The following is a 72,089-nucleotide window of genomic DNA, read 5'->3' as shown; positions in this document are numbered from 1 at the left end:
TGAATGTGCCTTGACCAGGAAAGCCCAGAGCTTTGAAACAGCAACCTCAGCATGCCAGGACATCACTCTATTCACTGTGCCACCATAAGTCAGGTCTCCTTCTCCTCCTCCTTCTTCTCCTCCTACTTCTCAAAGAAGACCCTTTAACATTTCTTATAATACTGGTTTGGTGGTAATGAATTCCTTTAGCTTTTTCTTGTCTGGGAAGCTCTTTATTTCTCCTTAAATTTTAAATGATAGCCTTGCTGGATAACATAGTCTCGGTTGTAGGTCCTTGCTTTTCATCACTTTAAATATTTCATGCCAACCCTTTCTGCCTGAAATGTTCCTGTTGAGAAATCCACTGACAGACTTATGGGAACTCCTTTGTATGTTAAACATTCTTAAGGGTTTAGAATTCTTCCAACTCTACTTTAGGATATTCTCTAATCTTTGTAGGATGAAGGCATTTTGAAGTTGTCTGCTTCACTGGAGGACAGAAACCCTGTCTTGCAGAAGTAGAATGCTTCGTTTAAAACTGAAGTTTGTTGGTGGTGATAGTGTTATTTCTATTTTAAGCTGATCTAACAAAATTAGAAGGAAATATACTTATTGTACTAAAGTGAAGGTTTCTATTACAAGAATGTAGCAAATCCATATAGTATATGCTATTGGCTGCTAGCTTGCAGGTTTGCAGTCTTAAATTTTCTCTGTAGCTTCCCAGAGAGCAACGCCTTTTAAAATAATGCCAAACATATGTTGAACTTTGGTAACCTTTACTCTTTAATGAAAATGTAACTCTGAACAAGGTGTATAATTAAAGACTCAGTAATAAAACTATTCCTTAAAAATTTAAAGTTTGGTTTGAGGATTCATAATGCTGACACTGAAAGAACAATGTGAATGGAGTGAGAGGCTGTGCGGAGGGAAGGCAAAGAGAAAGGGCTAAGGGGAGGAAAGAAAGATGAATTCTGTGGAGATTATGTAACTGCAGAAGAATTTCACTGTCTTCCCAGTGTCCTCCAGACAAGTTCAATGGTAGGAACACTAGTACTGAGATGAATGTCAGAAGTACCTATGTGAATGATTCTTTGTATGAAATTAGATCACCTTTAACAGAATGCTGATACTTTTTACTTTAAAAAGTAGTTCCAATCAGATTTTTCTTCTGCTATCTGCTTTAACCCAAGCATTAATTTCTCTATAAATTCCAAATTCACTATATTATAATTTTAGAGGTATTTCATGGTCACAGATATTTATGAAATGGCTGCTTAAGCTATATTTATACATAAGGTTACATGTTCTGATTTTTAAAACAACAATCTGAAGCTAGTTTATTAATATTTAATGATTAGCCATGAAAATATAGCTTCGCCAAACTGTGCTTTTAAGTTAGACAGTTTTTTCCTGGCAAATATTTTAGATTGTCTGCTCTGGGACTTGTTATAACTGCTTTGCTCATACTGTTGTAAACATGCATTTGCCTCAGAGAATACTTTCCTGTTTTCATATTTTTTGGCTCAGTAAATTTAAATTTCCAAAAGTACTAGAATTTGTTATCAGATGAAAGATGCTGTAGGGGAGGCAGCTGAGAGTGTCCTCCTGTTTGTTTCTGGCTGAGCTGCTCCTGGGCCGACACTTCCCTGAGGTCCCAGCAGGCTGGTGACTATGCTAATCTTAGTAGGTTCTGACATGGGGTGTCTTCTCTTGGTATAAGTTTGATAGGGCTTTGAGGTGACAACTAGTATCTCATGCTAATCTACTCATAAGATAACTTGCTCATAGAGATTTAGTAATTTTTAGTCTGAAATGAAGATAGATTATTTTTAAAATTAGACTACTCCAAAGAATTCCTGGGTCTCAAGATATTCCAGATCAGTAGCCAGAAGTTTTCTCTGGGAGAAAAGAAAACAAAGGAAGCTGGTGAATTATGGGATGTTTTGTCCAGGCAGTAAGAAAGCTGGGGAAATGGTCTTCATTAGTCCTCAAGTGGTCTTTTTTCCTTTCACAATGTTGAGGGAGTCATCACAAGTTTTTACTTTATAACACTTATTTTGCTTGACATCCCAAAACCATGCAGGTGGAAGTGATTTTTCTATACTCCATAAATCTGCTCCTTCACAACTTAGTACTTTCTGCTTTATGTTTTTATGAACTGCCTACATATCTTATATTTTGTATTAAATTTAAGCTCTTTTGGGCAGAAATCATATATTAATCACTCTGCTTCTCTTGGTGTCTATAATTCTGCCTTGCACACCATACAGGCTTAATACATATGCTTATCTTCTCCATATATTCTTGATTCAATGAACATTTATTGCAAGGCCTTCTTTTTCTTTTTACCTAATAGTTCCTTCCATGAGGCCTAGTGGTCCTGATTAGAAAGATTTCCTACTCCTACATTTATAATATATATATTTAAATCATGGATCCATAGTAATTTCCAAAGAAATACAGCATTTGTCCTCCTTCTATGTAACCATCAAGTGTGAAAGCATATGGTTGGAAATAAACTATTTAACCACTATGGCTTTTGCCAAGGAAGAAATGAAAAATGCCATTATATTTTCAGACACTGTAAGAAATGTTATCAGAATATCAAAATATAAATTGCTGTTTTCTGAAATTCTTCTCACGTACTTACTCTTAAGAGGGTGCGAGAAAGTAGTGTTCACGATTCATATATTTCATGTGTGTTAGAACATGCTTCATTGGGATTTCATTTAGTAACATTGTAAAATCCAACCTTGATTTAGCCTATGCCATGGAAAAGGAGTAAAAATGTCAAGGCTGTATTTATATTAATATCAAGTAGACTTTGAAAATTAACTAACTTGTTTCCCTAATTCTGTTTAACTCCACTGACCCTTTACATTATACTAAAAATTTTTTGAATAGGTTAAAAAGTTTAAAGGTATGAAAACTTCAGAGATAAATCTCTTATCTTTATCCTTGTCCTTTTCCCCTACACCCATTTTCACTGAACAATTTTTCTTGGCACTTTGTTCATATTGTACATAAAAGTGTTTTTCTTTATTCTCTTATTATGGCTTTAGAGTACTTGGTTGCAAGAATGTACCATAATTAACCCTTTGAGTAGTACAAATGTTCATGTACGTCCTTGTGCCTCCTGACCATGCAGAGTACAATCAATTTATTTTATTATTATTTATTTATTTATTTATTTATTTATTTATTTTGCAGAGAGAGAGAGTCAGAGAGAGGGATAGACAGGGACGGACAGACAGGAACAGAGAGATGAGAAGCACCAATCATTAGTTTTTTGTTGCGCGTTGTAACACCTTAGTTGTTCATTGATTGCTTTCTCGTATGTTCCTTGACCGCGGGCCTTCAGCAGACTGAGTAACCCCTTACTTGAGCCAGCGACCTTGGGTCCAAGCTGGTGAGCTTTTTGCTCAAACCAGATGAGCCCGCGCTCAAGCTGGTGACCTCGGGGTCTCGAACCTGGGTCTTATGCATCCCAGTTCGAGACTCTATCCACTGCGCCACTGCCTGGTCAGGCAATCAATTTATTTTAAAAAAGTATAAGGCAACATTACAAAAAGGCCAATGTACGTTCTTCTTGTTTCTATAAGTTGGTTATCAAATAAACATGATTTCAAGTTAATAAGACTGTAACTGAAACTAATTTTATTTTTTTTAAAACAACTCACTCCCAAGGGTCAGTGAAAGCATGAGAAAAACTCACTACTCAAAGGGTTAATATAAAGTCTTCTATTGATGTATATTTAGGTTTTTTCCAATTGTTTTGCTATTATAAGTAATGATTCAATAAATATATTTGTACAAATATCATTTTGCAAATAAGCAAGTATGTTGATCAAATAAATCCTCAAAAATAACATTACTAGAACAATTTCTGTGTGCTCTTATTAATTTGTTAATATTGACAAATTAAAAGAGGGGTTGTCAAATTTACATACCTACAAGTGTATTTTCAAGCCGTTAAAATTTTTCCAATCTTCTAGATAAAATATAATATTTGAGTGTAATTTTAATTTGTACCTCTCTTATAATGAATGAGCTCTGTATATATTCATTATTATGTTTAATAATCACTTATATTTCCACTTTTTGAACAATCTGTTTATATAATTTATCCACCTTTGGGTTGTCATTTTTTTCTTTTTTCTTTTTCTTTTTTCATTTTTTTCTATTATTGATTTTTAGAAGCTTTTTATATATTGGGAAAATTAGCATTTTGCAGTTTAAGTTGATTTTTTTTTTGCCAGTTTGATATGTCTTACGTGTGTGTGTGTGTGTCTATATGTATATTTCAGAAGTTCTTTTAAATGTTGTTAAATTAAGAAATCTATTTTTATAGCTTCCAAATTTTGAGTCACATTTAGAGAAACTTTTATACTCAAAAATTAAAAAGGATTCTCTTTTGTTTTTTTCTAAAGATTCTATGCTTATACTTTTCATATTTAAGTTTCTATTCTATTTGGAATTTATCTTGTACAATATCAGATAAAGATCAGTAAATTATTTTTTGAATAATCAGGAAAACTAAGATAAGACCTTTTTATAGTTTGGAATAAAACTAAATTTATCTACTAAATGAATGCCTCAGATTGGTTGCTAAAATGATTCGTCAACCCCAAATCCCTTCACTTTATATTATCTGCATATCCTCCAACTTTCCCAAACTCAGGATTCCAACTTTGAGTTAACAAAGAGGAATAATTCCTCATATGGTAAGCCTAATTAATCACTTTTGGTACAATTCAGTATATACTGAATACCTGTAAAAGTCCACAGCACTAGACATAATAAATTATTTAGTTTGAGTTCCACGTTCAAATTATAATAGTGAACTATGATGGCAAGTCTAAGAATCATCCAGAAGTAAAAACAAAACAAACATTGAATTGAATACAGAAAATCTATGCTATGTAGTTCAAAGGGGTAGGAAGGCCCAAAGAATAGCATATGGTTATTGAAGATATAAATTTTGATAGTTCTTCTGATAGGAAATGGCTACTGGAGCAAGTGACACAGGCATGAAGTAGCCCTCTGGTAGAATGAATTTTTTTTTAAGTTTAAATCATTTTTTAGTTTTCAATTACAGTTGACAAACAATATTATATCAGTTTCAGGTATATATACCCCACAAATTAGACATTATAAAACATAAATCTAGTACCCATCCAACACCATATACAGTTATTACAATATTACTATTTCCCTATGCTGTATTTTACATACCCATGACTGTTCTGTAACAACCAAATTGTACTTCTTTTTTATTTTTTAAGGTACGTAAACACCTTTTTTTTTAAAGATTTTATTTATTCATTTTTATTAGAGAGGGGAAAGGGGGGGGGAGAGATAGAGAGAGAACAGGGGGAGGAGCAGGAAGCATCAACTCCCATATGTGCCTTGACCAGGCAAGCCCAGGGTTTTGAACCAGTGTCCTCAGCATTCCAGGTCGATGCTTTATCCACTGTGCCACCACAGGTAAAATTGTACTTTTTAATCCCTTTACCTTTTCACCCAGTGTACCTTTCTTCTGGCAGCCAGCAATATGTTCTCTATAACTCTGAGTCTGTTTGTCCTGCTTCCTCATTTATTTTATTTTGTTTATTTTTTTGGATTCATTTGTTGATAGATATGTATATATTGCCATTATTGTTTATATTTTTTATCTTCTTCTTAAAGAAGATGCTTTAACATTTCGTGCAACACTGGTTTGGTGGTGATGAACTCCTTCAGCTTTTTCTTATCTAGGAAGCTCTTTATATGTCCCTGGATTGTAAATGATAGCTTTGCTGGGCATAGTAATCTTGGTTATAGGTCCTTGTTTTTCATCACTGTAAATATTTTTTGCCAATCCCTTCTGTCCTGTGTAGTTTCTATTGAGAAATCGGCTGACAGTGTTATGGGAGCTCCATTGTATATAACTAACTGCCTTTCTCTTGCCGCTTTTAAGATCCTTTCTTTGTCTTTAACCTTTTGCATTTGAATTATGATGTATCTTGGTGTGGGCATCCTTAGATTCATCTTGTTTGGGACTCTCTGTGCTTTCTGGACTTGTATGTCTACTTTCTTCACTAGGTTAGGAAAGTTTTCTGTCTTTTTTCAAATAGTCTTTCAATTCCTGACTCTTTCTCTCTTCTACTGGCATGCTCATAATGTGAACATTGGTATGCTTAATGTTGTCTAGAGTCTCCTTGTACTATCCTCACATTTTTGGATTCTTTTTTTTTCCCCTCACTATTCTGATTGGGTGGTTTTTGCTCCCTTATATTGCAATTACTGATCTGATTCTCAGATTTATCTGCTCTACTGTTGCTTCTGATTCCCTGTAGATTATTTTTTATTTCAGTTGGTGTATCCTTAATTTATGATTGCATCTTTACTATGATTTTCATATTCTGTTTATTTTATGCTGTTGAAGTTTTAAGTTTAACTACTCTTCCTCTAAGTTCCTTGAGCATTGTCATAATAAGTATTTTGAACTCTGCATCTAGTAGATTGCTTGTCTTTATTTTGTTTAGCTTTTTTTCTGGAGTTTTATTCTGTTCTTTCCTTTGGGATGTGTTTCTTTGTCTCCTCACCTTGCTAGCCTCCCTGTGTTTGTTTCTATGTATTAGGTACAGCTGCTATGTCTCTTACTACACAAGAGCCTTATGGAGTAGGTGTTCTTTAGCTTCCAGTGGCACAGCCTCTCTGTTCACCTGAATTGGGTGCTCTACCCTTCTAATCCCCATGAGCTGTGTATTCTCTTCTCTTATAGTTGATCTTCGATTGTTATTGGCACATCACTGATAGGGATTTACCCCTAGTTGATCAATTGCAAGGTTTGGCTGCAATTGGACTTCACCATGAACAAGACTTACTTCATTGGGCTCTGGTGCCTGCTGAGTCTGTCCCTTGCGAGTGTCACTGTAAAAGTTGTTGGGTATTGTTTTGCTGTGGTCTGAAGGTGTCCACTAAGTGTGCTGGTTATTGGGCCTCCTAGGAAGTATAGGCCAAAGTCAATCATCGCCTGTGTTTTGTCTAGGGCCACTTGGCTTGAGCTACAAAGTAGGCTGCTAAATTTTCTGGGCGTGAAGGTGCTCAGGTGAGGCCAAGCTGTGAACCAAGGCCAGCTGCTCCTAATGCAGGACCTCGGTCCACTTAGCAAGATGTACAGGGCATGCTGAGGCCAGATGCTCCTTGTTGGAGAGAATGTTAGGAAAGCCTGAAGTATAAGCCAAGACAGGGCTTTCCTATGGAAAAGGCAATGAAAACAGCTTGTATGGGCCCACAATTTTTGTGGGGCTGGGCCTTAGGGAATCACCAGGGCAGGGGAAACAATGATAACCAGGTTAATGGAGACTCAGATATGGCTCTTACTTGCCTTTTCTGTACAGGGAGGGCTCATCAAAGGAACAATGGTGATCGCTTGCACTTTTGGCTGGGAGAAAGTAACCCCCAGCCCTTGCTCTGATGCCAGACACTTCATTTTCTCTCTGTATTTCTTTTGTGCTTTTCAAGCTGCTATTACAGTGCTGGCACTCAGAAACAGTGAATCAGAGTAAGTCCATATGTGGCCACATTAAGAGGAATGCTTGGGACTCCAAGCCCACTGGCTCATTCAGCCACATTCCCCTGGTTTTTACAGTCAGAAGTTATGGGGACTTCTCTTCCCAGCACTGGAAATCTGGACTTGAGGGACTGGTGTGGGGATAGGACACCTAACAGCTCAGAAGAACCTCTGTAGCTGAGATATCCCACCCAATTTTTATACACCACACATAGGTGTAAGACCAGCCCATTCTGTGTCTCCACCTCTCCTACCAGTCTCAATGTGGCTTCTTCTTTAAGTTCCTAGTTGTAGGACTTCTATTCAACTAGATTTCAGGCAGTTCTGAATGATGGCTGTTCTGTAGTTTAGTTGTAATTTGATATGGTTGTGGGAGGATATAAGTACCATATTTACCTATGCCACCATTATGATCTGATTTAGAATGAGCTTCTTGAAGCCTCTGGACAAATTTTTACTGAAGAGAACACAAAACAGGTGTGAGATGTTGACAGAATTTGCCATCACTTAAGTAATTTCACTACTTAAGGAAACCAACTGTGAAAGAGTCCATATGTTCCTAAGATAAGACTATACAATGGAGCTATTGCCAGAATACTTTATCTCATCACAGATAACAGACATTTGAAGATGACCAGGACAATAGGAACAGATGGAAAAGGGCAAACTTCTATTAATCTCCAACTCCACACCACCCAGTTCACATCAAGAGGGATGGCTTCTGGTTTATACAGTCTGTAATGACCAAATGAATCCATGGAACTCTCACTCATTTGGTCATTTATCATAGTCTGTTAGTTGCCCTCACCATATAGGGGAAGATTGGTTGGACAAAGCTATAGTAATGGAGTAAATGTTTTTTGGAGATGTTTTAAATATCTCAGTAAAATATACTGTGTAGATGTTTATATCAGTCATTTAAGGAGCTCTGAGATATGGAGAGAATACTGGACTGGATGTCAAAGGACCAGAGATTTAATGCCAGTACTGCCACTTAACTACTTAATTGTGTAAATTTGCACAAGTTACTTATCTTTTTGGTTTTGTATTATAGATTATTTAGCTTGATCTACTAATGACTAATTATAAAATTTCAGTGGCTTAAAATAACAAAAAGTAAACAGTTTGTTTTTATGTTGTGGACTTGTGATAAGATGTATCAGATGCATGTCTGCTTGGAGTGTCCTCTTTGTTCTCAGCTGAAGGAGCTGTCCTCTTCAGGACATTTGAGCAAGTGGCAGGAGGAGAAGAATAAGAAGTTGGGAAAATCACATGACAATTGTTGAAGTTTCTGCTTGGCCATGACATATAAACTGTTTCTTTACATGCCAGTGGCCGCACTCAGTGTCACTAAGTAAAGATATATTATAAATTTCTGTAAAAGACACTGTGTCGGTCAAATAAGTTTGTAAATATGATATATATGTTTGTTCGCTTATAGTTTGCATTGGGTGTGGGAGACAGGATGTAAGTCGGCAAAGTCATTATAGCCTAAAGGCTTAGTTTTAAGACTAAGCTTTTCAGCATTTTTCACAAAAGTGAAGATCTGGAAACAGCCCAAGTGTCTGTCAGTGGCTGAGTGGATTAAAAAACTGTGGTACATTTATACAATGGAATACTATGGGGTCATGAAAAAGAAAGAAATATTACCTTTTGCAACAACATAGATGGACCTGGAAACTATTATGTTAAGTAAAATAAGTCAGGCAGAGAAAGAAAAATATCATATGACCTCACTCATTTGAGGAATCCAAGGAACAATGTGAACTGAGGAAAGAATTAAATCTGAAGGGAAGGGGGGAAGGAGCTGTTGGGAGGAAGGCAAGGGATATGTTGAAGGGAATACGGGGGAGGGGGATGCAAATGGGGCAACACTAGAATCTACGTAAACACAATAAATTAAATTTAAAAAAAAAGACTAAGCCTTTCCTGACCTTTTAACACTAAGACCTTTTCAAAACTAAGCTTTTCCCCACACCCTTGACTATTGCATGATGTGGGGTGGTGCACTCTTATGAGGAATCCCATTTATGCTTCAGATAAGTGACTTTGTATCAGAGATTTTCTTATTTGTATTTTGGCTTAAAGGTTTTGATTTTTACACTATAAAATGGGGCAGATCTGTGGCTCGTGCTCTCTCGGTTCCTGCTATCAGCATTGCAGAGGCCTCCCTGACCCCTTGCCCTCCATGGGAAAAGCAGGTTTTCTGCTTTTCCCTTAGCTTCTCTATGGCTTGCCTGTCTTGGTGAGACACCAATAAACAGAATGGCCCACCAGTTCTTGGCTCCATTGTTTCATTACCATCTGTCTGAATCAAATGTGAACCTGCATGGGCCAGGCGGCTCTGATGGTGGCCGTGCTACTGGCCATACACACTATATATTACACTGCAATGGATAGAATCAATTCATCCTTTTATAGGAAAAAGGAACAAATATTTAGAGCCAGGGATACTACTTATATCAAGTTTTAATCATAGTTTTATCACTGCTTTCTGAAAAGCAACACAGTACTCTTTTGTGATCTTCAGGTATTAAATGGGGACTTAACTGATTTCCATTATTCTTTCTATTCTAAAGTTCTATAATTCTTGGAAATAGTCATTTTGGTTTCTTGTCCGAATGTGGATGGAAGAAAGGAATGCTGCCTCTGACTGCAGTTACCTAAGGGCAGGGATCTACATTCTGTCTGCTCTTATGTCTGCCTAGGAGATCATGAATGACAAGTATAACTGGTTATAGTTAACTTCATTTTACCAGGTGGTGAGTGATAGAGTTTGAATTAAAACCCAAACTTGTTGGATATTCTAAGAACAGAGTTATTGAATGTTTAGGTCTGAATTTCTTAAATTCCCTTGGCAATCACTTTTAAAGACCTAGTTAGAAAAACCAACTTGTGGCTTGACCTGTGGTGGCACAGTCGATAAAACATCAATCTGGTATGCTGAGGTCACTGGTTCAAAACTCTGGGCTTGCCTGATCAAGGCACATATGGGAGTTGATGCTTCCTGCTCCTTTCCCCTTCTCTCTCTCTCTAAAAGTAAATAAATAACAAAAATATAAAAAAAACAAAAAAGAAAAAAAAAAGAAAAAAGTAAAATGAACAACCAACTTGTAAAAGTACATCTCAGTGACAAGGCAGCAACTGGAACTCATAAGAAATAAACTTAGATTAATACAAATCATGAAAGGGTCTCATGGAAAATTAATTGCAATTAGAAACTACCAATATTTGATTCATATGAAAATACACAATTGACATTGATAACATTATAGAGACATGCCAAAATTTTCACATGAGACACCTAATTTAGAGTAGTAATAATAAAAGACAAAGTGTGACACTAGTTGCTGAGGTAGATACAGCAACAATGGCAGAACTCACATCACATAGTTTGTGTTATATCATCCTGCAAGTGACTACTTGATATTTTTACCACAGTCCTTTAAAGGCAAATTATCAGAAAAAATCAAAATAACTATACCTATGTGTTTGATATTTCTCTCATAAATTTCTAGAGTAATTTGAAAGGACATATTGCTAATGGTATAAGGGTTTTTTTGTTTGTTTTGTTTAGATTTTATTTATCCATTTTAGAGAAAAGAGAGGGAGAGAGAGAAAAAGGAACAGGAAGCATCAACTCCCATATGTGCCTTGACCAGGTAAGCCCAGGGTTTTGAACCAGTGACCTCAGCATTCCAGGTCGACACTTTATCCTCTTCGCCACCACAGGTCAGGCTGTGAGGGTTTTGTTTTGCTCTGTGGAACACAGAATACTACTGATGTTTTACTTTGTTAAAAGATAAACTGAGGCATACCAAAATGTTTGAAAGTTTATTTGAGCAAACATCTATTCAAATAGAGCGGCTCCAAACCAGAACTAGTGAAAAGTGTTTCACAGACAGGAGCTAGGAACAAGACTTTTTATACATATATAGAAGACACAGAAACAAAGCAAGGAAATGATATGATTAAATGATTGTCTTCTTTGGGAAAGCCTAGTCAGCTATTTGTGATTGGTTGCCCTGAGGTTTAGATTTCTTAACTTTTAAGCTTAAGTTTTGGTGTGCTGACTCAGGCTGCTAAGGTATTAGTACCACTTCAATCTAACGGTCTCCTTGTTTAACTAATTTTACAACTTTATGTAAGGTTTTGTTTGGAAAAAGCCCTGAACATCACTAAAGTTGTAATCAATCAACAACTGATTGATTAAAATCAATAACTGATTGATTAAAACCTTAGACAAGTAATTCTTGAAACCTATGTGCCTAGTCCTATATGCAGGCTTGAAAGAATAACAAAGACCATCTGGGACCCAGCGCATTTTTACATTCTTGTATTTGGCACATGCTACTGAGTATATTTATTTACATTTATACAACTTCCACTTTGGACTCTGAACTTGTTGAGAGGACCATAATTTTTCATACAATTTGTCCGTAAAGTCATGGTGCACTTTTGACTGGTCACAGGAAAGCAACCAAAGACAATAGAAATGTGAAATCTGCACCAAATAAAAGGAAAACTCTCCCAGTTTCATACCTATTCAGTGCAGTCCCATGTGGGCTCATGCACAGAGCTTTTAGGGCTCCTTAGGTAGCTATCCCATATAGCCTCTATAGACTCGTCACTGACTGATGGCCTACCAGAATGGGGTTTCTCCACCAAACTGCCAGTTTCCTTCAACTGCTTATCCCATCAAGTAATGTTATTCCTATGTGGTGGCACTTCCTTATAAATGCGCCAATATTTACGTTGCATTTTGGTCACGGATTTGAATTTAGTGAGCCACAGACCACACTGAACTTTCCTCTGTACCGTCCACATAGTGACTGGCATGGCTGTGGGCTGCTCCGCTGTATACATGGTGTTACGTCATCATCTGCGCATGCGCACATGCTGCCACATCATCCTACAGAAACTGGGAGGGGTTTTCTTTTATTTGGTGCAGACTTCACATTTCTATTGTCCTTTGTTGCTTTCCCGTGACTGGTCAAAAGTGCACCCTGACTTTACGGACACACTGTATATACCTGGTGCTCAATAGATGTTGATATGAACTAAACTGAATTCCAACTAGCCTGATGGGAAGTGTAATTTGGTTGGTTAAGAAATATTTGTATACATAAAACATTCAGAAATGTTTTATTATATTAAAGTACTCACATGGGTGAGGTAATAGGCATTTTTTTGTTTTGTTTTGTCTGAGTGACTAACTGATTTTTAGAGAACTTCACCCCAAATTGGGCCTATAAGAACTGAGAATCACAGAGAAGGAAAAAAGTCAATTTCAAGTATGCAAAGTGGTAACGATAAAATTTTTACAAAATTTATTGCAGTTCACTTAATTCTGTACCTTTAATTCTTCAGAAAGACAGTCACTTATCCTTTACCTACAACTGGACTTTTCTGGGTGGTCTGTGTTTTTCAAGTCTACTAAGATAACAAGAGGGCCCCCAGTGGTTCTCATCTCCTAGTATTCTCACCCTTGTGTATTGCCTTTCCCCATTGACTAGAACTATGTAAACAATAAATAACATGCAGTATAATCAATAGAATATAAAAAAATGATTACATCTTAGGGTAGGTCATCTTGCTCTCTTAAACCACTTACAGGGGTAAGCCAACCACTATGATGTAAGGATACTCAAGCAGTCCTACAAAGAGGTTTACATGGTGAGTATCTGAGGCTGCCTGCCAACATCCAGTCATGTGAATGGGTCATTTTGGAAGTGAACTTTGGGCCCATTAAGGCTTTAGATGACTGCATCCCCCTTAACATCTTGAGTGCATCCTCTGAGAGATTCTGATCCCAAACCAACTAGATTTCTGACCGTTACAAGTTACATAAGATAATAAATACTGTTTTGTTTTTTTTAAGTTGCTAAATTTGGGCTAACTTATTATTTGCTCTAGATAATACACCTGCTGATTAAGAATACCAACATCCCTGAGATTGTGTTAAAATATACATTCTATAAAACAAAGCAAAACTTTCTTGGTCTTAATATCTTGCCACTTCTTGCCAAGCAAATCCTTTGGCTTTTTGGTTCTTTGTCTTTGGTTTGTTTATGACTGTTTATCTGGATTGCCTTTTCCACATTCCATACCTGGCATACTCTTTACTAGACTTCATGAACCAGTTTATGGAACCATCTCTATCACTTAGGATTGGCTGTTAAATAACTAAAAAGCCCCAATTAACAATGATTATAGAGAAATATGTTGTAGTTTTTTTTATGCAAAAGAATACTGGAAGTAAGCAATTCACTCTGTTATAATAAAAGCATTAAAAAAATCTTGTAGACCCAGCTCATTCTAGCTCATGGCTCTGAATGTGAGTCTCCTCTTCATGATCCAAGATGTCAGCCAGAGAGGACCAGCTTTCACAACCAGGTAGCAAAATGGAAGTTGGTTCAATTCCAAGTAGCAAAATGGAGGTTGGAGGGAAAAAAGAATGAAGTGTGTGCATCAGCTATTTTAAAATAGATGTTGTTGAAGCTGCTACTCAACATTTCTCTCATGTTTAGAAGGTTATAAATTTGTTGCATGGTCACATCTCATCTACAAGGCAGGTTGGGAAATGAATTCTATTCTGGGAGATCCTATACTCAGCTAAAACTTGGGAGATCTATTACTGAGGGAGAGATGGGTAGGTTCAACCTGGTATGAATATGATTTTGGAGTAGACACAGCAACCTCTGCCATCTTTCCTATATCTCCTGAAGTTCTTATATCCCCCACTGGATTCTCACTATCCTTTGAATACTTTAGTGGGGAAACGTATTTGCCTTTAAAGACCAAAGAAAATGATATGTTCCTAATAAATATGCATCAAATGATTGCACAACTAAATGAATGCCATGTCAGCTAAGGGGTCTGCATCTTACTTTCTTAATTTGATCTCTTAGCAGAGGTAGTCACCAGCAGTCTCCATTTCTACAAAAATTCCAGAAAGCAGTCCAATAAAATGCTGTTTTCAGCTGATCAATCTTTAATGTAAGATCTTATATATGGTGAACTTTACAGAATATGTGCTTTTGACTGGAGAGTACACTTTAATCTTGCTGTAGGACAAAATGTTGTAGAAAATGTCCATTTTGTGAAATCATATTATTTTGGTCATATTTTATCATAAAAAATATAACTCAGAATGCGAACATAATCTGAGAAAAGATGGTGCAATACTACAAGATTCTCATGAGCAGTTAGAGGCATGCTGAATCAATATAACTGCTAGATAGCAATGATAACATATGAGAATCACTGCAAAAATGATCTTTCCCTCTGACCCAGTCATTCTAATCCTGGAAATTCATCCTATAACAAATAAGTCAATAGAAAAAAAATTATACACTGAGATGTTCCTTATTGTATTATTTATAGTACATTAGCAATCAACTGGAAGCAAACAACCTAAATATTCAACATTAAGGAACTGGGTTTGTAGTGAAGGGTGTCTCAATACAAAAATAAATTGAGCAAATATGAAAACATAACAAGAGCCATGGTTTTTTGCTAAGCAAAAGAAAAAAGGAAATATAAGAGTATATGTTTACTATGATTATAACCATGTAAAATATGTATTTTGAGAAAGACTACAATGGACAACAAAAAACGATTATAGTTTGATAGGATGGTGAAATTATATTATAGGTGATTTTCTTTTAAAGAAAGAAAAGATTTCTTCTGATATTCTTTTTTTTTTTTTAATTTTTTATTTTTCTGAAGTTGGAAACGGGGAGGCAGTCAGACTCCCACATGTGCTCAACTGGGATCCACCCAGCATGCCCACCAGGGGGCGATGCTCTGCCCCCATCTGGGGCATCGCTCTATTGCAACCAGAGCCATTCTGGCGCCTGAGGCAGAGGCCGCAGAGCCATCCTCAGTGCCTGGGCCAACTTTGCTCCAATGGAGCCTTGGCTGCAGGAGGGGAAGAGAGAGACAGAGAGGAAGGAGAGGGGGAGGGGTGGAGAAGCAGATGGGCACCTCTCCTGTATGCCCTGGCCGGGAATTGAACCTGGGACTCCTGCATGCCAGGCTGATGCTCTACCACTGAGCCAACCGGCCAGGGCCCTGATATTCTTTTGCTGCTTAAACATAAACATATAATAATAAAAACATTCTGTACTGGTGACTGAACCTTGTAACTTGTGAGTAGTGACATACGACTTCTTTTTTTTTTTTTTTTTCTGAAGCCGGAAACAGGGATAGACAGTCAGACAGACTCCCGCATGCACCTGACTGGGATCCATCCGGCACATCCACCAGGAGCCTCGGCTGCAGGAGGGGAAGAGAGAGACAGAGAGGAAGGAGAGGGGGAGGGGTGGAGAAACAGATGGGCGCCTCTCCTGTGTGCCCTGGCCGGGAATTGAACCTGGGACTTCTGCATGCCAGGCCGATGCTCTACCACTGAGCCAACCGGCCAGGGCCGACATATGACTTCTTTAAAGGCTTTTGTTGTGCCTGTGATAGCTGGAACAAGGTTATATTAAGAAATTATTTGACCAGTTTCCTGGACATTATGTTTTTTTTATTTCTCCAGTAATCAAATAGTAAATATTTCTTACTATTGTTCATTACTGGCCATTGTAGATAAGTATGAATAGAACTGGGTCTCATTGAATCCCAACTCTATAACTCCATCTGATGAAGAACAAGTTTGAGTGGTCCATCATTAGTTAACATTTTTCTGGTCCTTTTTGGAGACCATTAGCCCTATAACAAAGAGGTAGAGTGAAAGATTCAACACATTTATCCTTGTTTCTTCATTAGCATTTCTTGTCTTTAAAAGTGTGTACATTTTTATAAATGATATAACTTATATATATTTCCCCATCAGCATACATATGCTGTAAATCTAGAGATAATTTTTTTTTAATAATTTTATTTTTTTTAATGGGGCGACATCAATAAATCAGGATACCTATATTCAAAGATAACAAGTCCAGGTTATCTTGTCGTTCAATTATGTTGCATACCCATCACCCAAAGTCAGAATGTCCTCTGTCACCTTCTATCTAGTTTTCTTTGTGCCCCTCCCCCTCCCCCTTTCCCTCTCCCTTTCCCCCCTTCCCCCGTAACCACCACACTCTTATCAATGTTAGAGAGAATTTTGAGTAAATTAGACTGGAATTATCTTTTCCGTTTCTTTACCCAGTTCCTGGTTTTCATACTTGTAAACAAAAAGTGACTAGATGAAAGCTAAAAAGTGACTAGAATAAAAGATACATCTTGTTTGACATTATTCTTTTTAAAAGTTTTTACTTATTGATTTTAGAAAAAGGAAGAAAAAGAAAAAGAGAGAAACATTGAATTGTTATTTCACTTATTTATGCATACATAGGTTGCTTCTTGTATGTGGGGTCAAACCTACAGCTTTGGGGATGAAACTCTAATCAAATGAGTTACCTGGCCAGGGTTTGTTTGACATTATTCTTAAAAGTTGGTAGGATTTTAGAATTCTTGTCTCTCTATCGGATTTTAGAATTCTTTTAGGAATTAAGCAAGCAGTTGGTTGCCTGAAGGCAGATAGATGACTTCTCAAGATAGTCTCTGTATCTCTGGTATGATTTACATTTCACAGAGGTGAAAAACATTATTTACAAGAGACTTACATAGTTTGACTTTTTTTTTAATTAACAGCTTTATTCAACTATAATTTAGATGTATAAGATTTATTTCTTTTAAAGTACACAATTCAGTGGATTTTAGTATATAGAATGTACAACCATCATCACTATTTAATTTGAGGTGTTTTCATTACCTGCCCTTTCTAAGATCCTATATCTATTAATAGTCACTGTAAAGACAGTAGCCACGGCCACCATCACAGCCGCCTGGCCCATACAGGTTTGCATTTGATTCGGACAGACGGTAATGAAACAACAGAGCCAAGAACTGGTGAGCCATTACTTTTAATCCTAGCTCGCACTCAGTGGGCGAGAAATACACACAGTGAGAAAACACTTCTGTAAGGCCAATAGCCATGGCCACTATCACATGGTGCATGCAGGTTCACATTTGATTTGGACAGACGGTAATGAAACAACAGAGACAAGAACTGGTGGGCCATCATCTTTATCCTAGCTTGCACCCAGCGGGCATGTAAAATCGCACAGTAGGAAAACACTTCCCTTTCCATTCAGGGCTTCCAAAGCTACTGACGTATCTGAGTTTCCTAGAATCAAAGTTTTCTACCTCACCAGCCTTATTTACCTCTGTTTTCCATCTCCTTCTCTCTGCACAAACTGGCTTCTCCTTCAGCACTCCACCATCTTGGCTGCTTCCCCTCTCTTCCACATGGCCTTTCTCTGCTCTCCTTCAGCATGGGCTCCTCTGCCCCATTTTATAGTGTAGAAATCAAAACCTTTAATTAAATATACAAACAAGGAAGTCTCTGATACAAAGTCACTTATCTGAGGCATAATGGGATTCCTCATACGAGTGCACCACCCTCTATCATGCAACAGTCAAGGGTGTGGGGAAAAGCTTAGTGTTGAGAAGATCTTAGTATTAAAAGGGTGGGAAAGGCTTAGCCTTAAAACTAAGCCTTAGGCTATAAGGATCCTGCCTGCTTACAGCCTGTCCCCCACACCCAATGCAAACTATAAGTGAGCAAACATATACATCATTATTTGCAAACTTATTTGACCCATAGTCACTCATTCTGTCTTATACCTACCCCTGGCAAGCATTTATTTTACTTTGTCTCTCTGGAATGGTTATGTGCTATGTGAACACTGACATAGATACTGAATTGATTATGTATGTATGTATGTATGTATATATATATGTATATATATGTATATATACACATATACACATTCTCTGAATAAACACACAGACAAGCACACACACATGTATATATGTATAGATGTTTAAAGACATTTTTTTAATTATTTTTTTTTATTTTTCTTTTTATTAATTTTTTAGAGAGGAAAGAGAGAGAGAGAGAGAGAGAGAGAGAGAGAGAGAGAGAAAGGGGGAGGGAGGAGCAGGAAGCATCAACTCCCATATGTGCCTTGACCAGGCAAGCCCAGGGTTTTGAACCTGTGACCTCAGCGTTCGAGGTCGACGCTTTATCCACTGCGCCACCACAGGTCAGGCGAAAAGACATTTAATGAGAGATTCTTTCAGACTGAAAAAATATAGACACACTCAGGTAAAGACAACATCGCATCTCACAGGGTTAGAATTCAGTGCTACAAGACTGACTCTCCTCTCCCCCAAACACACTGGCACATTGCAGATGCCAATGAAAGTCCACTGTGACTTGTGCTTATGAGTAACCAATAGATCAAAGGTTCCAGCAAACACTCTCCCTGGATCTTCACAGTTCATCAACCTGGAAGCTCTCTGAATTGCATCTATTTAGGTTTTTATGGAAGCTTCATTACACAGTGTAAAGCCAGTAGCCACGGCCACCATCATAGCAGCCTGGCCCATGTAGGTTCGCATTGGATTCAGACAGTTGGTGAAGAAACAATGGAGCCAAAAACTGATGGGCCATCATCTTTAATCTTAGCTTGCACCCAGCGGGCAAGTAAAAACACATACTGGACTCCAAAACCCACTCACATTCAGTGTTCACAAAGCTACTGACTTATCCAAGTTTCCTAGAATCAAAGGTTTCTAGCTCACCAGACTTATTCATCTCTGTTTCCCATCTCCTTCCTTCTCCCTGCACAAACTCTGCACAAACTGGCTTCTCACTCAACACTCTGCCATCTTGGTTGCTTCTCCTGGCCTCTTCCACGTGGCCTTTCTCTGCTCTCCTCTCTGCTTTCTCCTCTAATGATAATCTCAGGAACCAAGAGAGCAAGCTCCCGGTCTGCCCCCATTTTATAGTGTAGAAATCAAAACCTTTAATCCAATATACAAAATAGGGAAGTCTCTAATACAAAGTCACTTATCTGGGGCATGATGGGATTGTACCACCCCACATCAAAAAGGGTGGGAAAGGCTTAATCCCAAAACCAAGCCCCAGGCTACAAGGATTCTGCCTGCCCACAGCCCGCCCCCAACACACATTATTAATATCACCTGGGCAACGGCCTCCACGTGGGCAGCGCCATCTTTAACAAAGTGAGCATAATATATTTTATCTGCCAACACACAGGCACAGTTGACTAAATCTTTGGCCTGTTGGTGACTGAGCTCAATCTCTAATCCCCTTTCATTCTCTGAGGTCAGGGGTGTTCCAACCTTTTAATCATATGGTTGGTACTCCTAGCATATAGCTTTCACCCTTACTGCTTTCCAAAAATCCCTAAATTAACATAAACTCAGGTGTGGTTGAGGTTTCCTATGAATATTTACCTTTATCATTCTGTAAAGCCAGTATCCACGGCCACCATCACAGCTGCCTGGCCCATGCAGGATCGCATAGGATTTGGACTGTGGGTAAAGAAACAATGGAACCAAAGACTGATGGGCCATCATCTTTAATCCTAGCTTGCACCCAGCGGGCAAGTAAAAACACACATTGGGCTCCAAAACTCACTCATTCAATGCTCACAAAGCTACTGACTTACTCGAGTTTCCTAGAATCAAAGGTTTCTAGCTCACCAGACTTATTTAACTTTGTTCCCCATCTCCTTCCTTCTCCCTGCACAAACTCTGCACAAACTGGCTTCTCACTCAACACTCTGCCATCTTGGCTGCTTCTCCTGGCCTCTTCCACGTGGCTTTTCTCTACTCTCTGCTCTCTAATGCTAATCTCAGGAACCAAGAGAGCAAGCTCCCGGTCTGCCCCCATTTTATAGTGTAGAAATCAAAACCTTTAATCCAATATACAAAATAGGGAAGTCTCTAATACAAAGTCACTTATCTGAGGCATAGTTGGATTGTACCACTCCACATCAAAAAGGGAGGGAAAGGCTTAGTCCTAAAACCAAGCCCCAGGCTACAAGGATTCTGCCTGCCCACAGCCCACCCCCAACACACATTAATATTACCTGGGCAATGGCCTCCACGTGGGCAGCGTCATCTTTAACAAAGTAAGCATAATACATTTTATCTGCCTGTTGGGCAGATAAAATGTATTATGCTCACTTTGTTAAAGATGGAGGCCGTGGCCCAGGTGATATTTATGTGTGTTGAGAATTGTTGTAGCCTGAGGCTTGGTTTTGGGATTAAGCCTGTCCCACCCTTTTTGGTGTGAGGTGGTACAATCCTATCATGCCGCAGAGAAGAGACTTTGTATTAGAGACTTCCCTATTATGTATATTGGATTAAGGGCTTGGATTTCTACACTATAAAATGGGACTGGAGTGGGAGTTTGTTGCTCTTGGTTCCTGAGGTTAGCATGAGAGAGCAGAGAGAATAGAGCCAGCAGCGGGAGGAGGCCACGTGGAGAAGGCCAGGAAAAGCAGCCAAGATGGTGGAGTGCTGAGTGAGATGCCAGTTTGTACAGAGTTTGTATCTGGGATAAGGAAGGAGATGGGGAACTGAGGAGAATAAGGCTGGTGAGCTAGAAACCTTTGATTCTAGGAAACTCGGATAAATCAGTAGCTTTGTGAGCACTGAATGTGACTGGGTTTTGGAGCCCAGTGTGTATTTTTACTTGCCCGCCAGGTGCAAGCTAGATTAAAGACTATGGCCCACTGTAAAGTAGTACAACCATTATGGAGGAAAGTATGGTGGTTCCTCAAAAAACTGCAAATAGAACTACCTTATGACCCAGCAATCCCTCTACTGGGTATATACCCCAAAACCTCAGAAACATTGATACGTGAAGACACATGTAGCCCCATGTTCATTGCAGCACTGTTCACAGTGGCCAAGACATGGAAACAACCAAAAAGCCCTTCAATAGAAGACTGGATAAAGAAGATGTGGCACATATACACTATGGAATACTACTCAGCCATAAGAAATGATGACATCAGATCATTTACAGTAAAATGGTGGGATCTTGATAACATTATAAGGAGTGAAATAAGTAAATCAGAAAAAAACAAGAACTACATGATTCCATACATTGGTGGAACATAAAAATGAGACTAAGAGACATGGACAAGAGTGTGGTGGTTACCAAGGGTGGGGGGGGAGGGAGGACATGGGAGGGAGGGAGGGAGAGAGTTAGGGGGAGGGGGAGGGGCACAGAGAACTAGATAGAGGGTGACGGAGGACAATCTGACTTTGGGCGAGGGGTTTGCAAACTAATTTGATGACAAAATAACCTAGACATGTTTTCTTTGAATATATGTACCCTGATTTATTAATGTCATCCCATTACCATTAATAAAAATTTATTAAAAAAAAAAAAAAAAAAAGACTATGGCCCACCAGTTTTTGGCTCCATGGTTTCTTTACCGACTGTCCGAATCCAATGAGAACCTGCATGGACCGGGCTGCTGTGATAGTGGCCCTGGCCGTGGCTTCTGGCTTTACACTGCCCAACACTGAATTTGAATCTTTGGCAAGTCACTTAAAAGCTCTGCTCCTCTGTTTTCTCATTTTAACATGGGGATAATAATAGAGCCCACATCACAGGACTGTGTTACTGAACTAAAGGAGTGTAAGGCCAGGAGCCGTCATCGTGACAATTCACATGCAGGTTCCCATTGGATTCGGGCAGACGATAAAGAAATGGCGGAGTCAGAGGATGGGGGGCCATCCTATTTATTGGTGTCTCACCAAGACAGGCAAACCACAAAAGAAGACAAGGGAAAAGCAGAAAACCAGCTCTTCCCATGAAGGGCAAGGGATCAGGGGAGCCCCTGCAATTGTGATAGCAGGAACTGTGTGTCTGAGCTCCTGGTCTGTCCCACTTTATAGTGTAGAAAACCAAAATCCCTTAATCCAATATACAAACAAGGAAGTCTCCGATACAAAGTCACTTATCCAAGGCATAATTGGATTTCTCATGATAGTGCACCACCCAGATCATACAATCAGTCAAGGGTGTGGGGAAAAGCTTAGTCCCAAAACCAAACCTCAGGCTACAACAACCTGGCCTGCTTATAGCCTGTCCCCCACACCCATTATAAGTCACAAGCGAGCAAACATATATATCATGTTTACAAACTTATTTGACCAACAAGGAGTTTGCTTGTCTGCATGCATCAAAGCCCAATCAAATAGAAATAGGAATTTGCAGCCAAGAAAATAAAGTTTATCAATTAAGAGAATGTCACCACACCTGGAGTCACAGATGAGCTTGTTTTCAAAGACCTAGCGGCGGCTGGTTGGCTCAGTGGTAGAGCATCGTCCTGGCATGTGGAAGTCCCGGGTTCGATTTCCGGCCAGGGCACACAGGAGAGGCGCCCATCTGCTTCTCCACCCCTCCCCCTCTCCTTCCTCTCTGTGTCTCTCTTCCCCTCCCGCAGCTGAGGCTCCATTGGAGCAAAGATGGCCTGGGTGCTGGGGATGACTCTATGGCCTTTGCCTCAGGCGCTGGATTGGCTCTGGTCACAACCGAGCGATGCCCCAGATGGGCAGAGCATCGCCCCCTGGTGGGCGTGCCAGGTGGATCCCGGTCCGGCACATGCGGGCGTCTGTCTGACTGCCTCCCCGTTTCCAGCTTCAGAAAAATACAAAAGAAAAAAAAAGACCTAGCTCCCCTATGGCCCACATAGGGACAGATTATATACAGGAAAGATTACTAATGATAGTGATGAAAGGAGTTGGGGTTGTGGGATCTACTGATTGTTGAGGCCTGGGTAGAAGGTAGTTGATTATTGTATCAGGGCCAGATGTCAACCATGGTATTGTCTGTTTAGTTTCATGAGGGTGTGGTCCCTAAGGTCCTTCAGCTTTCATGGGCTTGGGGCCAAAACACAACCGAGGTCAAGATGTTATCTTTAATTTATCAAAACTCTGTTTCTGTCCTCAACAGATCTGAAGCTTTGGTCTTAAAATAGTTTGATGCTGACCAGAATCTAATGTCCTAAGGGCTTAATGAATAAGAAAGGGTGTGGGCAGACAGAAAGGAGAAAGGGTCATGTTAAAGAAATTGAGTTTCTGTGTGGTTACAATTGATAGGAAGGTTAGATAAAAGCTCAACACATAGGTAGAGAACAGAGAATTACACCTGACATGCAGTAAGTATTACTTAGAAGTTAACTACTATTCCTGGGAATTTAATATATCTGTACTGGATGATTTTTTTTTATTACTTTTTGAAAGTAACCGACTATTGGCTCTAATGGTGATTTACACATTAGAGCAATTAAGCTTAATTTTAATGAGTCACAGTTTCTCTCTACTCCACTCTACCATATGAGTTCTATTGCCTCATGGTTCTTGTTTTTTTACCGTTTCTGTGGTTTTCTCTGGGCTTTCTCATCACTCCCACAATGAACTCTTATCTTTTATGACCTGTAACAGAAAATTTGACAGATTTGACAAGTCCTGGTTGAATAGAGAGCATCTGTGTTGAGAACAATGTCAACCTTGGTTCTGAATCAATCTATGGTAGCAGGGATGCACATCACAGAGCCTGGCTAGACACACGTACTCACACAAAGAGGTATGAGCTTAGTGAAAACTGTGGCTTCTGAAAAGAGAGAGGTATAATTCTAATTTCCAGGCATTTGCATGGACGATGCAGGACACGAGGAGATATTTGCCATGGTAAGTAAGAAAAGCAGAATACAAATTCGTACAATGCAATGTAAATGATGGGAGAAAAGAAGAAGAAAATATACAAATTTAAAGAGAACATTTTATATATTTATTTAAATAGCGAGTCTGCTACTTTTCCTTTCCAACCATTAGTAATATTCTCTCTAATGTGCAGATACTACTTTATACAATGTACTTTATAGTTTATAAAGTCTGAATACAAATATTTAAAATACATAACCATTTCTTCATTTATAAACTATGCACAAGAAAAGCAGAGAGTGGAAGTAATTACTTAATTTACTTTGGGGATTTTATAGATAACAAACAAAAAAGTATTTTAGATCAGATTTCTTCTATGTCCATTCTGCCCCCCACCCCACCTAACTATCGCAATTCTATTGTCCTCACTTTCTTTTCATGATCATGGAGACACATAAAGTCCTTGGTTTGCCCAGCTTGTGCTGGGTATGCTGACTCTTCAAAATAGTTTTTAAAAATCTATTTATTGGAGAAATCTATGACATGTGGCTCTCAGTTTATTTTCTAGTTGTTTTCTGTTAACCTTGGCCCTGGTATTCCCCCCCCCCCGATAATTTATATTAAGCAGGATGCAGGTCCGTGGGGAGTTGTACTTTGGATGTGAGGGTGCTGAGGCACAGCGCATGGAAAGAAAACCTGATCATTTTAGCAAATTATAGAAGTTGACTGTTTATAATTTTCAATGCTTTCTCCCTCTCCCATACTTTTCCTCCTCTGTTTCTTCTTTTGTCTTCACATAATTTTTACATACACTCTGCTTCCTCCCCCACCATTTGAACAACTTGTATTTTTGAAGTAATTCTAAACCTCTGTGGACAAGAAAGGCACCCCTTTTAAAGTCACAGGATCACGGAAGCAATTAATTAAAAACAGCAGGCTCTTACCTGATGTCTTTAGGATGACTTTTAATTATGCTAAATGCCCTACTTTTCCTAATGAGGATGTTCTGTAAACTTGCACATGGTTTCCCACACTGCCCTTGCAGACAAATCCTGTGTCCAGCAGGACTGTTGCTGCCTGCCAGACCAAATCCTTTCTCTATGACAAAGCCTGCCATTGTGTCCCCCATGCAGCCCCACTGATCCTTCTCCCAAAAGGCCTTTTAGAACATGTGCATACTTATTTCTATTCGCTGATGTGCTGGACACAATAATAGCCAGAGAACCATGGTAACTTGCTTGGACTCAACATTGTCTAGTGTTCTCTGAAAGCCATATGTGGCAGCTGGACTCGTGTGTGTGTGTGTGTGTGTGTGTGTGTGTGAGAGAGAGAAAGAGAGAGAGAGAGAGAGAGAGAGAAAGAAAGAGAGAGGGGGGAGTGTGTGTGTGTGAGAGAGAGAGAAAGAGAGAGAAAGAGAGGGGGAGTGTGTGTGTGTGTGAGAGAGGGTGTGTGTGTGTGTGAGAGAGAGGGGGGGAGTGTGTGTGTGTGTGAGAGAGAGGGAGAGAGAGAGAAAGAGAGAGGGGGGAGTGTGTGTGTGTGAGAGAGAGAGAAAGAGAGAGAGAAAGAGAGGGGGGAGTGTGTGTGTGTGAGAGAAAGAGAGAGAGAGAAAGAGAGAGGGTGTGTGTGTGTGTGTGAGAGAGAGGGGGTGTGTGTGTGTGAGAGAGGGGGGGGAGTGTGTGTGTGTGTGTGAGGGGGGGAGTGTGTGTGTGTGTGGGGGGGAGTGTGTGTGTGTGTGTGTGAGGGGGGGGGAGTGTGTGTGTGTGTGTGTGTGTGTGTAGTTGCAGGAGGGCAATCTCTGCTGCTTTTGTTGGAGGGTGAGGAAGGAATAAAGAGCTTGAAGAAGTGACAAGGTGTCAGTGTCCTCCTGACTCAGCTGTTCGGAGGCCTAATCCCAGCCCACAACTGGATGTCCAAGGATTGAAGGAAAATGTTCCTCCTGGCTAATTTCCAACTGTTTCTAACTGTACTTGAGAAAGTTCCATGTGATTTTTTCATGTAGCACCTGCTCTTACAATCCCAAAGCAACTTTTTTCTTCTCCATTATACTGTACATCTGTTATTTTGCTGACATGGAAGCTAGCATAACAATTAGATTCATTACTTGCCCAATACATTGATTCCAGCTAAGCTTAAAGATCTCAGTGTATTCTTTGAATATTTATCCAATGAAATAAAAAAATTAAGAAATCTTGCCCAAAAAAGAACTTTTGGGGGTTAGACTGGTGACATGTGGTGATGAGATAAAATTTGAAAGCCTGAACGAGAGGCATCCAGGAATCCTTTTGACTTTCTCTTAAGCAAAACCAATTTTGGGAAGGCACTTAAATAGAAATCCTAAATTTTATGTCAGCAGAAAAGTTTCAACAAATGAAGACCTTGATGGGGTGACAGTTGTTTCCCCCTACCCCTGCCACATTTTCTCAATAATGAAAATAAAGAAATAGGTTCCTCTCTACAGCTGAATTTTCTTAGAATTATCAAAAACCTACTGTGCTTGCGCAGGGTGGGGATGAGTGAAGAAGAGAGGCAATGCGAACACCCCTCACATTTAAGCACACATGTTGGCTCAGCCCGAGATGCTGTCTTTGAAGCTGTGCTGTGTCTGGTCAAGTTTCACCAAACAGAACATCTTCTGAGAGAAAGAGAGCAATTAAACTGGTTAAAGGTGCTCTGGCCGGAGGCGCTAAGCCCCTAAAGGGATGCTGGTGGTGAAGATGAAGAAAGCTCTTCTCCCCAATGGGAAATTCACACTGACAGGATAAACTTACGTATACCCAAACATAACCAGTTTATATGGTGCAGACTCTAACTTAAAAATGATTTTTGTTTTAAAAGTTTGCTTCAAAGTTGGTTTAAAAAACACTGATGAAGCTTTTTTCTTTTTTTAAGATTTCAGTTATTGATTTTAGAGAGAGGAGAGAGAGAAGGGAGGGGAGGAGCAGGAAGCATGAACTTGTAGTAGTTGTAGTTGCCTCTCGTATGTGCCTTGACTCTGTAAGCCTGGGGATTCTAACCAGTGACCTTAGCCTTTCAGATTGACACTTTATCTACTGTGTCACCACAGGTCAGGCATGATGAAGCTGTTTTAATGTATAGAAATATTGTTTTGTTTTTGTTTTTGTTTTTTCTTTTCATTTTTCTGAAGCTTGGAAACAGGGAGAGACAGTCAGACAGACTCCCGCATGCGCCCGACCGGGATCCACCTGGCACGCCCACCAGGGGCGAAGCTCTGCCCACCAGGGGGCGATGCTCTGTCCATCCTGGGTGTCGCCATGTTGCGACTAGAGCCACTCTAGCGCCTGAGGCAGAGGCCACAGAGCCATCCCCAGCGCCCGGGCCATCTTTGCTCCAATGGAGCCTTGGCTGCGGGAGGGGAAGAGAGAGACAGAGAGGAAAGCGCGGCGGAGGGGTGGAGAAGCAAATGGGTGCTTCTCCTGTGTGCCCTGGCCGAGAATCCAACCCGGGTCCTCCGCACGCTAGGCCAACGCTCTACTGCTGAGCCAACCGGCCAGGGCTAGAAATATTGTTGGTGGCAGCAGGGCCAGCCTGGCTGGGACTGGCTGAGGGGAGGTGGCGGGCGCAGCTGTAGAGACTGGACCGCAGGTGCCACTGACTCCGGGCGAGGAAGCTTGGGACTTCTCACTACTGAGTTTATGTTACTTCTGCCTGAGGTGAAGGACCTCAAGCGGTAGTTGACACCCTAGCTTTGTGCCAGAAAGGGTGGATTTACATTATTTCCAAAGTGATGGAAAGTATTGGGTCGATCATGAAAAAAATCACAGAATGGCCTCCAGTAGAAAGGTATGGGACGGGTTGCAATACCCAGGAGATTGCGAAAAGCTGGTTGAGCTCAAGGCAGAGATCAAGGAATTGCATGAGTGAAACCAAGAACTGGACCAGCACAAGTGTGGGTGCAGCCGAGTTTCTGGAATGAGATAGGACGTGCAGAACAGCTGCTTGGGCTACGTGACTCCTGAGGACATCTGCAGATGCTGTGCTGGAGACACCTTCTCGGCCATCTGGGCCCCATCTGGCACCAGCCTGGAAGTACCCATCCCAGAGGCCTGCAATGGGCAGAAGGAGCACCAGATCTGTTTGAAAAGTGTGAGTGCCGTGTCAAGGTGCTGCTGGTTGAACAAGGAGGCCTGAAGCTCACCATCTGTGGCAGTGCCTGTGCCGCCATCTGAAGTTCTGCTGCAGAGCTCACCTGCTGTCGCCACTCCTCCACCTCTGCCCAGACTTGCTGTGGCCTCGCCTCAGGAGGCCTCGTACTCAACCAGTCCCCAGGTGACCACTACCACCCGCATCCCTGGCAGCACCAGAGCCCAAGGGATGGCCAGTCCAACAGCTAAGAGCACAGTGAGTGGTGGCCCAGGAACTGATAGTAAGGACAGTGGTGAGCTCAGCTCACTTCTGCTGGGCCCCACGCACCAGACACCCGGCCGCCACAGTCTTCTGCCCTGCTGGGCAGCAGCAGCAGCAGCGGTAATAGCAATTCTTTTGAACCCAACTCTTCTATGTCCTTTGAGCCCATCAAGATGGACCCACAGGCATTTTGGGGCTTCCTAAAAAAGCTGTCAGAAATCTCTGATCCCACACGAGAGTGCATGCACTTGGAGCTGCCAGAGGAGCTGATGTCCTCAGCAGTGTTTGCCCCCTTCTCCACCTTTCTCTGTGCCCCCACCGCCACCCCCAGACCACAATTACATCTACAACCCGGGATGAGAATGAAGGTGTCTGTTTTCTCTTTGATGTGCTTATTCTCAACCTCTCACTGACTGGGAGGTGGCCAGTGTGGCTGGGACACAGGCTGTCTAGCCTGAGGGCCACTTGGGGACTTCCCCTACCCCATCCCTTCACAGCTTGAAAGCCACAGACTTTGGCTTTTTCAGCCTTTGTCTCCATGCAATTCTGACCACAACTCCCACTCCTGCACCAAGACCTCATTGTGCTGGGAGAGTAGGAGAAAGGGTCCCTCCATGGTACAGCAAAAATATTTGCCTCTCCCTTTCTGGAGCTTTCCCCCACCTGTGCCCTCCTCATTTCCTCCCTGAGCCCAGGCTCCCCTGCCACCCAGAGTCACAGAATGAGGACCCACATCCACTCCATAGGGCAGCTTGTCTAACCTTCACTGCCAGCCCCTCCCCCTCCCAGGAGGGAATGTGGGCTGGAGCTGGGCATTGGCCAGCACCACTTCCGGCCTCCTTCACTTCTCCCTAACCCTTGACCAGACAGCTCCTCCTGGACCTCTCCAGCCCCCTTTCTGCCTGGCCCTTAGCCCTGACAGCATAAAGGTGGTGGTGGTGGGGTGCTAACAGGAAGAAAGAGAGGTCCCTAGCTAGGAATCTGGGCAGGTGAGTTTCTGAGGATTGGCACAGTCTCCAGCTGTCCTATAGCCCCTCCCTCATTTACTCATTTGCCTTCATTTAGAGTCATTTATAGAGATTCAGAAAGATTTTCAGTAACAAACAGATTCCTGTATACAGATTATTTCTATACTTTTTTCAGCAAAAAGAAATATCTATTGAATACCTTCATTGTAAGCCATGTGTAAAGCCAGCAGCCAGGGCCAGGGCCACTACTATCAAAGCAGCCTGGCAGCCCATGCAGGTTCGCATTGGATTCGGACAGTCGATAAATGTTGGGCAGATAAAATGTATTATGCTCACTTTGTTAAAGAGGCCGTTGCCCAGGTGATATTAATGTGTGTTGAGAATTGTTGTAGCCTGAGGCTTGGTTTTGAGATTAAGCCTTTCCCACCCTTTTTGATGTGGGGTGGTACAATCCAATCATGCCTCAGAGAAGTGACTTTGTATTAGGGACTTCCCTACTTTGTATATTGGATTAGAGGTTGTGAAGCTACAATATAAAATGAGGGCAGAACGAGAGTTGGCTCTTGGTTCCTGAGATAATCATTAGAAGAGAGAGCAGAGGAGAGCAGAGAAAGGCCACGTGGAGGAGGCCAGGAGAAGCAGCCAAGATGGCGGAATGTTGAGTGAGAAGCCAATTTGGGCAGAGTTTGTATCTGGGATAAGGAAAGGAGATGGGGAACAGAGGTGAATAAGTCTGGTGAGCTAGAAACATTTGATTCTAGGAAACTCGGATAAGTCAGTAGCTTTGTGAGCACTGAATGTGACTGGGTTTTGGAGCCCAGTGTGTATTTTTACTTGCCCGCCGGGTGCAAAGCTAGAATTAAAGACTATGGCCCACCAGTTTTTGGCTCCGCTGTTTCTTTGCCGACTGTCCGAATCCAATGCGAACCTGCATGGACCAGAAGGCTGCTGTGATAGTGGCTCTGGCCCTGCCTCCTGGCTTTACAATAAAGAAACAACAGAGCCAAAAACTGATGGGCTGTCATCTTTAATCCTAGCTTGCACCCGGCGGGCAAGTAAAAACACACACTGGGCTCCAAAACCCACTCACATTCAGTGCTCACAAAGCCACTGACTTATCCGAGTTTCCTAGAATCAAAGGTTTCTAGCTCACCAGCCTTATTCTCCTCAGTTCTCCATCTCCTTCCTTATCCCAGATACAAACTCTACACAAACTGACATCTCACTCAGCACTCCGCCATCTTGGCTGCTTCTCCTGGCCACATGGCCTCTTTCTGCTCTCTGCTCTGCTCCCTCTGCTCTCTCATGCTAATCATCCCAGGAACCAAGAGCGCAAGCTCCCGTTCTACCCCTATTTTATAGTGTAGAAATCCAAACCTTTAATCCAATATACAAAATAGGGAAGTCTCTAATACAAAGTCACTTCTCTGAGGCATGATTGGATTGTACTGCCCCACATCAAAAAGGGTGGGAAAGGCTTAATCCCAAAACCAAGCCCCAGGTTACAACGATCCCCAACACACATTAATATCACCTGGGTGACGGCCTCACGTGGGCAGCACCATCTTTAACAAAGTGAGCATAATACATTTTATCTGCCCAACACCATGTCTAGTGAGGCCCTAGAGATACAATAACGAACAAAACAAAATCTTCACTATCCTGAAGCTCAGTTCTAAAAGTGAGAAATGATAAAGAAACAAACAAGTAAATATATATATGTCAGAGGCTGAGAACATCTATTGAGAAAAATTAATTAGGTAAAGGGAATTGCATTTAATATAGGTGGTCAAAAAAGATACTAGATTTGAACAGAGGCTTGAAGGCAATGAAGAAAAACCAAGGCAAGATTTGGAGGAAGGCCATTATAAGCTACAGGAGTAGAAAGTGCAAAGGCCCGAGGCAGGAGTGTGTTTAGGGGTAAGAGGAACAGTTTAGAGACCAGTAAGGCTTGAGCAGAGACCAGGGGACAGCATTAGGGGATTGAGATCTGGGTATCTGGGGGATGGGAGTAGGATAGGCTGTTAAAGTCATCGTAAGAACTTTGGCTTTTATGTTGACTACAGTAAAGACATTGGATAGTGTTGGGCAAATAAGTTTGTAAAATGTGTTTTTTAGGTTTGCTTGCTTATATTCTGCATTGTCCTGGTCAGTGCCCTGTGTATGTAACCAGTGAAAAACTGTGTGCTTGCCTTCAGGGCTGCAGATTGCAAATTGCGGATTACCTTCCCGCTTGGGAGGGGCCATTGTATTGCTAATGTTTGCTGGAGAAAGGATCTTTTTTCCCAGCCTGGGTTTTGCAGGAAGAGAAGGAGTGCAGATGTGGAACTAGAGCTGAGGGGCTTTGGAAGCTCCGCTGAGGCTGGTGGGGCCTTTGATTCCAGGAAGAAACGGAGAAGACTTTCCAGGTGAGAATATGTCAGGGCCCTGTGAGCTCTGAATGAGAGGGAAGCAGTCTTCCTTGCCTGTTTGCTAATCCACTGGTAAGAGACGTTAATAAACTAAATGACCCACCATTTTTTTTGGCTCCACTGTTTCTTTACCATCTGCCGAATCCAATGAGAACCTGCATGGCCATGGGGCAGCCCCTGGCCTTACAGATAGTCTTGAGCAGAGGAGTGCCATGATCTAACTTCTGTTTATTTAGATGCTGGTGACTTGGGCCAATGTGACAGTGGCAAAGTAGAAGAATTAAGAAGAGTCTGGAATATTTTGCAGGAAGAGCAAACAATCTTTACCACTGAATTACAAGTAGAGAGTGAGAGAAGAAGAGTAAAAAATAACTTGAAGATTTTTTGGCTTAAGCACCAGGAAAGAGGAAAAGAAGGAAACAGCAGAAGCCAGAAACCAAAATTGGGTCACAGTCTCCAAAGTTGGTCTCCAAATTTCGTAGGCACTTAGTGAGATGTGGCAGTTTTTCCAAGTAGTTATTGACCATGGTTAGACTCCACGACGCAGCACCATTCATGCAACCAACCGCTGTGCCCTTGCACCCATGCTCGTGGAGTCCACAGTTCTAACAAAAGCTGAGAAGACCTTTCTATAAGGCTGTGCCTATAATAAAGGAGGGTAGATGCATTTTGAATTTTCAGTTATTTCACATACTATGGTGTCGATGATAATGGAGTTCTATGGAAAGTAAACTTGGAGAGTGATCTGATCATAGATTCCTAACTGGGCAGGTCATGGAGGGTAGTCATGCCCCAGGCATATAACTTCTTTACTTAAAGGCTTACTTCTGCCTTAAGCAACTTTTATCATTTCTCTGCACCTTGGTTAGCACACCCTTAAAATCTTCCCTTTCAGACCGTTCCATCTAAAGCATGCAAGATCCCATCTCTGTCTTGCTTTCTCTCACCTTCATGTAATTTTCCTTATGTTCCCTCCTTCATCTTAGTGCATAAAAGAAACTGCAAACTGTTATCTCAGTCTGTTGAGATCTTGCTGCCACAGATATACTTGTTTGGCTCAAATAAATATAAAAACTCTCTACAGGTTTTAACAATCTTACATTGACAGTGGGTTAATAGCCCATAAAGTTTTTTTTTTATTTATTTTTATTTTTTTTATTTTTTATTTTTTGTATTTTTCTGAAGCTGGAAACAGGGAGAGACAGTCAGACAGACTCCCGCATGTGCCCAACCGGGATCCACCCGGCACGCCCACCAGGGGCGACGCTCTGCCCACCAGGGGGCGATGCTCTGCCCCTCCGGGGCATTGCTCTGCCACCACCAGAGCCACTCTAGCACCTGGGGCAGAGGCCAAGGAGCCATCCCCAGCGCCCGGGCTATCTTTGCTCCAATGGAGCCTTGGCTGCAGGAGGGGAAGAGAGAGACAGAGAGGAAGGAGTGGCTGGGGGTGGAGAAGCAAATGGGCGCTTCTCCTATATGCCCTGGCTGGGAATCGAACCCGGGTCCTCCGCGCGCCAGGCCAACGCTCTACCGCTGAGCCAACCGGCCAGGGCCCCATAAAGTTTTATTTATGTAAATTTTATTGTCAAGTGGAGGTAGAGAGAGAGACATAAACAAATAAGCAAGTAAATATATGTCAGATGTTCCGTGGCTGCTGTGATCTGTGCTTAGCAAGCCCTCTACACTCTAGAATAAGAAAACATTTTTTTTTATTACTGAATCAACACCTAGACAAGTACTGTTTAATAGATATATAAAGCAAGGTACAAATATAAGCTACATGCATATTAAGAAGCAGAAAAAGGTGATATTAATTTTAATAATTTATTTTAGCCAATATATCTAAAACTTTATCATTTTAACATATAAAGATTATAATTTTATGTATTCCTTTTAATGCTAAATCTTCAAAATCCACTGTATATTTAACACTTAGAGTGTGTATCTTATACTTACTCAGGCAAGGGGTCAGTGGCCACATATGGCTAGTGGCTACCATTTTGGACGGCATAGATTTAGATAGTTCACAGATTTGGGGCCAATTCTTCCCAATTTAAGAAAGATAATTCAACTCTTTTTGAATCTGATAGGTTCTCTTCAGGTCACATGTATATAAAATATACATCTACAAAGTTTAGATTTATGATGTTTAGGTAGAACTGGATGTAGCACTGCCTGGTACCGTCAAAGCTGTTCCACTGATGATCACCAGAAAATAGCCAAATGGAAAAAATTCCTTTCCCTCTCCAACTTTTCCAGTCAGTGAAGGGCTTGTTTTGGGGTTAAGTTTGTGTGTGTGTGTGTGTGTGTATGTGTGTGTGTGTGTATGCATGCTCACTTGCATGTTTGTTTATGTGTCTCTATTCTGTGAAAGTTGGGTGGCCTTGTTGTTTATGAAAGTCACAATGCCATTGAAGTATTGGTAAAATTCCTTGCCTCAAGACATACTAGAGTAGGGCTTCCTGACTACCATCCCTGCGTGGAGAAATCAGGGTAATTATCTACAATAAATAAAAGCTAGCATACATTCCTGTAACATATGGGAATGCATTCCTTATGAAAGAGAATGGTCTTGGAGCTAATTACAATCATTAGCTATAAAAAATTATTTGTGGCCAAAACCAAAAATTTTTTAATGCAATGGAATTGTTAGCCTTAAAAAATAAACAAACTGGTAATTATTAGTTTGAAAGGGAAATGCTAAAATACAGGATCCAGGAAAGTGAGTGGAGAGGAAAAACCCAGATGTGAAAAGATACTCAGAGAGGGAAGCGAGAGGACACGAGAGCAAACTGACTGTGCTTCTCGCTCTGGCCCAAGATCAACCCTACCTCCCACATGCAGGGGAGCTGCTGCTGTTTCCTGGGTCCTGCCTCTCACCTCCCAGCAAAGGCACAGTGGGCAAGAGGATCAGAGTTTTGGGCAAGATTTTTGCTCGTATATTCCACCAACTAGAAAGCCACTTAGTTCTGGACATCTTTTTAAAACAAATATATCATTGTGAAGCTTATCAGTTTCTGTAATCATCAGGTAACCAAACTGCTCAGGTAGGAGCAAGGGGAACAAAGCATTAGGGGCCTTTCCTCCACCAATTAACCATCTCAATTAACCGCCAAGTAGTCATTTATATCTGTTTTACAAAGTTTATAATTGCACAGATGATAAATCAATACATGTTCATTGTAAAAGAAATTATCTCTGAATCCAATTTACAGAGGAGATTCAGGGAGGTTGAGGGATTTGACACCTAGCAGAGATTAGATTTGAAACTAAGCTTTACTTCTTTGTCATAACCTCCTGAAGGTATAGGTAAGCTATGGCTATTTTACTGTAGAGTAAAAGAAGGGTGTGGAATCAGAGCTCCTTCTGTGAAAAGTGGACAATATGAACAAGGCAAAGGGCCATGGAGGGATGGAAACACCATTGTCATTTAAGGCAAATGTTCCTGCTCTGGGTCTCTTTGCATGTATGTCTCAGTGACAGTCCTTGATTGTCTTGTGGATTCAAAGAGATAATAGAAAGGACCTTTTTATTTATTTATTTATTTTAATTTTTATTTATTTATTTCTTTTAATATTTATGTATTTATTTTTTTAGAGACAGAGTGAGAGTCAGAGAGAGGGATATATAGGGACAGACAGACAGGAACAGAGAGAGATGAGAAGCATCAATCATCAGTTTTTTGTTGCAACACCTTAGTTGTTCATTGATTGCTTTCTCATATGTGCCTTGACCATGGGCCTTCAGCAGACCAAGTAACCCCTTGCTTGAGCCAGTGATCTTGGGTGCAAGCTGGTGAGCTTTGCTCACACCAGATGAGCCTGGGCTCAAACTGGCGATCTCGGGGTCTCGAACCTGGATCTTCCGCATCCCAGTCCGATGCTCTATCCACAGTGCCACCGCCTGGTCAGGCAGAAAGGACCTTTTTAAATGATAAAGTGGGATCTGTTAATACCGCTAATAACAATGTATATAGTGTTTGACATTTATAAGAGTGAAGAGCAAAAGTGAAGGCTTTGGACAGCTATCAAACAGTGAGTAACTGTTACCTCAAGGTGCAAGGAAAAACACCCCAAAATGTCAACAAGGAAGTTGAGAGTTGCTAAAGATATATATCCCATACTTATACTGGTAGTAAAGCCAGTGGCTAGGGCTACCATCACAGCCGCCTGGCCCATGCAGGTTTGCATTGGATTCAGACAGTTGGTAAAGAAACAACGGAGCCAAAAACTGATGGGCCATCATCTTTAATCCTAGTTTGCACCTGGTGGGCAAGTAAAAACACACACTGGGCTCCAAAACCCATTCATATTCAGTGCTCACAAAGCTATCTAACTTATCTGAGTTTTCTAGAATCAAAGGTTTCTAGCTCACCAGATTTTATTCACCTCCGTTCCCCATCTCCTTCCTTCTCCCTGCACAAACTCTGCACAAACTGGCTTCTCACTCAACACTCCGCCATCTTGGCTGCTTCTCCTGGCCTCCTCCACGTGACCTTTCTCTGCTCTCCTCTCTAACACTAATCTCCGGAACTAAGAGAGCAAGCTCCCATTCTGCCCCCATTTTAAAGTGTAGAAATCAAAACTTTTAATCCAATATACAAAATAGGGAAGTGTCTAATATCATACAAAGTCACTTATCTGGGGCATGATGGGATTGTACCACCCCACATCAAAAAGGGTGGGAAAGGCTTAGTTCTAAAACCAAGCCTCAGGCTACAAGGATCCTGCCTGCCCACAGCCCGCCCCCAACACACATTAATATCACCTGGGCGACGGGCAGCGCCATCTTTAACATATTGAGCATAATATACTTTATCTGCCCAAAAAATACTTACCTGTGTTGTCTTGGTCTTGCTCTCTTAGCCTTCAGTTAGTTCAAATTTTCATTGAGTGCTTCTCTACTCAGATACTAAGTTCGCACTGTTGGTATCAAAATGGTCAGTGATCCCTGTTTGGGAATTAGGGAGCCAGTCATCTGGTCAGCAGGGGCATTTGTGTCACTGAAAGGCTTGTTTGGGAAGCAGTATGTGGGCCCCAGTGAAACAGATACCATAAAACTTAAATCTCTGGCCACCCCATAAAAGTGAGTATGTGCAAAGCATTCACATCAGAAAACCCAGTTAGCTTTGGAATAGAAACAGGTGATCTCTTTTAAAACCAAACAATACAACGCAGACTGTGTAAATAGCTTCCAAAAGAGCACAGTGGGGGAGAAATTATTTATCTTTGTTTCACTTAAAAGGTTTTAACAAAGGGTTTCTTTGATATGGAACTGGCTCAATGCTCTTAAACATATGTTCAGATGACGAACCACTTGACTGAGAGCCAGATGGAAACAGCCCAGGATGCGTTCGGAGTCACTGCTAAAAGATCATCCATCAGCCAAGGAGATAAAGGATTTTTGAGAAGACAGTTTAAGCCATGGAAGAAATGGCAAGGCAAAAATTGTGCCAAAATAAAACTTGTGAAGTTTCAGTAATTTTCTTCATTGAAAAGCTATTTTCAAATTGGATATCTAGGATGTGAGAATACATTTATGGCAAGCTGGAAGAATTTTGAAAAAAATCATAATGTATGTAATTATAGTTTCCTCTACTTTTAAATATACAGCCCCTCTATAAAATTCTTCTTGTATATTATAACCTCTCACATTTTGCAGCGGCTATTTTTGATCCATGAAATTTGAATTAGTCCCTCCAGCTTTAAGCTGCTCTCCTGTTTCTGGCCCTGTGTCACTCCTTCATTTTTGAAAAAATATATCAGAACTCAAAACCCTGCAGCTGGATCGGGAGAGTCCACGTGGTCAAGTAGAGAGCCAGGCAAAATGAAAGTAGGAAGAACTCTGGTCTTATACCAGCTTTACTACTATTTTGAAAACTTACTTATGTTTCTTTTCCTCTTAATTAAAATAAGAGTATGGGATTTTATAATTTCTATTGATCTGACATTGTTTCCAAATTCTATTCTGTTTCAGATGCTATTTTTAGATAACTGAATTGCTCAATATTTATATGTATGCATGGAACCCTCTCTTTCCTAACAGGTTCCCGGGTAATCCAAAGAGTAATGAACAAAGGGTAACAGAGGTGGAGTTTTAGGGTTCCTTTTCGTTTCTTTCTTTGGCATTTTGCCTGATTTCTTAACTTCACTCTGATTTATTTGAAACCATGTGTATCATTCTTGCTGCCATGGAGCACTTAGAAATCCTGTCATTATTCCACTGAAAAGAAAAATAATCAAGCCTCTGTACGTGTAAAGCCAGTATCCACAGTCACCATCACAGCCGCCTGGCCCATGCAGATTTGCGTTAGATTTGGACAGACGGTAATGAAACAATGGAGCCAAGAACTGGTGGGCCATTAGCTTTAATCCTAGCTTGCACCAGGCGGGCAAGTAAAAACACACACTGGGCTCCAAAACCCACTCATTTGATGCTCACAAAGCTACTGACTTATCCAAGTTTCCTAGAATCAAAGGTTGCTAGCTCACCAGACTTATTCACCTCTGTTCCCCATCTCCTTCCTTTTCCCTGCACAAACTCCGCACAAACTGGCTTCTCACTCAGCACTCCACCATTTTGGCTGCTTCTCCTGGCCTCCTCCACGTGCTCTTTCTCTGCTCTCCTCTCTAATGCTAATCTCAGGAACCGAGAAAGAGCAAGCTCCCGGTCTGCCCCCATTTTATAGTGTAGAAATCCAAACCTTTTTTTTTTTCTTTTATTTATTTATTTATTTTTAATGGGGTGACATCAGTAAATCAAGATACATATATTCAAAGATAACATGTCCAGGTTATCTTGTCGTTCAATTATGTTGCATACCCATCACCCAAAGTCAGATTGTCCTTTGTCACCCTCTATCTAGTTCTCTTTGTGCCCCTCCCCCTCCCCCTTCCCTCTCCCTCTCCCCCCTCCCCCCGTAACCACCACACTCTTATCAATGTCTCTTGGTCTCACTTTTATGTCCCATCTACGTATGGAATAATGCGGTTCCTGGTTTTTTCTGATTTACTTATTTCACTCCGTATAATGTTGTCAAGATCCCACCATTTTGCTATAAATGATCCGATGTCATCATTTCTTATGGCTGAGTAGTATTCCATAGTGTACATGTGCCACATCTTCTTTATCTAGTCATCTATTGACGGGCTTTTTGGTTGTTTCCATGTCCTGGCCACTGTGAACAATGCTGCAATAAACATGGGGCTGCATGTGTTTTTACGAGTCAATGTTTCTGAGTTTTTGGGGTATATACCCAGTAGAGGGATTGCTGGGTCATAAGGTAGTTCTATTTTCAGTTTTTTGAGGAACCACCATACTTTCTTCCATAATGGTTGTACTACTTTACATTCCCACCAACAGTGGATGAGGGTTCCTTTTTCTCCACAACCTCTCCAACATTTGCTATTACCTGTCTTGTTAATAATAGTTAATCTAACAGGTGTGAGGTGGTATCTCATTGCAGTTTTGATTTGCATTTCTCTAATAACTAAAGAAGATGAACATCTTTTCATATATCTGTTGGCCATTTGTATTTCTTCCTGGGAGAAGTGTCTGTTCATATCCTCTTCCCATTTTTTATTGGGAAATCCAAACCTTTAATCCAATATACAAAATAGGAAAGTCTCTAATACAAAGTCACTTATCTGAGGCATGATGGGATTGTACCACCCCACATCAAAAAGGGTGGGAAAGGCTTAGTCCTAAAACCAAGCCCCAGGCTACAAGGATCCTGCCTGCCCACAGCCCGCCCCCAACACACATTAATATCACCTGGGCTATGGGCTTCCATGTGGGCAGCGCTATCTTTAACAAAGTGAGCATAATATATTTTATCTGCCCAACAGTATGTCTTCTATATCTTCTCTGATGAGACTAGCAAATTTGACCCCGTTTTGCAAACTGATTGCAGTGCTCTTCAAGGCTGCAAGCTTTTGTCTGCGTGGTACCTGTCCTGGGGATTCTCATCGGGTAAAACCAATCTCAAATATCACTTCCCCTGCAAAGCCCCTGGAGAACTTCCACTTTTGCATTCATCACATTGCACTGTAATTGTTTGTTTACACATCTGTTTCCTCAACTAGAGGCAGAGCTCACTGAGGTCGGAAATCTTGTCTTGTTCAACTTTGCAGCTTCCTGTTGGCTGCAGAGAAGTCCAGAGCCAGAAAAGTGGCCCACCCTAAGCAAGTATGTGACCCTTCAGGGAAGTTTTCCTGCCTCTGTACTCCGCCTTTTTCTCCTCCCTTGGCCTTATCTATGTTATAGACATCCTGTTATCTGGCAGCAGGGTTTGTATCTCTGTAAGTCATCTGAAAGAATGTTTTAAACAACTAGGAGGTTTAATAAGGGAAATGTTCATCTATGTATCCCTAGGGCTTTAAACAGCACTGGTACCTGAAAGGTATGTTTAATAAGTAACATAATAATAGCAATATGTGAATGTTACTGTGACCTAGACATTGTCTCATGCAGTTTATTTGTATTAATTCATTTAATTTTCCCAACCAAGGAGCAGAAACTATTACCTTTGTTGCATATATAAGAAAGCTGAGGCTTAGGAAGTTTAAGTAACAAGAATAGGTTACAGGTTTGAAAGTGGCAGTCAGTATTCAAACAAAGGTGATAGGACAGGAAGATGTTATTTATTTCTGTGTTAAATCATCTGCAAGATATCATAAATAAAAGTTATGCCTGTTAATACCTAACGACTATGGATTAGGTATAACTTTTGTTTCACATATAACTTGATCTGTGGTAACTTTTTCCTTTTAATTTACAAATACATACATTTGTGTGTGTATATTTGATGTTTTTTCATTCACTTTATTATTTTTATTAAATTTATTGGGGTTATATTGGTCAATAAAATTATACAGGTTTCAAGTGTACAATTCTGCAATACATCATCTCTATACTGCCTTGTGTGTTCACCATCCAAAGTCTAGTTTCCTTCCATCACTATTTATCCTGTTTACCCTCTTCCATCTGCCTCCATACCCCCTTCTTCTGGTAATCCCCATACTGTTGTTTGTGTCCAGGAGTTGTTTTTTTCCTTAATCTCCTCACTTTTTTCACCCAGCACCCCAGCTCCCTTCCCTCTGACAGCCATCAATCTGTTCTCTGTATCTAGTAGTCTGTTTCTATCTTGTCGTTAATTTATTTTGTTCATCATATTCCACATGTAAGTGAAGTCATGTAGTATTTGTCTTTCTCTGACTGGCTTATTTCACTTAGCATAATACTCTCTAGGTCTATCCATGCTGTCACAAAAGGTATGACATCCCTTTTTTCATGGCTGAGTAGTATTCCACTGTGTAAATGTACCACAGCTTTTCATCCACTTAGCTACTGATGGACACTTGGGCCGCTTCCAAATCTTGACTACTATAAAAGATGCTGCAATGAACATAGGGGTGCAAATATTCTTTCAAGTCAGTATTTTATAAAAGTTTCTTTGGGGAAATGTTATCTAAGGACTGCTAAACTACTCATATCTCTTGGACTATTAACAACAGGACACACAAAACTCAGCAGCATGTGAGTCTGCCTTTTCTGATCTATGTGCCTGAAGCAGCATTTAAAACCCCAGATGATGCAAAAAAGTGTGGAATTGGCAGCAAACCCCCTAATCATCATTTTAACCTGGGCTGTGCAACATAAAAGATGTTTTTTCAATGATTTCTTAACTGACTCAGTGTTCTCAAGGATCCTAAGTTCCAGGTCCCTGGGCAAAGTGGGCCTTGCTGAGGAGGAAAGGCAAGAAGAAGAACGTTTCCTTCCCCTTTCTTGCCCTTTGGGTCATTTCCTTAATTAGTTCTTCCTTTTCACAGCCTCATCGTCATTTCTTCCATTTCTAAATCTCCACTACTGTTTCAAGTCAATGCCTCTAGACTCACTCTTCACTTCAGTTTCTTCCTCTGTAAAGTGGGGCTAACTACATTAAATAGAAACAGTGAGGCACAGGATACAATGGGAGCTGTGCAGGGGTTGGGTGGTGCCTAAGGAAGACAGGATGAGATAGAGACATGAGTGGGGAGCACAAAAGGTGAAAATGAGTAAACCAGGTGATGGGTGGAGAGAGGTGGGATATTTCTAGTAGGGCTCCTAAGCTAATTCATTCCAAAGCCCATGCACTTTCTCAAGCAGCAAATAGAGAGCATGGTTCCTGTTCTGACATAAGTGGAGGCAGCCAAGGGAATTGCTGGGGGGAATCTGGGGGAAAGAAAAGCTGGTCATAATCCCCATTCTTAGCTCTCCACCGAACTGTCACTTCCATGCATAGCCATTCTGAATGTGTCACTAGTATAATGCTATCATTATATTCAACAAGGTTGAATCATTTATTGGACATTTTTCTGTGATAATCATTGATTCTAATATGTACATTTGTATATGTAATATTGTACTCAGGAGAGGGATGACTGGCCTCACCACCCCACTTAAAAAATCAGAATGGCCCTGAGTCACTGTTAGGTGAGGTAATGTTGGCTAATTTGTCACTATGCTGATGAAACTTTCTCTGCAGTAAAATTGTAGTTGTATACCTGGGAGGGACCTTGAGAGTCATAGAATTCCTTTCTTGGCTTCTTATCCATCCCAGGCAAATGAAAAGATTAAATCCCAGGCAATGATTTGAGGACTTGAATAACATAATGAGGTCTCTCCTTTCTAGCTGTACCTGCCATTAGTTGACCCAGTTGACTGTAGAAGAACTTCCTAACTTTTAAAACACTAAAGTGGTGCTTTCTGTGTGCAAAAAATTAACCCTTTGAATAGTGAGTTTTTTTATGCTCACTGAGCCCTGGGAGTGAGTTTTTTTTTTTTTTTTTTTAACAGAGGCAGAGATAGACAGGGACAGACAGACAGGAATGAAGAGAGATGAGAAGCATCAATCATCAGTTTCTCATTGCGCGCTGTGACTTCTTAGTTGTTCATTGATTACTTTCTCACATGTGCCTTGACCGTGGGCCTTCAGCAGACAGAGTAACCCCCTGCTGGAGCCAGCGACCTTGGGTCCAAGCTGGTGAGTTCTTTGCTCAAGCCAGATGAGCCCGCACTCAAGCTGGCGACCTTGGGGTCTCGAACCTGGGTCCTTCTGCATCCCAGTTCGATGCTCTATCCACTGCGCCACCACCTGGTCAGGTGGGAGTGAGTTTTTTTAAAATAAAATTAGTTCCAGTTTCAGTTTTATTAACTTAAAATCATGTTGTTTGATAACCAATTTATGGAAACAAGAAGAACATGCATTTGCCTTTTTTAAATGTTGCCTTATACATTTTTAAAATAAAAATTTTTGTTATCTCATGTAATTCTCACGTACCTCCCATCTATAAATAAAGAAGTGTTGTTATCAGCAGAATCTCAAATATGTACTCACATGTGATATTCTTAGGACAATTTATAGGTATTTTTATTTATTCTTTTCATTTAAAAAATTTCAAACTGTGGTTATATGGCCAATATCCACTGCCACCATCACAGCCGCCTGGCCCATGCAGGTTTGCATTAGATTCGGACAGATGGTAATGAAACAACAGAATGAAACAACAATGAACCAGTGGGCCATTATCTTTAATCCTAGCTTGCACCCGGCAGGCAAGTAAAAACACACACTGGGCTCCAAAACCCACTCATTCAGCGCTCACAAAGCTTCTGACTTATCCGAGTTTCCTAGAACCAAAGGTTTCTAGCTCACCAGCATCATTCTCCTTCGTTCCCCATCTCCTCCTCTCTACACAAACTCTGCACTAAATGGCTTCTCCTTCAGCACTCTGCCATCTTGGCTGCCTCTCCTCTCCTCCACGTGGCCTTACTCTGCTCTCCAACCTGCTCTCTGCTCTAATGCTAATCTCAGGAACCGAGAGAGAGCAAGCTCCCGATCTGCCCCACTTTATAGTGTAGAAATCCAAACCTTTTTTTTTTTTTTTTTTTGCATTTTTCCGAAGCTGGAAACGGGGAGGCAGTCAGACAGACTCCCGCATGCGCCCAACCGGGATCCACCCGGCATGCCCACCAGGGGGTGATGCTCTGCCCCTCTGGGGCATTGCTCTGTTGCATCTAGAGCCATTCTAGTACCTGAGGCAGAAACCACAGAGCCATCCTCAGCGCCCGGGCCATCTTTGCTCCAATGGAGCCTCGGCTGTGGGAGGGGAAGAGAGAGACAGAGAGGAAGGAAAGGGGGAGGGGTGGAGAAGCAGATGGGTGCTTCTTCTGTGTGCCCTGGCCGGGAATCGAACCTGAGACTCCTGCACGCCAGGCTGACGCTCTACCACTGAGCCAACCGGCTAGGGCGAAATCCAAACCTTTAATCTAATATACAAAAAGGGAAGTCTCTAATACAAAGTCACTTATCTGAGGCATGATAGGATTTCTCATGAGAGTGAAGCACCCCACATCAAAAAGGGTGGGAAAGGCTTAGTCCTAAAACCAAGCCCCAGGATGCAAGAATCCTTCCTGCCCACAGCCCGCCTCTAATACACATTAATATAATCACACCTATCCCAAGCAATCACCTGAGCATGGGCTTCCATGTGGGCAGCGCTATCTTTAATAAAGTGAGCATAATATATTTTATCTGCCCAACAGTGGTGTTCCTCAAAACATGGATGCAGGCAAAGTAGTTTGTTACATTCAATGCACATCACCCTTGTGTCTCCTCGTTTCTGTAGTATGCTGACATACGAAGCATTTTCATTGTGGCTTATCCTTTGAGGCTGTTGCAGGCACTGGCTTTGGGAAGTGATACCCTGAAAAATGAAGGGTGTCTCCTACTGACAATGGTCGCCCTCCTCTGAGTGATTTCTTCTCTTTCACAAACTCCTCCAAAAGCTGATCAATGTAGCTATGGTCTTCTTCCAGTCTTCATCTGATATACAATGTATGAGTTTAAGACAGCAATGTCAATTTCACAAAAAAAAGTTTTATATATCATTTCATGGTTTTTCTTATGTTTCCTGTGAAACTTATTTGCATATCAGCCTTGTCTATTAAACCCATACAGTATTCTCATTATATCTAACCACACTTAGTGGCTTGGTAATGCTTTGCCCAGTAGTGTAATCACTTTTGCCAGTTTCAATCATCAAGTCCTCATGAATTGTAGTTAGCATGTTGACCTCTCTTTTGTTATGCCATCTTTGAGCTAACATGATTACAGTATGTCTTGAGACACATTTGCCATTTTTTATATTCTCTAGCTCAAAGTTTAAAGATGTACATTGCTGGTCAAATAAGTTTGTAAATATGATATATAGGTTTGCTCACTTACAGTTTGCATTGGGTGTGAGGGACAGGCTGTAAGCAGGCAGGTTTGTTATACCCTAAATCTTAGTTTTAGGACTAAGCCTTTCCCACCCTAAGAGACTTTGTATCAGAGACTTCCTTGTTTGTATATTGGATTAAAGGTTTTGATTTCTACACTATAAAGTGGGGCAGACCGGGAGCTTGCTCTCTCTTGGTTCCTGAGATTAGCATTAGAGAGAAGAGCAGAGAAAGGCCACGTGGAAGAGAGGAGAAGCAGCCAAGATGGCGGAGTGCTGAAGGAGAAGCCAGTTTATGCAGAGCTTGTGAAGAGAGAAAGAGATGGGGAACAGAGGTGAATAAGGCTGGTGAGGTAGATACCTTTGATCCTAGGAAACTTGGATAAGTCAGTGGCTTTGGGAGCCCTGAATGGAAAGGGAAGTGATTTTCCACTGTGTGTATTTCTTGCCCACTGGGTGCAAGCTAGGATTAAAGATAATGGCCCACCAGTTCTTGGCTCCATTGTTTCATTACCGTCTGTTCAAATCAAATTCGAACCTGCATGGGCCAGGTGGCTGTGATGGTGGCTATGGCTACTGGCTTTACATACACGTACAATCATACTCTGGATGGTCAGGAGGCATGAGGATATACATGAACATTTGTACTACTCAAAGGGTTAAAAAAATCTTTTAATCTCTTATCACCACTTTGTAAAGAGGAAAGGACATAGACACAATGCTTTACAAATGGATTTTTTGTTCTTCCAGTGAGAAGAATTTTCTAAATAATCATCTTCAGGTCAATCAGGCTGAGTCTGAAGACAAGACCAATGACATCATTCATCTCAGCAACCACTAGCATGGAGGATTGTCACTCTAAGAGAAAGGCAGATCATGACAGCCTCAGGCACAGACAGTTTACTGTGGTTACACTTGAGATGGATGGAAAAGCCCATTTGACCAAAATTACCTTGGCAATATATAGCTCCCAGAGATTCATTTGTTCTAGTTAATGATCTAAACTTTTAAAACAGAACCATCTCTGGCAACGTTAAGTCACTGTAGCTCTACCAATTCCTCACATTTTAATGTGACTTTGTTGAATGTAGATAATGAGATCAACTTGAGGCAGGAAGTGGCAAGCAGGAGCGGGCAGTTGAAGTAAAGGCTCTGTCCTCCCCAAGAGCATCCCAATGAAGAGCTTTATTATTTCAGGGGAGAGAAAGGAAGATTTAGGGGAAAGGAGACTGGAGAACAATAATGACAAAACTGAGTTATTTTACTATGTTCTATAGATAAAGGTAGAATTGCTGAGCTAGACAGGAAGAGACACCTTAAAATTGTATATTTATTTTAGTTTCTCCTCCTTGTCTTCTGTTACCTTTTTCCTCCTCTTTCTTCTTCTCCTTTTCTTCTGCCTCTACTTCCTCCTCCTTCTTCTTCAACATAAGTCAGCATTTTCTAAGGAAAACCCCCGAGTTCCAAATGACCAAAACTTTGCTTTGATTGAAAATCTGTGTAAAGAAAGTTAGTTATGAGCTGTAACTCCTGATGGGCCTCTTTCATGCAAAACAGATTTGAAAAATTTCCCTATTTTGAATAGTGATAAAAAAAACACAGCTTTATTAAGATATAATTCACATACTATACAATACATCCACTTAAAGTGTTTTAAAAAAACAAAATTTGAAGTTCTAATTGTATTTCCTAATCAATTCATGAATTTGACAACATCTCATCCAGCAACTAGAAGGATGCTCAGGGGCATTGTACAAAATGAAATGCTTTTGTAGGAAGAAGGGCAGGGCCAGGGAACTATTAACAAAAGAAAAGAAAAAATTATTCTTGAGCATTCTTTCTTTGGGAAAAGGGCTTTTATTATGCAGATTGCCTCTTCTTTTTATGGGGGATAAAGACGGCCCCTGAGACAGATTATCTTGGTGCTTGACTGGAAGATTCTAGACTGATTAAAATTACATTTCTGGGAAATATGGAAACTGCAATTAGATCAGGTCTTAAATCTAGGTTGGTTTTCATGGGCTTTTGGCATAACTGACATCATTTTGGGCTTGTAGTTTTTTTCTTTAACAAAAGTATATTTGGTTTTTGGCATATTACATTATTAATTTTTAAAAATTGTGATAAGATATATATAATGAAATTTGTCATTTAAATCACTTTAATTGTGCATTGAATATAGCTTAAAATTATTTTTATAGGGGAACTCTATGGCTTATGTTTTCTCATAAATATAAATCTGAAAAGAAAATAAATATATTGGAATATAAAAGATCAATTGAAAAGACCAGCTGAAATGGATGCTTCTGTAAATGAGCAGCAAATCATTAACTGATCTGAAGAGACTCCACCAGCAGCCAGGTGTCTTGTGGCTCCCAGGGGCCTTATAGATCCCAGTCTCCCTCAGCACCATCTTCCTAAAATGCTACTCCAGGGTCATTACCTGTTGAGCAGATAAAATATATTACGCTCACTTGTTAAAGGTGGCACTGGCCACGTGGGAGCCTGTCACCCAGGTGATGATATTAGTTGCCCTTATGCTTGGAATGGGTACAATTATATTAATATGTGTTGGGGGCGGGCTGTGGGCAGGCAGGATCTTTGTAGCCTGGGGCTTGGTTTTAGGACTAAGCCTTTCCCACCCTTTTTGATGTGGGGTAGACTTTGTATCACAGACTTCCCTATTTTGTATATTAGATTAAAGGTTTTGATTTCTATACTATAAAATGGGGGCTGACCGGGAGCTTACTCTCTTAGTTCCTGAGATTAGTATTAGAGAGGAGAGCAGGGGAAGACCATGTGGAGGAGGCCAGGAGAAGCAGCCAAGATGGTGGAGTGCTGAAGGAAAAGCCAGTTTGTGCAGAGTTTGTGCAGGGAGAAGGAAGGAGATGGGGAACAGAGGTGAATAAGTCTGGTGAGCTAGCAACCTTTGATTCTAGGAAACTCAGATAAGTCAGTAGCTTTGTGAGCACTGAATGAGTGGGTTTTGGAGCCCAGTGTGTGTTTTACTTGCCCGCCAGGTGCAAGCTAGGATTGAAAATGATGGCCCACCAGTTTTTGGCTCCGTTGTTTCATTACCATCTGTACAAATCCAATGCAAACCTGCATGGGCCAGGCTGCTGTGATGGTGGCCCTGGCTACTGGCTTGACATTTCCACAAAGAGATAAAAAATTCAGAAGGTAAGGATTGCTTTGGCCAGATGGTTCTGTTGGTTAGATCATCATCCCGATATGTCAGGGTTGTTGGTTTGATCCCCAGTCAGGGCACATACAAGAAACAACCAATGAATGCATAGATAAGTAGAACAACAAATTGATGTTTCACTCTCTCTCTCCCTTCCTCTCTAAGATCAATCAATAAATAATAAATAAAAAGTTTAGGAAAATAGTGTTTCCTCATAGGCAGGTTACCTAGCAAAGTTCTGGATATTGAGGAAACACTAAAGATAGATAATAAACAAAATGGAACCAGTTTGACCAAGCTGCTAAAATTATCAGCATTTTGAAAGTGGAGGAATGAAGAAAACCTTTATTTATTTTCCAACTAGCCTGGGAACTTAAACTTTTTTGAACTTTGCAGTCCTGCAGTAATGCCTAAATATACACATGGACCTCTAGATATGCCTCTGTCCTTGAAGGATGCATATACCTAGACCCTCTGACATCCATTATTCCTCACCAGACATAACCAGACATCTAGCACCTTCTTCTAAACAACCTGACATCCATTATTCTGACTGATAATCATCCTCTAGACAAATCCTAGGGCTAAGAATGCAGGACTAATTATTATTATTATTATTATTATTTTTTTAAAATTTTTTATTTATTCATTTTAGAGAGGAGAGGGAGAGAGAGAGAGAGAGAGAGAAGGGGGGAGGAGCTGGAAGCATCAACTCCCATATGTGCCTTGACCAGGCAAGCCCAGGGTTTCGAACCGGCAACCTCAGCATTTCCAGGTCGACACTTTATCCACTGCGCCACCACAGGTCAAGCCTATTATTATTATTTTTGTTGTTGTTGTTTTAATTTTTTTTAGTGAGAGAGAGGGACAGACAGGAACAGACAAGCTGGAAGGGAGAGAGATGAGAAGCATTGATTCTTTTTTTTTTTTTTTTAACAGAGACAGAGAGAGAGTCAGAGAGAGGGATAGATAGGAACAGACAGACAGAAACGGAGAGAGATGAGAAGCATCAATCATCAGTTTTTTGTTGCGACACCTTAGTTGTTCATTGATTGCTTTCTCATATGTGCCTTGACCACGGGCCTTCAGCAGACCGAGTAGCACCTTGCTGGAGCCAGCGACGTTGGGTCCAAGCTGGTGAGCTTTTGCTCAAACCAGATGAGCCCGCATTCAAGCTGGCAACCTCGGGGTCTTGAACCTGGGTCCTTCCGCATCCCAGTCTGATGCTCTATCTACTGCGCCACCGCCTGGTCATGCAGGACTGATTATTATTATTGTTTTTTGTATTTTTCTGAAGTTGGAAATGGGGAGGCAGTCAGACAGACTCCCGCATGTGCCCGACCAGGATCCACCTGGCATGCCCACCAGGGGGCGATGCTCTGCTCATCTGGGGTGTCGCTTTGTTGCAACCAGATCCATTCTAGCACCTGAGGCAGAGGCCACAGAGCCATCTTCAACACCCAGGCCAACTTTGCTCCAATGGAGCCTTGGCTGCAGGAGGGGAAGAGAGAGACAGAGAGGAAGGAGAGGGGGAGAGGTGGAGAAGCAGATGGGTGCTTCTCCTGTGTGCCCTGTCCGGGAATCAAACCCAGGACTCCTGCATGCCTGGCCGACACTCTACCACTGAGCCAACCGGCCAGGGCTGGGACTGATTATTTTTAAGAATGAACTTTTTACTGTAAGAACTCTTAACTTTTCTTTATTCTTTGTAACACTTTTTAGCCTAGATGTGTTCCCAGTTTGCAAACTCCAAGACTCTTGAATAAATCTTCATTATTTATTTATTTATTTATTTTCATTTTTCTGAAGCTGGAAACAGGGAGAGACAGTCAGACAGACTCCCGCATGCGCCCGAACCGGGATCCACCCGGCACGCCCACCAGGGGCGATGCTCTGCCCATCCTGGGCATCGCCATGTTGCGACCAGAGCTACTCTAGCACCTGAGGCAGAGGCCACAGAGCCATCCCCAGTGCCCGGGCCATCTTTGCTCCAATGGAGCCTTGGCTGCGGGAGGGGAAGGGAGAGACAGAGAGGAAAGCATGGCGGAGGGGTGGAGAAGCAAATGAGTGCTTCTCCTGTGTGCCCTGGCCGGGAATCGAACCCGGGTCCTCCACACGCTAGGCCGACGCTCTACCGCTGAGCCAACTGGCCAGGGCTTCATCATTTATTTTTCAAGTATCTATCCAACTGGAGGTGGCTGAATGGAGATGAGGGGCGAGGGCAGGAAGGATACAATCTAAACTATGATGGGGGGAGGTAAGTGGAAGAGTAGGAAGGAGAGAGAATGCAGTGTTCCTCTCAGAGGCCTGAGCTTCCAGAAGATCACCTGGTCAGGGTCTAACAAAGAGCTGTATGCTTAAAATTGTAGCATGAAATGGCAGTATAATATTTAAATCAGGGGTAGTCAATCTTTTTATACCTACCGCCCACTTTTGTATCTCTGTTAGTAGTAAAATTTTCTAACTGCCCACTGGTTCCACAGTAATGGTGATTTATAAAGTAGGGAAGTAACTTTACTTTATAAAATTTATAAAGCAGAGTTACAGCAAGTTAAAGCATATAATAATAATTACTTACGAGGTACTTTATGTTGGATTTTCACTAAGTTTTGCAGAATAAATCTTTATAAAAGAACTTACTATAGTTAAATCTATCTTTTTATTTATACTTTGGTTGCTCTGCTACCGCCCACTATGAAAGCTGGAACGCCTACTAGTGGGTGGTAGGGACCAGGTTGACTACCACTGATTTAAATGCTTCCAATAAAAAGGTTCTTTCTGTTCTTGGCCTCAAAGAACTCCCCTGTTCCTTCCACCACCTGAACCTGTCTCAGGTTCCTCTGCCTCTCCTCCTGCACCGATCCTTCTGTGAAGAGATTTGACCCTTTCTCCTCTCTGTTGTAATCTGCCATCATCTCAACATTATTTATTTGGCCCTTGGTCATGTGTAGTAGTAATATTGCTTGTTTTCTCCTTTTACTTTTCATGTAAATGTTCATTTCTTTTGGTGGGATAGCCTTTCAATTGGAGGCCACCTCTTCTATAATTTTAGTAACCCCCAGAGTTCTCAAAATGGTGCCATGTCTGTAATACCTGAATAGTTCTTGCCCAGAAGTTTCTATCATAATCATTTGTTGAGCATTCTTTAAGAGAATTTGTGCCCAGTCAAGATCATAGGAACCCTGACTTATCAGAGTGTTGAAGAATCTCTCCAAAGTGATTCTGATGAGAAGCCTTGGCTAAGAGCTGCTCTGTTTGGGATTCTATTACTCAGATTGTTGATTGCCATTGATAACCATTACCCAAGGCTACCCCAGTTTAAGGTTTCACAGTAGCATAATTTTTATGTTTTATCCAAGTTGGACGTAATATTAGCTAACAATTTCCCTAATTCCCACAACAAATCTGATTGTATCTTTTATACAGCAAAGGAAATTGAGGTTTGGAAATATCCTATAACTTGCTAGTGCAATGTCAGGTCATATAGCTGGTAAGCAGCAGAGCCAGGACTCCAACCCAGACCCTAGTCTTCTTGGTAAGTCAAGATGCTGAGCTAGGAGGGCAGATCCAAGGTGAAGTCCACAGGTGGCTCTCCCTAAGCATCTACTGGCAACAGGTCTCTAACTTCAAGAGGTGTATCAACTGGATGCATTTATTTCTTTGTCCCAGATATAATAATATGCAACAAAAATGGGCCAGGGTAAAAAAACATACACTATGAAAAAAATATTTTTAACCTTATTTCTAATAGCTGATACTTTAGATTGAGCTAGAAGGACTTCAGGTTTCAGTGCTAGCTTTGTTCTGGAGGAAACAATGCTTACTATTCACCCCAGAGCAAACACGTGGTTCTCCCAGAGCCATTGTAATTAGTCTGTTTACTTGGAGCACTTGAAGCTGAGTTTACAGGCCTGCTAAGGAAAACCTCCTTCACCTAAGCAGGGGTTTCCAAACTACGGCCAGCGGGCCACATGCGGCCCCCTGAGGCCATTTATCCGGCCCCGCCGCACTTCCAGAAGGGGCACCTCTTTCATTGGTGGTCAGTGAGAGGAGCATAGTTCCCATCGAAATACTGGTCAGTTTGTTGATTTAAATTTACTTGTTCTTTATTTTAAATATTGTATTTGTTCCCCCTTTTTTTTTTTTACTTTAAAATAAGATATGTGCAGTGTGTATAGGGATTTGTTCATAGTTTTTTTATAGTCCGGCCCTCCAACAGTCTGAGGGACAGTGAACTGGCCCCTGTGTAAAAAGTTTGGGGACCCCTGATAAGGGCTGTGCCTCTCTAGGAGAGATATCAATTACAGCTTTGCAAATTGTATCTACTTCTTGACAAAATGGCAGTCAGCTGTCAATGTGGACACAAGATGAAGCCCGGAACTCAAGAAAGGTAGAGAGGTATTTGGAAAAGCAAACTTTCAAGGAGCTGAACCAACCTGAAAGCACTGTAGCCTTTGGTTCCTTCATCTTGCTCATCAGCAAAGTACAGGACACTCTAGAAACAGATCCTGTATTTCCCCATGTATCAGACACTCCCATGTATAAGACGCACCTTAATTTTGGGGTCTAAAATTTGAAAAAAATGTATTACATAAAGTTATTAAACTCAAGTTTTATTCATCATTAAGTTCTCCCATCCAAGTACTAACCAGGCCCGACCCTGCTTAGCTTCCGAGATCAGACGAGATCAAGTGTGTTCAGGGAGATCAAGTGTGTTCAGGGCGGTATGGCCGTAGACCATCGTTAAGTTCATACAACTCCTCATCATTGTCAAAACTCCCATCCTGGCCCTGGCCAGTTGGCTCAGAGCGTCGGCCTGGCGTGCAGAAGTCCCGGGATCAATTCCTGGCCAGGGCACACAGGAGAAGCGCCCATCTGCTTCTCCACCCCTCCCCCTCTCCTTCCTCTCTGTCTCTCTCTTCCCCTCCCGCAGCCGAGGCTCCATTGGAGCAAAGATGGCTCGGGCACTGGGGATGGCTCCTTGGCCTCTGCCCCAGGTGCTAGAGTGGCTCTGGTCGCAACAGAGCGATGCCCTGGAGGGGCAGAGCATCACCCCCTGGTGGGCAGAGCGTCACCCCCTGGTGGGCGTGCCGGGTGGATCCCGGTTCGGGTGCATGCAGGAGTCTGTCTGACTGTCTCTCCCCGTTTCTAGCTTCAGAAAAATACAAAACAAAACAAAAGAAAACAAAACTCCCATCCATTAGCTTGCCCTCCTCTGTGTCTGATGACTAATCACTCTCTTCAACAATGAGCATAAAAACAAGCATGAAAAAGCAGTAAATGAAAGTAAAAAAAGGCAACTACTACATAAGAAGCACCTGGTATGTAGACCCCAAAGTTTTCAAAAATAGTATGTCTTATACATAGGGAAATACGAATACAACTCTGAGGGCTTCATCCATGAGAAGAAGCACCTTTCATGGATTATACTTGTTGAGTGATGCATGCACAGAATTTTAAGAAGAGACATGATCTAATCTAGTTTATGCCTGTAATACCGCTCTGACGAAGTTAAGCAGAAGTTCAGCTATAGGGGAGTGGAAGAGGAAGAGAGGAGTGCATGTTGGGGACTATTTCAGAATTCCAGGTAGACAGTGATACAGACTTTGGCTAGGGATGGGATAGGGAAAATGGAGAAGAAATTAATAGATTGGTGTTTATCTTCTGAAGGTAGAGGATGAACTGAATGGAAGGGGTGAAAAAGAGGGAAATCAAAGATAATTCCTCTCTAGTTGGCACCAATAATAAGGTAGACAGTGTTGTGGTTCATTTGATTGGGGAAAAAAAATCTGTGAATTGTTAGAATTAATGAAAAAGTACCAATAGTTTGATTGACATGCATCATATATACCTATTAAGCAATAGTATAGATATCAAGAAGGCAGTGGGAATTTTGAGTAGAAGTTAGGACTGGAGACATGTTAGGAGTCATTTGCATCTGTGATAAATTTAATGTAAAGGAACTGAATGTCTCAATCTCCTGAAATGTGTCTAGGTAAAAGGAAAAGCTATTCCCATAGTTAGCGTCTATGGAGGAGGAGGGCAGGAGTAGTATAGAAGACTCTAAGGCAGTCTATAAGATGAGACTAAAACAGTGTCATATTATGAAAGCCAGCAAAGCAAGCAGTTTTGTTGGCAGTGCCTTAATGCTGCTGAGAGAAATAGTAAGATAAGGAAAATGGAAATGATCATTGGGTTTGGTCACATAGAGGTCAGTCATGACCTTGAAAAGAGTCTCAGGACAAGGGTCTCAAGGTTTAGGCAGTTCTTACTAAATGCTGTTCTTCCCAAATGTTAAAATGTAACACAGTATTTAGCAGATGCAACTGTAAACAGGATGGATTGACAGGAACACAAATGGATTGGTAGCCAACTGCAAAGAAGAAATCAATGTGTAACTGACTGAACAGTGTACATAAGCAATGACTAAACTTCTTGCAAGCAAAAATCTACCTTGTGACAATCACCTCTCATTCATTCTTGGATGGGACATCCAAAGCATGGAATTCCTTGAGTTTGGTAACAGTGATTTTAGCAAAAAAGGGGTATGTCAACCCAAACTGGAGTTCATTGAGTTAATAAGGTTAAGAGAAGAATCTCAAATCTCAGTTAATGATCATGGTTTGAACTAATTCCAGAATCACCAATTCAGCTTTTGTGATCATTGGCCTGAGGGCCACTGTCCTATTGGTGATCCATGGTCTTTGGAATTCATAGAAAATGAAATCTTGTAGCCAGACTTGATGCAAAAGTTAAGAGTAGTATTTCCATCTCGTGTATCCCGTGTATAAGACACCCTCATTGTATCCTGTGTATAAGATGCTCCTATGTATGAGGCCCCTGTGTATAAGATATCCCCGCGTATAAGATGCCCTATGTACAATACACCCCCCTCCCGTGTATAAGACGCCCTGTGTATAAGATGTCCCCATGTATAAGATGCCCCAGTGTACACCATGTATAAGACGCCCCTGTGTATAAGATACCCCATGTATAAGACGCACCTTAACTTGGGGGCTGGAAATTTGAAAAAAATGTACAATGATACCTTGAGATACGAACAGACCAACATACAAATTTTTTAAGATATGAGCTGTGACTCAGTCCATATTTTTGTTCGAGATCTGAGCGAAATTCCGAGATACAAGTCATGATTCGGCAAGCTGCCGCTAGTTGGTGCGTTGGTGCACGGGTCCAATATTGGCATTTTGATATACGAGTTGACTGACTTATGAGCTCGGTTACAGAACGAATTAAATTTGTATTTCAAGGTACCACTGTATTACATAAAGTTATTGAACTCAAGTTTTATTCATCATAAAATTCATACAACTCCTTATCACTGTCAGAACTCTCATCCATTAGCTTGTCCTCATCTGTGTCTGATAGCAAATCACTGTATTCAACAGTGGATGCAAAATTGGAAAAAACAAGAAAAAAATCTACAACCACTGTAGAAGATGCACCCAGTTTTAGACCCAATTTTTTCGAAAAAGGGTGCATCTTATATGTGGGGAAATACGGTAAATCTCTTTTTAGCTCCTATGACCTGTGTACAGCTTTTTCAACTGTCCCCTTTTTGATATTGTTTGCTTCTATCTTTAAAAAATGCTGAAGCATAAATGCTATTTTGTTACTTGTGAAAATGCTGTTAAAATTTTTTTGCTACCAAAAATAAAGTAAAACAGAGAAACATTATTTTGCTTATGTTATTGAATCATGGGTTCAGAAGCTGGGAATGGAAAAGAATCCATTCAGGATTGGTATTAAGTGTTCACCTGAAATAGTTACTTTAGCCAAATTTCAACATCAGTGCTTTTCAAACTGTGGGCCCCAGACTACCTGCTTAAAATCTCTTTAAACAAATTCCACTCAAGACCACCTGAACTCAACTGTCTGGGAGAAGAGAGCAGTTATCTGCAATTTCTACCAGCTTCCCATGACGCAGCCGCAGCCTCAGCGTTGCAAGTCAGTGCTTTATCCACTGTGCCATCACAGGCCAGGCAATCTTTCCATTTTTTTCTGGTTATCAGTGGAATGTGGGGACGTCCACAGCTCTGGCCAGCCACACGTTTCCCAGTGACTGTCCCTGCTGCACAGCAGGGTTCCTAATCTTTTGTCTGTCATGTACCCCATTGGAAGTCTGGTAAGCCTTTGTTTTCAGGTTTATTCTTCAATTGCAGTTTACATTCAATATTATTTTTTGTTAGATTCAAGTGCCTATGGATCGTTTCGTAGAGTAATGTTTATAAATGGATAAATAAAGTACTTTGGATTATCAGAGAAACAAATTGTATTGAAACACAGTTATCAAAGAAAAAAAGGTAATATCTGCCTTTTTTATGAATTCATAAAATAATAATACTTACTGGTAGGTATAATAAGCCCCAAATTTCAAAGCAGTAATGAGCATAAATGATATTTTGATATCTTTAACAACTGATATATCTATGATTCTACTAAGGGTTTCTATCTCTGCTATTGGTATTGCTAATACCATTACTTTATTGCCTATGCTCAAAATAGAAGGAAATGCTAAATAATAGTTAAAGGTTAACGAAAATAAAGACGTGATTTTTTTTTTCTCATCTGAGTTCATGGGCTTCCTGAATTCTAACCGTGAGTTTATATACCAGCTGAATTCAAGCCCCAGCTTACAATTTCCCTTCTAGAAAGAGGTAGATGGTAGTCACGTGCAAACATCTGTTGCTTCCCAGGTCAAATATATCACGCCTAAGAATTTTCTTTCCTATGAACTAGAGAAAAGGAATCTACTGAACATAGCACATGACAGGGCAGCAGACACATGAAGGTGCTATTCTTATTTGCCCTGTGTTGGGTGTCTGACCTCTTAGGGACTTCTTACCTGACCACTGTGAGAAGTTACAGACAGCTGTTGAATGAGAGATTTGGCCACCACTTGGGGCCGCTTTTCCCCTTGGATCATTCATTCTCAAAATCTCTGGAGCAAGCCTCTTCCATAGCTTCTCACATTGAGTTGGAGAGGGTTCTAAAAAGATTTCTTACCTTATGCTGGTAGAATATTAGTCCTGGGCCCTAGCAGTGGGGGTCTGAAATAGGAGTGTGAAAATAAACCATAAGTATATGTATTTTTAAACCCTTCATTTTAGGATTCACAGCAAAGGGCCTCAGCTGTGGGTGCCTCAGCTCATAAAAGTGAATGGAGTGCGAGAGTGCAGAGGAACCGTCTGGGTAGGGAAACCTGGGTCTGCCTACATACGGCCCCCACCGTGATGCAGAGTTGCTGAGTGAATGTGAGTCCGTTAGTGGGACCTGTTCCCGGAGCAGGGATCCCTCAGAGGCCTCCTGATGGTGAGGTTGCTCACCTAGGGTGGTAAAAGCACACTGAATTGGGAGCCAGGAAACAGGTTCCTGGTACTGATGTTAACTGTGTGACAAGAGCAGCAGCTTTTCTCTCTCTCTCTGCCTTGATCTTCTGAGCTAGAATCAAGAACGTTATATTAGGAGGTCTTTGAATTCAGTGATTCTATTATTTTGCTAGGGCTGCATTTACAAGGTACCGTAAACTGGGTGGTGAGGGAGGGACCTGCTCCAGGCCTCTGTCTTTGGCTTGTAGATGCCATCCTTTCCTGTGTCTCTTCATGTCATCTCTCCTCTACAGATGTCTCTGGGTTCAAATTGCCCCCTTTGGTAAGGATACCTGTCATACTGAATTAGAGCCCATGTTACGAACCTCATTGTAACCTGATTACCTTGGAAAGACCCTATCTTTGTATAAGGTCACATTCAGAGGTACTGTAAATTTGGATTTAAAAGTTTTGGAGGGAGGGGGCACACAATTCAGTCCTTAACAGTGATTTTCCAGATCTCCTTTATGTTAGATGATCTTAGATATACACAATAGCTCAGATCACCTGTGGCTGTAACTTGATTCTGAACACTGGTGCCTGAGCACCAGAGGACAGGGCGTGTCCAGGGCAGCAAGCTCTTGGCTGTACTCAGGGAAGACTTGTTGGGAAACTCATTCCTCACCCCATTGAGAAGAGGCTAGTAAAATGTGGTGTTCTTCTTTGGGAAACCACAGACGGAGGGGCTGTAGTGTAGCAAGCATCATCACTACGCAAGGCAAATAGATCTTCCCTGTCACAAATCCAGTTCTGGCTTTGTTCAGATTCTCTGTGCCAGGGGAGAGGCAGACTGCTAAAGAGTTTTCCTGACAGAGAGGAGGGTCATGGTCCCACCTGACCACGTCCTTCCAGCCTAACCTTAAACACACAGAGCCCTACACTTTGTTTGAGGAGAGTGTCGTCAGGGTTCCAACACCGGCTTTTGCATGCTCACCTTGTGTGTAGCAGTAAATCGCGGGGTGTTCTCATAGTTTATTTACTCTACCATACTTGATTTGCGTTCGTAAACCATTTACTTGGTTTTCTTTCAATTTCTGTGTGGGTTAATTGAAACTTATATAAAAAAAAGTAAAAAGAAACTAGAAAGATATTAAAAGTGCCAAAGTCTTCTGAAATTTCTCATCTATAAAATGAAAAGAAAAAACAGGTGACTTTTTAAGCTAAAATATGCTGTGTTTGCTGTAGGATAATTCTAAAAAGTTTTTTAAAACAAAATCCAAATGAGAAAATGTCTTCTAATTACCAAATAAGTTTATATAATTGATAGACTATAACTGCATAAAATTTTATATGACTTTGATTTCATTGATGTTTCTTTGTTTACAACATTACCTTAGGTAGCCCTGGCTGGTTGGCTCTGTGGTAGATTTTCAGCCAGCGGGTGGAAGTCTGGGGTTTGATTCCCCGTCAGGGCACAAAAGAGACGTGCCCATCTGCTTCTCCACCCTTCCACCTCTCCTTCCTCCCTATCTCTCTCTTCCCTTCCTGAAACCAAGGCTCCATTGGAGCAAAGTTGGCTGGGGTACTGAGGACTGCTCCATGGCCTCCGCCTCAGGTGCTAGAACAGCTCCGGCTGTCAGGGAGCAACACCCCAGATGGGCAGAGCATTGCCCCCTGGTGTCATGCTGGGTGAATCCCGGTTGGGTGCATGCAGGAGTCTGACTGCCTCCCTATTTCTAACTGGAAAAAAAAACACAACAAAAAACACAACAACATTACCTTAGCTCTAGACCACAATTTATGACATATAGACAATTAAAAGTTATCTAAAATTATATTGTACTACAGTGAGGTAAAAAATTTTTAAATCTATTAAAACTATGAATTTTTAGCTTCTAAATTTTTACATTGAAATCTATCTACGACCCTGTGTCAAGCATGCAATTCTCCCCTGACCCTCCCCAATAATATCATCTCATCTCCATGACATGTTTCTTTCAGTCACTTCTTTTTCTAACTTAAGTTTAGTGATTTTGTTCTCATTCAGGCTCTGCACCGTCTGAAATCCAGCTTGATTTTTTTAAAAAATTTATTTATTTTTTACAGAGACAGAGAGTGAGTCAGAGATAGGGATAGACAGGGACAGACAGACAGGAACAGAGAGAGATGAGAAGCATCAATCATCAGTTTTTTGTTGCAACACCTTAGTTGTTCATTGATTGCTTTCTCATATGTGCCTTGACCGTGGGCCTTCAGCAGACCGAGTAACCCCTTGCTGGAGCCAGGGACCTTGGGTTCAAGCTGGTTGGCTTTTTTTTTTTTTTTTTGCTCAAACCAGATGAGACCGCGCTCAAGCTAGCAACCTCGGGGGTCTTGAACCTGGGTCCTCTGCATCCCAGTCTGATGCTCTATCCACTGCGCCACCGCCTGGTCAGGCCCAGCTTGATTTTTTATGTCATCATTTTAACTTTTACTCTTGTGTTGGCTTTCAGGAATATTTTTTCACACACACACACACATACACACACACATCTTTTTTCCTCCATCTTTTCTTTTTATATTATTTATAGAAAAAGTAGCTGTAACTTATATGTCCAGTAGTCTCTTGTTTTTACATTCTTCTACTGTTAATCTACTCAACATTCTGCAACTCATTGCTTGTTAGCCACTCCAGTTTTTGTCTGACCTGGATACCTAGACTGTGGGCTCCCCAGGGTAGGATCTTGTCATTTGGTGTTTTGTACTGTGTTCTAGAAACTTCTTACTAGACTTTGAATAATCAAGATATGCAAATTGGAATAATTAGATTATGAATCTGTGAATAACAGTTTATTCTGCAGATCATATTTTATACCTGGGTTTGGGTGTGGTCAAATAGCACAGATAGCCAGAGGTGGAGAAAATGACTAGGCAAAGAGAAAGTTGAAAATAAGTTTATTAAAAGCATGAGGAAAACTAACTCTATTGCAATATGGTCATTAGTGCCAAAGAGAAGTTGCAGCATAACCGCCACATGCTAGAGAAGACATTCACATACTGAATAGGCTAAACAGGGGCTTGTTGGAAACAGGAAAAACAAAACCCAAATAACCCTGTTCTTTAAGTATAAGAAGTGAAAGAATGTCTGAAAAACATGGTGACATACACTGCCCCACTTGGAAATAAATGGTCTGACTATTCTGACTCAAATGAACTTCTTTCCTTTCTCTACGTTGTTGTGGCTATAATCGCCATGTCTTCTAGGAGCTTGGAAAAATGACAAGTTAGAAACAATTTGGAGACACTCCTTCTCTAGTGTCAGGTCACTTCTGATCACTTTCTTATCTGCATTATGAAATCAACTGAATAGCTATCTTCAAAATCCTCATTAGGTATCTGTAAGCCAATATTTATAAATATTGAAAAATGCCTTCTTCATTCCTTTTCAAAAACAAAATGAGATAAATTGTTTAAAAATTGGAAGACTATAGAGTTAAGAAATTAAAGAGTTAAGATAAAGTTTATGGCAAAAATAAAGCCCTACTCATGGAGATTGTTGATGGGGGCGGTGCCTTCTGGGAAGCCACTTTCTGCTTACCACCTCTGGGCCATTGCTGCAGCTCCTCCCTGGAAGTTGTGGTGTGGAGTGTGGCTGTCCATCAAAACCTTACTGCCCAGAGGGAGTGAGTCTAAAAGAGTTGTTCAGACACTGGGGTTAGGATGCCGAAGCAAAGCTATGTGGCATATTATTTGGCTCTGAAAGTGCTCTTGAATTTCACTCTTTTCAGGGGTGACATCACAGGGTCTGGAAGGACTATCACCTTGGTTGAGTCAGGTAGCAGAAGAATTAGTGACCTCTCATAGTTCAATGGACCACCCTGGGAGGAATATTGGCAGCTCCTGCTGAGGTTTGGGGAAGATCTCTCTCCAGAGGAGCAAACAAGCACAAGAGAACATAAAGGGGGCAAGATAAAAAATGGGAACTTTTCAGCTTTCTGAGCAAGATTTCTGAGGTGACAGGTTGGTGGAGATTCACTCACTAAGCCAGGCAAATCTCTGCGATGCTAGGCCTGTAGGAGCCTTTTAAGATAGCATAAAATAAAATAAATAAAATAAAAATGTAGGGTGTTATGGACCAAATAATGTTGTGAACCTCCAACCTTCATATGTGGAAATTGTAACTCCCAATGTGGTTTTAGGAGGTGGGGGCTTTGGGAGGTAATTATTGGGTCATAAGGGTGGAAGGCTCATGATTGGGATTAGTGCTTTTATAGGAAGTGGGCTTGCTTCCTCTCTCTGCTCTCCACCACATGAAGCCACATATGAGAAGACAGCTATCTACCAGCCAGGAAGTGGGCTCTCACCAGATGCTAGATTTGCCAGCACTTTGATCTTGAGCTTCCCAACCATGATACCTGTGAGAAATAAATATAAATATTTGTTGTTTAAGCCACTCAGTCCATGGTATTTTTGTTATGGCAGCCCAAACTGACAAAGACATAGGGTATGCCTAGAACCTTGTGGGAAAATGTTCATTTATGCATTTGGCTAAGAAAGAATGAAAAATTAATATATTTGAAAACATGAGCATGACTTAGTATTAAAAGTGGTATAAAGAATGAAACTGAGTAAACCTTGATTTATATCTTTCTTGTTTATTGTCTTTGTGTGAATTCTATCTACTACCTGTAAAGGTTCTTAATTAATCAATCAAGAAATTTACACTCTGAAAATATTATATGGGCTTAGTAGGTTTTTTTTGTTTCTCAAAGAGTTCACAGTATATAGATATCTATATATCTATGCCAGATATCTATATATCTATGCCAGCTGTTTGCATGAAAAATAATACAATAATTAATAAATAATAATACAAAAATAAATTCTGTGTTTTGTATACTCACAACTGTAAACCTGCTTTTGCCCCATCTGGTATGTATGTGTATATATGTTTAAGAATATCAAAAAAATGGAACAGTTGTCTCTCACTATAATCAAGCTTTGTTCTCTCATATCAAATATTACTAATTAAAGAATTTTCTCTTGCCAGCTTTGTGGTTATTATATAATTCCTTTCCCATAAAACAGGCAATAAAACTCAGCTGCTGTTACTTTATTTTCTAAGAGTGAAGTCTAAGCAAATGTAGTTTAAAAATTTGCAGTACTTTATAAAACTGCTAAAATGGAGATTAAAGTCACTAATCTCAGGTGACTCAATGGAAATTATTAAAATAAGAGCTATATTAAGATATGTTAATACATTACTAAGAATAGTTTGAAGTCATAATTTCTTTAATATAGCTCAGTTTCTGAACAAGATGTTTTGAAATTTTTGATGATTATTACATCCTTCATAATTTAAGGATGCCTTAATAGATAGGTTATCTCTATTTATAAAACCTGCTTGAAATTTATGTGGTTAAAAGGTAAGCTTTCTTGTGTTTTGTTACTGAAAGCAGTCTCTTTGTTAATGTTTCTTCAAGAACCCAAAACAATACTCATATCCCACAACTTTCTTATTTTCTTATTAGATTGGGCAAAGTTTAGGACACTCAAAGCTTGGGAATCCAAATAACATAAGAGGTTTGAAGTGTTGTCATAGTATATATTTATTTTCAAAATTGTCCCCTGTGAACTACAAGAATAAATAGATGTTTATTGTGTAAATATGTGGGCAATTACATACACTTAGCATTTTTTAAAGTTCTTTCCACGTATGAATTGCAAACCTGGTAACACATTTCTTCCCTGGGATTCCATGGAGTATAAAGCATGTAAGAGTTGAGGAAGATTTTGGGGCCTACATTTGGTGATAGATCCTTGGGTCATTATGTCTGACATATTTGGTGTTCCTCAGTTTGTACAAAACTAGCGACCTTTCTACATTACCTTTAAGATTAATATAAGCACCTTCCTCAGGGGCAAGACGCCATCGATCTGTGCTTTCCAGGCCTAGGTCAGCAGGAAACCTTCCCTGGCTAGGCTTGCCCCTTAGAGATAACTTGTTCTTTATCATCCCTTCAGTACGTATCATTTCAAGTTAGATTTATTTTTTTCTGTAAATCCATTTTCAGCCATCACAAAATGGTTTCTGTCCCCACTACTTTCCACACAATTGTTCTTTTCAAGGTTGCAAGCTATCAAAATTCTTGTCACCAAATCCAATAAACACTTGTCAGTATCTTGTCTGTTCACAAGTCATCAATGTTGTTGATCACTTTCTCCATCCCCTGAGCTCCTGTGTTAACATTCAGTGTTTGTTTACCTCTTAACCCCATGGGTATTCCTCTTTCTTCAACCCTTCTTCATTGGGTTTCCTCACAAATCTGCTCTTTGTTCAAAATTTGGTGTCTTGGTTAGTGACAGAACCCATCCACCATGATAGTGTGGATGGTATGGTCTTGTTTGATAGATAAGGCAGTTAAACACACCTAAGTTTGTCTTTGCCACTTCATGTGCTCTTGTGAATAGTATGTTTCTGACTCTAAACTTCTTCATCTGAAGTTGAGGTAATAATAACTATGTCATAGGATTATTATGAATATTAAATACGGTCATGAATATGTATGTACAAATAGCACAATGCCTGGTACATAAGAAGGATTTAATCAATGTTCAGCTCTTCTTAATTTTTTTCTGATTGCCTTAGCAAGAAGCTTGGAGTCATCTTCAACTCTTCTCTATCATTAAACTCCAATGATACAACTGTTGTTTACAAAGTGCTATTTATTCAATTTTCTAAAATTTTCCAAAATTTATTATCTGCATCTAATATCATACTTGCTTCATTTATTAACTGTATCACTGACCGTTCTCCTGATCTATTTAAACCAACTCTTACAGTAAAGCTAAAATGCAGTTTTAAAAATGCAGATCTAATCTTGACAGGTCCCAATTTAAATCATTCGGCAGTTCTTTGCATAGTTCACCGTTGATCTCCGTAGGATGATGGGTGAAGTGCTTCCTGGCCAGGCTCTCCACTCTCTCTTCACAGTTAACTCCTGCCGCTCCCCACACCTGCATTTTCTTGAATGTGTCTTGTGCTCTACACTTTCCTGACAATGGTACTTACTCCTTAGACTCTTCTTCCCAGTATCCTCTGATTCATCTGGCTAACCCCTAGACTTCTTTTAATGTCAGCTCCAGCTTTATTTCAGGGTAGGTGTCCTGATGAACAAACCTGGGTTAAGTGCCCTTCCTTCCCCTGTGCTTTCCATCACTATGTGCATATCGTGGTCATAGCATGGCTTGCCTAATTTTTTCTCATTGATTCAATTGTCCAGCTTCCCCACTAGACTGGAAGTCCCTTGGGAACATGCTGAATCTTTTGGATATAATATATGCCTTAAACATACTATGTGTCAATTCATGCATGTTAAATTAATGGAATGTTGAATAATTCATTGGAATGGCATGTATGTTGAATAAATGAATCAATGAATGACTTGATATTTTCAGAATGGGTCAAATTGGCAGGCATTTGGTCATTTTTACAGGTTGTTTTTAATATCTGTATCCTCCTTTTTCTCTAGCTGCCTAACTTTTACCTTCCTCTCCTGAGTTAACTGCCCAGACTCTGAGTCTCCTTAGGACCCCATATATGCCTCTATATTAACACTTGCCACCATGTTCCTGAGAAGGATGAAAATAATGTCAGTGTCACTTCTTACTAGTGTCCAGAGTTCAGTCTTATTAGTGAGCTCTAGGGTCATGGCCTTGCTTGATTTATCAATTATGTTTTGGGATGTTATTATTAACCCTATTTACAGAAGAAGAAATCTACTTAAGCAGCTATAATGACTTGTTCAAACATGTAGACTTACATGGTGACTGAACTAGGATTAATTTCCAAATGCCATGCTATTTTATACCCTTTCTGAGAGTCAAAAATAAAATAGAAAAAGATTCACATATTCATTTCAATTTTTATTAATATAACTGCTGGTACTAAATTAATAATTACAGTCTAATATTTTGGTCCTTAACTGACATACGCAATTCTCATTAGACATTTTAGACTAATGTTATTATTTTTTTTCATTTTAACAATGGCAAACCAGTATGAACTAACTACTTGTGTATGATCAGGTAGAAAAAAGAAAATAAATTACGAAGTTTTACTTATATTGTGTTGATTTAGAGAATATTCCATGTTATTATCCATAAAATTAAATGAAGTATACATTATTAATTTTGAGAAAATTATGTTCAGGAGGTATAATTGATAAGAGAATAAAAAATTATGTTCAGGAGGTATAATTGATAAAATTAATTGTTTAACCTGAGTTAATATTGGCTCTTAGGTGACAAATCATTTATTTTTCTTTTTAAAAAACTTTCTTTTTTTTTTTTTTTTACCATATTGAAAAGTGGCTTCTAGAGAAAGGCCTTATTTGAGTCATTAATGGTCTCAGCTGGACAAGTTCCCACCTTACCTTTCATGTCCTTTGTGAACTATAGGCAAATAAAAGAGATGGAGCACAATGTTTTGAGCCAACAAACATCATGCAGTTGGAAATACTTGCCTTGTGTAGCCACAGCCATGTTTTTTGTTGTTGTAGATAAAAGATGCTGTAAAACTACAGAATGAAATACAGGTATCCCTAAACATACTACTCTCTTTCTCTCATCCACACCATTGGTCCTGTTGAGATCTCTACATGAACTTCACTTTTCTTTACCTTGTGAACTCCTTTTTGTCTTTAAAACTGTAGGTCCTCAGGAAATCCTTTCTGATCTGTTTCTACAGAGGGAGTCACTTCCTCTTTTGAGCAGCACATTTTGGGTGTAGCTCAGAGGTGCCTAACACTTTGAATGACAGCTATTTCTTTGCATAGCTGTCTTCTCTACAAGGTTGTAAATTCTTTGGGAGCAACAGACTGTGATTGTTTCACAACTGGATCCTCAGAGCCAAGCTCAAGATCATCCTGGCACACAATCGTCATGTTTGTTGAATAAATATTGAATAAATATGAAGATCTGACCTTAGTCTGAGATGATGTGATATTTGTTACTATTGACTCAGATGATAATACCCTAATTCAATCAATTAGATAATTTAAAAAAGACAAATACAAAGGTTCTTTTTATTTATCCAAAATATATTGAATGTTATTATTTTAAAACTCAGATAAAATTTTGATTGAAATATGTTAGCTCTGTAGAGCAGAATGCAGGTAGATAATGGCATCATAAACTCATAGACAGACAACAGCACAGTGATTACCGGTGGGAAAGGGGTGTACAAGGAGGTAGAAGAAAGTATAGGAGGAAAAATGGTGATGGAAGGGGACTTGATTTGGGGTGATGAACACATAATACAATATGAAGATTATGTATTATAGAATTTTATACCTGTAACCTGAATAATTTTATTATCCAATGTCACCTTAATAAATTCAGTAAAAAAAAGAAATAATGTATATCGAGAATGGCATAATGGCTAAGGCTATGACCTTTAAAATCAATATACCTGGGTTGAAAAGCTAGTTTTGTGGCCACTAGATTGGTAACATTGAGCCACTCTTGCCTCACTTCCATTATTTGTAAAACAAGTACAGTAATGTCCTCACAGACTTAATTAGAAAATTAGAAAATGCCAGCAAAACTCTCTACATGGTTCTTAGTACACAGTAAGCAATGAATAAATGGTTTCAATTATTAGTGAGCCATGTGTTTCTGAGATGCAACTTTGCTGTAAAACTGTGATTTTGGTCCAAAAGTTTTGTTTGTTTCTTAATTTCCCCTGGCGTAGGCCTTACTTGCAGGTGCTGGGCTCTGACCTTAGCCTCCCACTGAAACTCTGAGCACAACTTCACAGGTGACAGTGATCCTCACAGGACCCAATTAAAGTATGACTACACTTGGCATTTTAAGGACATACTTTCCCACTTTTTCCCTTTTTCACTCACTTCTCTCCCAGCCGTTTTCCTATTGCAAGACTTTCATCATAATGTTTGACGATGAGGATGAGAATCAATAGATGGTCATATATGTTTATATTCAAACTTAGTTCCAGATGTTGGATTAGTCTTGTGTACTGGAGTCCTGAACTGAGTGTCTGACTGAAACCCAGGGGGATCTAAGGTGTAGTTATATAGAGCAGAAATTAATATAAAAAATTAAGTAGACAGTTAAACCAATGGTGTCAAAAGTTGTTGGACCTACAAGCAGAATTCTGCTGTGATGTAATGTGATGGAAACAAACAAACAAACAAAAAACAAATAAAACAAAATAGAACTGAGATATAAGCTTAAAGGAGGACAAAGCAGTGCACATGAGGAGATTAGGAACCCCTGGAGCAAATTCACTAAAAGGTAGCATGGAAATAGAGGTCTTGAGACCAAATAGGCTGTATGATCCCCAAACAATCACCCAATACAATTGAGCTCCATTCGTTACATTTGTAATGTGGAGTCATTTTATCAGTTGCCTGGGAAGATTGAGAAAGAAGTTGCACCTAAAGCATGTGGCACTGTCTGATACACAGCCCTCAGACTTGGCTATGTGAAAACAAGGATTCACCAATCGACTAAATCCAACAGGGATCTCAGGATGAAAGCAAGCTTTTTATTTCCAGTCTCCAGCTACCTTTTTTGATTCAGGCTTGTTGTAAAGATACAGAATGGAAAAGTAGATGAAGCATTGTTGATGTTTTTATTTATTAATTTTAAATTTTTTTTTTTTTTTTGGACAGAGACAGCGAGAGTCAAAGAGAGGGACAGATATAGATAGACAGACAGCAAAGAGATGAGAAGCATCAGTCCTTCGTTGTAGCACCTTAGATGTTCACTGATTGCTTTCTTATATGTGCCTTTATCCGGGAGCTACGGCAGAGCGACTGACCCCTTGCTCAAGCCAGTGACCTTGGGCTCAAGCCAGCGACTTTGGGATTTAAACCAGTGACCTTTGGGCTCAAGTTAGTGATCATGGAGTCATGTCTATGATCCCATGCTCCCATCAGCGACCCCAAACTCAAGCTAGTAAGCCTGTGTTCAAGCTGGATGAGCCCGCACTCAAGCCAGTGAACTCGATTCGAACCCCTGTCCTCCGCATCCCAGTCTGACACTTTATCCGCCACCTGGTCAGGCTTGTTGATGTTTATATATAAAGGAAATGGTGGGGTTCAGATGGTTTGCACCAGTCTAGCAGAACCGATACCTAATTTTTTGTTGAGTTCTGTGAACCAGTTGTTAAAATGGCACTTGTAATCAGGATTATCTCTAAATTGGGTGCCTGGTCACTCACCCAATGTGGAAATCACAAATTTACATTCCTTACCCTTTTTTAATGTTCATCTATGCAACAGTGTATTCTAAGCACCTATAGTACTATTCATTTCATCCATAGGTGGAAAACTTTTGTTGTTGTTGTTGTTGTATTTTTCTGAAGCTGGAAACGGGGAGGCAGTCAGACAAATTCCCACATGCGCTGGAACGGGATCCACCCGGCACGCCCACCAGGGGGCGATGCTCTGCCCATCTGGGGCATTGCTCTGTTGCGACCAGAGCTACTCTAGCGCCTGAGGCAGAGGCCATGGAGCCATCCCCAGCGCCTGGGCCATCTTTGCTCCAATGGAGCCTTGGCTGTGGGAGGGGAAGAGAGAGACAGAGAGGAAGGAGAGGGGGAGGGGTGGAGAAGCAGATGGGTGCTTCTCCTGTGTGCCCTGGCCGGGAATTGAACCCGAGACATCCGCACACCAGGCTGATGCTCTACTGCTGAGCCAACCGGCCAGGGCCCATAGGTGAAAAAAATTTAACAGAACTATATTTGTAATATTTATTTATTCATTTCATAAAGCTCATTATACCTTTGATGAAATACTACATTTTAATTCCCTCGCATTTGTTACTTCAGTAAACAAACATGTAACACAAAGAGAAAATGTGCCAAACAACCAGGTGTGCCAAGCTGTGATTGGAAATAGCTTAAATATCCATTTTTAAAAATTATTTTAGTCAGGTATTATTTAATATTTTTTCATTAATATTTTAAAACTCTGTCTTATAACATAATCTAGTTTTGTGTACCTCTTTTATTGTTCTTATTTAAGTATTAAATGCCTGAAATAATAAACTACCTTTTAGTATATCATTTTTTTAATACTTAAAACAATCATTACAATATTAAACAATATTTAACAACAGAAAACTGGTTGTTAAATTATTGAATCCCACCACTCGTTAAAAGGTAACAAAGAGCCTTACCAGGCGGTGGCACAGTGGATAGAGCGTCGGACTGGGATGCAGAGGACCTGGGTTCGAGACCCCAAGGTCGCCAGCTTGAGTGCGGGCTCATCTGGTTTGAGGAAAAGCCCACTAACTTGAACCCAAGGTCGCTGGCTCCAGCAAGGGGTTACTCAGTCTGCTGAAGGCCTGCGGTCAAGGCACATATGAGAAAGCAATCAATGAACAACTAAAGAGTTACAATGCGCAATGAAAAACTAATGACTGATGCTTCTCATCTCTCTCATTCCTGTCTGTCTGTCCCTGTCTATCCCTCTCTCTGACTCACTCTCTGTCTCTGTAAAAAAAAAAAAAAAAAAAAAGGTAACAAAAAGTTTAGAATTTGTATTTGTGATGGACTACTAACTGCAGGATTGGTTCTGATTGGCTGCTTGTGATCTCAGTCTCTGACTTAATTTCTGGATCTAATTTGGGAGTGAAATGGCAAATATGGAGTTATAGAGAGAATATTGTTCCGGAATAGATCTTCTCTCTGTTTAGCGATCCAGTGCCCATTTTCTAATACAGTAACCCTCCCTCTTTTATCTGAACTATTTTGGAGAAAATGTGTAGTCTGGTATACTCTGATTTCCTCTGTTTGCAGGAATGGCCATGAAGCTTAAGACATAAGTATTTAATCAAAGTGTTGTTAGCATATGTACTTGAGAATATAGTTGAGTACTTTGGACAAATGGTAATAATTATATAGAATAGCATTATACAGATGATAATGTAAAAATACAAGTTGCTATTGATTTTACTTAATGGTGTGTAACTCCTTTCTAGAGAATAAATTTAGTTTACTTCAAATTCATTGAGAATACTTGATTAAAATGCTTATCCTGACTTCAGTGCTCAGCCAAGTATGTACTGAAAAAGGCAAAAGAAAACTGATAGGAAACAATAAGTGGATTGGACATGTATGTGCTTAAAGCAGCATTAGAAAAATATCTTCTGCTCTTTCTTAGTTGTAAATATCAGTGGATAAATATAAAAAGAGAAGATAGATATTGATAAATAAGAAATGCCTTTGGTCCTTGAAAAACAAATGCTTGCTTATTTCTCACTTGTTTTTATAGAGCTGCCTGCCAGGCTACTTATTGGGGTCTTTATAAAGAGGGTCTCATGTGAGAAAATAATAAAATGAGAACATTTTATGATGAAAACTCAGCACAATTCTTTCAATATACTTTTTCCTACTGAGTCCTACAGAAAACATGGCAGTGAATTATGGGAACACAATCTTTAAAATGTGTTCCCCTCACCTTTTCCCTAAATAAATGGGTTGTCTTAGCTCCTTTTGTGCCCTTATTTCTCATTGTCCCCCAGCTTCACATACTTGAGTCCAAAATATCTCTCTGCTTTTTGTTGTCTTTCTAGCATCAGATAACTCTCCTAAATCAATGCTGTGGTTGCATCTGTTCTTTTAGTTCTTTTTTTTCCTTTTTGTGGTTTCATTTGAAATGGTTTATTTACATAAAGAAAATGCCATTGAGACATAAATATTAGAATAAGTGCCTTAACACAATTATGGAGAGAGTCATGGAAGTCTGGGTCTAAAGGTGTCCCTGCCTCAGTTTTGACTCAGCCACTCAGTTTTTGTTCTTGGGAAACTGACTTACCTTCTCTGAACCTTTGGTTTTCCACCCATGAAATGGGATGATGATATGTCGCAGTGATTATAAAGAGTAAATGAGATGTCATAAAAGCAGAACTTCTTGTAAATTCCAATTTTAAAGCTTTTATATATTTTTTTTCTAGAGTACAAAAACAGTGTCTTAATCTTTTTTTTCTTTTTGGCTTCAGCACTTAGCCGTGAGCAGGGATATAGTGGGCCCACAGAAATGTGTGTTGAAGGAGTTATTGATATTTTTTACAGGACTGAGGTTCATGTCAAGGTTTCTTACTCATCTGTGGATTCCTCCTGGACCAGCGTTGAGCTGGTCAGATGTTTCTCACAAATCCTGGCTCTGTGCTGAGCATACACAGGTGTCTCCTAAGGATCCAGAATAGTGAGTGGGGGCCATGTTGGCAGCATGATCTGCTTCTGAGGGAAGCAGAATAATCTAGTGTATCATATACAGGGTGGGGCGAAAGGAGGTTACAGTTGTTTGTATAGAAAATAATACAATAATGACCTCTGTGTTTTGCATACTCACAACTGTAAACCTATTGTGCCCCTCCCTGTATGTTTGGCCATACTCTGTAACTTCATCAGTGAACAGAGAGGTCTTTAGACTTCTCCAGTGACATGGAAACCTAGACAAGCATTCATAAT

The 72,089-nt window shown here is 40.5% G+C and overlaps 1 pseudogene; it reads left to right on the top strand.

The window, feature by feature from the left end:
* Window positions 1-24,082: 24,082 nt before the first annotated feature.
* LOC136316438 (transcription factor E2F4 pseudogene) lies at window positions 24,083-28,958 on the top strand (annotated as a pseudogene).
* Window positions 28,959-72,089: the final 43,131 nt, after the last annotated feature.

Source organism: Saccopteryx bilineata, chromosome 12 (genome assembly GCF_036850765.1).
Source record: "Saccopteryx bilineata isolate mSacBil1 chromosome 12, mSacBil1_pri_phased_curated, whole genome shotgun sequence".
Classification (NCBI taxonomy): Eukaryota; Metazoa; Chordata; class Mammalia; order Chiroptera; family Emballonuridae; genus Saccopteryx; species Saccopteryx bilineata.
Note: the sequence above shows the minus strand (reverse complement) of the source record. Positions and strands in the feature narration are given on the sequence as shown.